General features: G+C 37.3%; 3 protein-coding genes across 6 annotated transcripts; all 3 read right to left on the minus strand.

The window, feature by feature from the left end:
- Positions 1–1,319: 1,319 nt before the first annotated feature.
- LOC130415231 (4-galactosyl-N-acetylglucosaminide 3-alpha-L-fucosyltransferase 9-like) lies at positions 1,320–4,366 on the minus strand. 2 transcript variants are annotated; one of them, XM_056740786.1, is made up of 2 exons: positions 4,222–4,366; positions 1,320–3,046 (listed from the first exon to the last, which is right to left on the minus strand). In XM_056740786.1, exon 2 carries the CDS (start codon positions 3,032–3,034, stop codon positions 1,817–1,819), a length of 1,218 nt encoding a protein of 405 aa, XP_056596764.1. In that variant the 5' UTR covers positions 3,035–3,046; positions 4,222–4,366; the 3' UTR covers positions 1,320–1,816. The 2 variants fall into 2 exon arrangements, with proteins under 2 accessions (XP_056596764.1, XP_056596765.1); XM_056740787.1 differs by lacking the exon at positions 4,222–4,366 and adding an exon at positions 4,164–4,214.
- A 5,295-nt stretch (positions 4,367–9,661) lies between these two features.
- wipf2b (WAS/WASL interacting protein family, member 2b) lies at positions 9,662–16,527 on the minus strand. The gene is made up of 7 exons (XM_056741568.1): positions 15,204–16,527; positions 14,811–14,940; positions 14,577–14,678; positions 13,665–14,321; positions 12,537–12,737; positions 11,864–11,977; positions 9,662–11,610 (listed from the first exon to the last, which is right to left on the minus strand). The coding sequence occupies exons 1-7, from the start codon at positions 15,402–15,404 to the stop codon at positions 11,570–11,572; spliced, it is 1,446 nt and encodes a 481-aa protein (XP_056597546.1). The 5' UTR covers positions 15,405–16,527; the 3' UTR covers positions 9,662–11,569.
- A 690-nt stretch (positions 16,528–17,217) lies between these two features.
- On the minus strand, positions 17,218–57,107 carry jupb (junction plakoglobin b). 3 transcript variants are annotated; one of them, XM_056741567.1, is made up of 17 exons: positions 56,923–57,107; positions 35,891–35,959; positions 34,880–34,917; positions 34,165–34,329; positions 32,470–32,723; positions 31,837–32,075; positions 29,540–29,741; positions 29,161–29,305; positions 27,980–28,083; positions 25,831–26,169; positions 23,401–23,553; positions 22,894–23,013; positions 22,541–22,691; positions 21,686–21,807; positions 21,180–21,222; positions 20,322–20,473; positions 17,218–20,237 (listed from the first exon to the last, which is right to left on the minus strand). In XM_056741567.1, the coding sequence occupies exons 3-16, from the start codon at positions 34,890–34,892 to the stop codon at positions 20,337–20,339; spliced, it is 2,187 nt and encodes a 728-aa protein (XP_056597545.1). In that variant the 5' UTR covers positions 34,893–34,917; positions 35,891–35,959; positions 56,923–57,107; the 3' UTR covers positions 17,218–20,237; positions 20,322–20,336. The 3 variants fall into 3 exon arrangements, with proteins under 3 accessions (XP_056597545.1, XP_056597543.1, XP_056597542.1); XM_056741565.1 differs by having other exon boundaries at positions 35,871–35,959; XM_056741564.1 differs by lacking the exon at positions 35,891–35,959.
- Positions 57,108–72,089: the final 14,982 nt, after the last annotated feature.

Genomic DNA, 72,089 nt, shown 5'->3' on the forward strand with positions numbered 1-72,089 from the left:
CTATAGACACAGAGTTGTGTTCAATTCATGACAGATTGTAATGTTTTTCAAGTTTATCCTTTAAAGGTATTATTGTATTTGGGATAGCCTACACAAAATGCTTGTTACATCTCCTTCTATAAGTTAAATTCAAGTGTATTTATATAGCACTTGTTGCAACATTGCACTGTTTCAATGCAGCTTTACAGGATGAAGAAAACACAAAAAAGGACCATGATTGTAAAAGCAATGTTAACAACATTGTAACCTATAATCATAAGTCACATGTATTACTTTGTGGCATTGTTTATTCAGAGTAGTTTTTCTTGTTATTGTGTCAGGTTCATGTCAGCAGCATCTGTCATTCAGTAGTTTAGAGAACAATGTTGTTTTATTTGAAACCAAAACATACAGTGATTGGATGTGTGTGTACCCGTTTCTTTGAGACACTTATTTCCTCCAATGTGTTCTTTGAACTTATACCTGACACGTTTACAGACGTGTATATTTTATTATCGAGCAAAAACGTTTTGTGTGAAATAAAACAAACTTGAAAATATCTTTTTATAGGTGGGGTGCCACTGTGTTTCATGCATTCTGACTTCTTCATACTGTTAAACATGATGGCTTTCATGCTTGACGTGGTAAATTTGTCATAAAACTCCCACAGCGTTCAAAACGTTTTTTTGTTGAAGGTTTGGTGAGATGTTTGTCTAAAGGTTACTGTATGACTATCATCCATGATGACCTTTAGAAATATAAAAACTTCCTTGTATCTGTTCATCATTTACCCTATCTCGTCCATGACTGAAAGTTAGACAAAAAGCAGCAGAACTGAGTCAGACCGTTTGAGAATAACTTAAAGATATGCTTGTATATTATTGGCTGGATTAGTTGCACATTGTTGTTGCTTGGGAGATGCTAGATCATGCAGCAATAACAGGTAAAGACTTGAAGACTGGCTCAGATCGCAATGGTTCACTCATAAGACACATTAGAAGCACCATAATAAAAAATAAATATACAAAAGTTAATATATGTTCTTAAAATAATATTTACAGTAATATATAAAGACAAAAGAATTGGGATGCCCCCTTCTAATAAACATGTTTATCAATTCTAGTTATTCCGAAAATACCGTACAATACCACATTAAAGAATTTCGTTTCCATCTTTGTTGTTCTGAAACGACTGTACCTATATGTACAAGTCTTTGATGGGTTTAGCTGATGAGTGTTCAGCTGCGTTCTTCCACACCACACTGAATCATTTGTGGGGGTTTTTAACCTTGCTTTGTGCGATGGCCATTGTCATGTAAGAATAAAAAATTTCCCTGCCCAAACTGCCAACACCCTTTATTAATTTTTGACCTATAAAGTAATGGCACATGCAAGTGTCTGCCCATGTACCCAGCCACATGATCAACTTTGACAAAACATTAATATTTCCCATTCCCTGAAAAAAAGCAAGTTTATATATTATCTGTGGCATGATGGCCAAACAATTTTAAGAATGACTTCAGTTTCTAAAAAGAATGAAAAATTAGTTCACAGTGTGAATAAAAATCTGCTTGGCAAAATAAGAAAATAAGTTGGATGGGGAGAACAGGAGTTAAAATGTCATTTGTCGATTTTCGAGTCTCAACGCATTTTTCTATATGTTTCAAACAAGGTTGGCCTCCGAGCTAACCAGTATTTCCAGCCACAACAATGATAAACTTGACCTTAAGTATAGTTGGTAGAAAAACCAGCTTTACCAGAAAAAACCTCCTTTGCTGTGTGCCAGCCTGGACCAACATAGAAACAGACCCGGTTCCCTCAGGTCCATTTGTGTATTTCTAAACAAACCACCAGGCGTTGAGATCCTTCACCACTTTGTAGTCCTTAAACCTTCTAATATGTGCACAGGACAGACAGGAATGTATCGGACCAAAACTGCTTTCCTTTACAATAAAATTCTTTTTCCATGTAAAGTGCTGCATATATAAGTCCTCATTTTTGTCCAAACTTTTCAGATGATCCGCAAGTTCTTTTGGGGTCTTGAAGTCGTCTACGTGGATGAATGCTTCACCTGGGATATACTGCTCGTAGTTCTCTCTGGACGAGCCAAGAACCACAGGAACCGTGCCAATGTTCAGAGGCTTGAACAACTTTTCCGTAATGTAGTCTTTATGAACAGAATTCTCAAACGATAGGTAGAATTTACAACTCGCCATCGTCTTCGCATAATCATCACCACTAATACGTCTGTTGAAGTGTCCACCGTAGCCCTCGACTGTGATATGCTTTGAAAACTCACTAAAGAAATGTGTCCGTTTATAGTTGGGATTCCAGTTGCTTACTATCCAGCATACTAATTTATCCTTCTTGGGGATTGTGTAATTTATCTCCTTACCCTTGGTCTGAACTATTGAACCGTATGGCACTGGGATATCCGAATCTCTGCGGTAACTCGAAGTCAAATTGAACATCTCCTTCAGTTTAGGATAATTTGGTGAATGGGTTGGAGACTCCATATTCCACCAAACCCATTTCTGGAAGACGGGTCGTGGTTGTTGTGGAATGTTGGATAAATCCCCTCTGATGTCTCTGTGATGAATCATAACACCGTCAGCTTGGTTATACAGGTTTTTGTCATCTGTTAAACGACAGCCGTCAATGTTGTATTTTGTACAGGGTTCCATGGTGAAAGGGACACCAAAAGGCCACATCCAGATTAAAATAATGGTCTCTGGATCGCTCTTGGCTGTAGTCAGTTTCATAGCTGTTGTAGTTGTAGGTGGTCTTGGCGTTGTCGTTTTTCTGGGGTGTTGCACTCGCTTTGTCTCAGAGTCATCATTGCAATTGTTTTTCGAGTCTGTTTGAGTATAATTCTCCATCTTAAGAAGACGGAGGCAAAGTTCTGCGCTGACATTATTTGTCAGGACCTTAGCGGCAGGACATTTAAACCAAGTTCTGCTTGGTTCGTAGTACATTAAGAATATTGCCAGGAAACATACAAACACAACTAAGGCGATGAGCACGCTCTGGGTTTTTGAGGTAGGTTTGGGCATCATCTTTATCCTTCACTAGAGGGGAGATACATAGAAGTTATTGAGACATAGAGACATTTTAAAGCAATAAAGACGTGCATGTCTGGATTTGTGTCAGAATAAACCTGGTAAGTCAGTCAGGTCATATGTACACATGTCTTCACAGACATACCGCAGTCCTACACACAAATTAAGAGTTTGATTCCAAAATGAGATAACTCCTTTTTTAAATCATGTTTTTTTGCATTCCAATTAAAATCAATGAAACCGCAGTTGGTTTTGATTAAGCCTTAATAACTAAAATACACATCTAACTAACACAATAAAACACAATAAAAGCACGATAAAGTAGAGTTATCTCATTTTGGATTTGGGAACCAAGCGCTTCCTATTTTTTTTCTAGTCGTCACTTAGTTCCTGATAGGCAGGTTTGTCCGTGTGTTTATTGTTGAAAGAAAATTCAACCCTCAATTGTGAAAGTACATTAATGATGTACTAAAACTAAAGCTGTGACCCTGGACAACAAAACCAGTCTTCGAAAATGAGATTTGTACATCAAATTAAACCTAAATAATTAAGCTTTCTATGGACGTATGGGTTGTTAGCATAAGACTATATAGATATACAACTGTTTAAACTCTGCAATCTGAGGGAGCAAAATAAAACTAAAATTGCCCTGAAGTTGGTATTTGAAGTTTTTATATATTTAAGGTAATACATTTACAAAATATCTTCATGGAACATTATTTTTACTTAATATTCAAATGGTTTTTGCATTAAAGAAAAATAAATCAATTTGACCTTTAGAATGTATTTTTGATTTCTACTGAAAATGTTCCTGTGTTAGTTAAGACTGGTTTTGTGATCAGCGTCACAAATACATCAACGTCTTCACTATTTATTAACAATTTTTTGTGACAGGCTATTAATAATTGCTGGCTTTGTGCATTTACTGACCATGCCTGTAATCGAAATAAATGACTGAAATTAAACTTTGATTGAATCACGAACGTTTAATGTATGTCCATTCCGAAATTATTGTGAGAATACGGTCGTCACTTTTTTTCCACTTTGCATGTGCTGAATTACTTTAATGCTCCAAATTAACACAACACACATTATCAAACAAAATAAAAAAATGCGAATTACTCACATATTCCCTTCCGTGTGATAATTAATATTAAAACAGTCGAAAAAGTCGTGTAACCTACCTTTGTTTCAGGAAATATATTCCTAATGTAACGTTTAAGGATGGTACACCCTAACGTCAGGTAGGTCAGGTGTGTCCTTTGCAGCGCGTTCCCCTCCCATATGACGTTCCAGTCAGCTGGGATGTATCGCGGTCTGCATGTATTAAAATATTATATACACAGCAGCTATAATATATCCTGGTTCACACCATACAATTTATAGGCGCAGAAAAAATAATGAGACCATTTCAAAAGTATTTCAATTTTTGCTGATAAGAATGTTAGTAAAATGATCATTTGCGTTTATTTCTGGTAACTTCTGACAACTTTTCTCCCAAATTTCAAATAAAAAAATGAAAAAAAGCAAAACAAATAAACGATAATAATGTTTTATAAAATAACCCTGATATTTTTAAATGAGTTTATTATCGTTCATTTTGCTGTTGACTTTCACTCTTGAGATTTGCATTGGCTGGAATTCAACAAACAGTGCAATATACAATAAATACAGGATTTAAATGATTTATGAATATAAATCGTAAATATAAATACATGTAAAAAACAGGCATTCATTACAGAAGACTACAAGATTAAAACAAAAATAATTTGTGTTTATTATTGCCTTTTATGTAGTAGCCTCATTGTGTCCGTATGGGTTCAGTAAAGTTACTTATTTAATTAAGCTGTTATGTAAACTGGACATAAATTGAACCCTACAAAAGAACATTAACCATCACTGAACTACCACCTTATTAAAAAAAACTAAAGTCTAATGAATCTGATTACACTGCACAATGAACTTTACATAATATCTGGTGTTGATGTCCGTGAACGCGCAGCGCTCCTAAATTAAACTCTTTTCAACAGTGTTTCGCTACCACCTGCAGCACGAAATGGGCGTTTCAGATGGAGGGAGACAGATTTATTTCTGAGATGGAGCTTTCAGGCATTACTGACAGTCAATAGGTTATAATCTAGACTATATCTTGCAAGCAAATAATAATAGCAGTAAATTAAGAGCACAAAATAGGAACTCAAACTGTTGTAAATAGGGATGCACCGATCGGTTTCGACTATCTGGACGATCAAGCGGGCCATAACAAAGGCTTAAACGAATACATACAATTAAAGCTCAAAACCATTGAACAGAAAATGACACGCAAGCTCTGTGTGATGCGCGACTGCGCGTGCTCGGCTTTATTTTAGTTTATTGTCGGAGGTCACGCGCATTTATTCCTGCTCGTTTTAAATCCGAACTGTAAACGTTTCTTCACAGATGTGGATGATCAACGGAACGAACTGTCAGTAACTTATGATGTTGCTCACGTGGACCGTCATCCGGCAGGTGCTGATCTCACTGAAGCTCATGTTGAGCCTGTTTACATGACAATATTCACTGCCCCTCTGTGTTCTGCCTGTTATTTTCATTAAAATGATTGTGCACGATATATAAACCTCTTATATGAGTTTAAGTTTGACTATAACTTGATTACTGTTATGCATATAGGCCTAATAATTCTAGAACTACAATGTTTAGATGATTGGTAGAAATGACAAGGAAATTAAATTTGTTGTATTTTTTTAAAATATGTTCTCCTTTATTTTAGTTTAAGTGTTTTAGTGTTGGTTTTAGTGTTTGTTATTTATATAATAAAAGTTTTTAAAACTAATTTTCGATATTTCGGTTTTCGGTCTAGTGCATAATTTCGGTGATTCCCTAATTGTAAAGGCTGAAAAAAAACTTTTTTTGTTGCTACAACTCCAAACGTGTTAATGGACAATATAGAGCTTCTTAACCCAAAAAGTAAAATCTCTGTCAACAATTAGGATTCTCTGCATTCTATTTAAAATGTTAACAGTAGAATCGTTTTTCATCCTGTTTGATTGAACTATAGGCTATTTGTGAAAGACGTTTGTGTTTTTAAATTAGAGAGAGATAAAATAAATGTTTAATGGGGGTTTTCTTCTAAGAGTGTTGTTTCCTTGTTTTATGGCTTTTATCATGCAAATGAGTGAATTGAGGTTTGCAATTGGCAAGTCATTTGAACAGTCAATCAAAAGAAGGTGTTTATTTTTTTATGATCTGTCAGTCATGTTTGACAGTTTTATTTTACGACTTTTGTTGATGTAGGCCTATCCCTGCAATTAAATGTGTTTTCATCCTGCTGGTATGACACCCTGCGGTTCTTATATCACAGTTTGAAACCTGACGGTCGTGTTTTTAGATTAAAGACATATAATGGTTTCGTGTTGCTTCATCTATAAAAGTAAGTTGGTTCCTTGTTTAAGATTTTTATCTGATAATTGATTGATGTTTTTGGGTCAGAATTTTATCATTGTGTCATAAACTATTTCTTTTTGATTCAACGACATGCCCTGATATGCTCTTCCTGGTCATGGAGGAATGGGGGGTTGTTTTTTGTAAGCACCTCTAAGGGGTGCGTTTCTAACAAATGGTATAGTCTTAAGACAATGAACCAAAAAAAGGTTTGGGTTTCCATCCTGACTGATTTTCTGGAGATGTCTGTGTGTCTACGGTCCTGTGTGACAGAAAATCTTTAATGTTTGTGTTATTGAATCTTTTTGTTAATTTTGGCATAAAAAATCGAACATGGTTTAGGGTTAAACTTTTAAAACCAGGCGGAACAACAAAAAACCTTATCAATATCTTCATCTTCAATTGTTCTACACTTTTTTATTTAATAAATGTTAAGATTGAGATGATATCTTGAGATCTACAAGAAGGATGGTGCAATCCCCTATAGTTCTAACCATCGGTTAAAATACAATTGTTTTGCATTTATGTCTATACTTTTTTCTGCCATCAACGATTCTCTCAGGGTTGGGCATGGCAAGGCAACATTTATTTCTATTGCGCAATTCATACACAAAGGTAATTCAAAGGGCTTTGATTTGAATTGATTCACAAAGAGAAAATGATACTTAATGAATGAGTTCTTTAGAAAGTAAATTAGTTAAAATCACAAATGTTTAAGAATGCATAATACAAAATGAAATTTAGTTTATTTTGAAATGCGTACTAAAAAAATGACAACTAACAGAAAATGAAGGCCGATTATTTCAAACTACTACCATTTGTCTGAATTGCATAAAACTGTTCTTTTGTTACAAGGATGGACAATCACATCATGAAAAGTGATCGAAAGCTTCTTGGTTTTTAATTGGGCAAAATAGGTTTCATATATAAAATTGATATATCAAAATGGACTTGAGGCCGTCTCTTGCCAACACTTTAGCATTTTGATACAAAACATAAATGTCATTGGAGACTAGATCCATCTATTGGTCCTGACAAATTTGCAACTGGTTATAATTGGGAGTAATGAGTTGAATATAATCCAACATTCTTAGGTTGGCAATAATGGTTATGGGTATTTCTTCCAATTATCAACCTCAGGATGAAAAAAATAAGTTTTTCCAAAGACAAATAGTTTACCAAAGATTTCATCACATTGATAAGTCAGATGTCACCACTTTGAATGATAGATCTGATAGATTGTACTATCTTGTTATTGATCCAAATGATAGTAGTGTTCCATATTGTTCATTTCATCGTTCACTCTCTCACTGTCTGGACGATCAAGCGCGCCATAACAAAGTCTAAAATGAATACATATAACAATAAAAGCTCAAAACCATTGAACAGAAAATGACACATGACCAACGGAACGAACTGTCAGTAACTTATGATGTTGCTCACGTGGACCGTCATCCGACAGGTGCTGATGTCACTAAAGCTCATGTTGAGCCTGTTTACATGACAATATTCACTGCCCCTCTGTGTTCTGCCTGTTATTTTCATTAAAATGATTGTGCACCATATATAAAAGTTTTTAAAACAAATGTTCGCCCTATCAGTTTTCGGCCTAGTGGATCCTGAGTTTTCGGTATTGGTTTCGGCCCACATTTTCCATTTCGGTGATTCCCTAATTGTAAATGCTGTAAAAAAAAATGTTTTTGTTGCTACAACTCCAAACGTATTAATGTACAATATAGAGCTGCTTAACCCAAAAAGTAAAATCTCTGTCAACAATTAGGATTCTCTGCATTCTATTTAAAATGTTAACAATAGTAATCGTGCCTGATATTTATTCTTTGTTCAAATATAGTGTTACGTGTGCACTGATAATAGCTGATGTTTATTTCTTAATTCAAACCAATTTGCGATTCATAATAATACTATAATTACTTATATATCCGTATAATATCATAATTACATTCGATATACTTAATCATTTTAATAATTATCTCATCCAATAATTATCTTTCTGTGCCATTTCAAGATTTTCTAAGCCATGGTTGTTCCAAATGTGGACAAGCCCTTATTAACTATAAGTTGCTTTTAATCAGCTTTTGGGTGTGTTCAACGCTGAAACTAAACGTTTTCCTTTCTTGTTGCAAAAAACATTCTCCCTATAATTTTTTGTCATTAAAAAGTCTCTTTCAAACACAGGAGGTGCGCTCAGGGAACAAAAGCGCTTATGGGGAAAGCCTAAGGCACGGAACTTCTCTCTTGTTAGAACCAGACAAAAGCATGTGAATTATCGTGTTTCACTAAGTAAGGAAGTGAGTGGAAATGTAACATTTGTGCTTTGATGTTAAATGTTATGTTCTGTAAATGGGAGAGTAAAGTACAAGCACATGCGCCATTAAAAAAAGATTTATTAAAAATGCAAAACGCATCTGACACGAGCTCAGCAGTGCATCTCTATGAAAGCATATTGTATGCTATATTCAATTTAAAATGCAATATGCAAAATGGCAATGCAGTATGTAAAATGACAACGCAATTGTGTATCTAAATATAAATTTCAAATAACATATGTGCAACATTAAAATAGAAATTCAATTATATCAATAGTGCATTGCCATTTTGCATATTGCATTTTAAATTGAATATAGCAACCAATATGCTTCCATACATCTCTTTACCCATCTAATTCACTGAAAACAATGCTTTGTTATTAAAAGATATAACCTGAAATTCATTTTGAAAATGTTGTTGTATTTCAACATTGGCTCACATTGTGCACTCTTCTTATCTAGTTAATGAAATTGTTAATTTATTAAATGTAGACGTTTATATGAAAACGTTAACAACTGCGTTCCAGAATTATTGGTTGAGGTGGGAAATATCCTAAATCCAAAGAGGACCATTGGGTTTGTTGAAATGTCCAAACTTGGTGTTGTGCTGCATTCCAGATCAATTGCAGGAATAAATTACAACCGACGGTTTAAGAAAACACATTTCACTTACCAAGTATTCATTATCAGAGTTTGGTCAGTTGTGCTGGTTGGCCTCACTATTGCTTTATGATTATTATTCAGTCGATTCACTCCCTACGAATTCACACAAATAAACCACCACATAGAATATTCACAGATTTCTGTATAATTATTGGGTCACCTGTTCTGGACAAATGACAGAAGATCAGAAAGCTCTTATCATCAGCTTTTATTTCAACTAGTTGATCCAAAGACCAACAGGTGTGAAATGTACAAGTTCGAGTTAAGCATGGAATGATGATCATGACAAGAATACGCTCTCAATGCGAGTAAGTTACAGTATACTTCTCTACAGACATGTACACCCAACCCTTCTGGCAGACAGTAGGCGATTTAGGACGAAAATATTTGACCTGTTTTCAGGGATACAACATCAGGTTATTAGTCACTTCATTCGAAGCCTAAATTATGCATGGCTGCCTGAAAGTTTTGACTATATTACAAGCTTTTTACACCTTAAAAATAGAATTATATCTACCACTACCATATCACTCTATGTACTCTAAATACACTTTCTTTCTTAGAAATCGTAAGTACCGACAAGTTTATCAGTAAATGTAAGGCAGAAGAACAGGGGCAATGTAGTGGAAAGGATTCAGTATTGTCCAGATAGCTATACATGATTTAGAGTTGGTTACAGATAGCCCCTCATAAAATAAAACGTGCAAATGTTGGTGGTTGGATTGAGAACAAGCATATACAGAATATACACCCGGAACAATCAAACAATGACACTGAACAAATCTGCCTCAAATTGTAGATATGTTAGAAAGCATCAATGCCAGTCATGAGAAATGGAGAGTTAGCTTTATCTTTAACCTAGACTTTTGTGGCTAAGTGGAATGCTAAGAGTTAGTGCAATGACAATCAGTTAAACATGACTGGCTAGGTAGTTGCCACAACTCAGAACTTCCCGTTTCCTGTTCCTGTTAAACCCGTTCCTGCTCCAGGACAATAGGAAGATTACATACATGCAAATACATCCATTATTTTTGTTTAAGGTCTGTATCAAAAAGTAGCATGCATGAATCCACAATGGCTGATTTTACTGTTCATCTCCCATCTGCGTCACTCCTAAAATTCCAGTTATTCTTCCTCAGGACACAGTGGCAGTCTTCTATCACAACACTAACCAAAGACAAAAATTCACAAATTCACAGGCAGAACATGAACAAGGTTTGCTCTTTTAGCTCACAAGTAAGCTCACAAACATCAAAGCAGAGGATAAAAAAAGGGCAAAGCCTCGGCGGCCTGTTACGTCATCATAACAAAACCCAGAATTCACATTGCGGGTGAGGATACGGCACAAAGTTTGAGGCATATCTCTGGATGACATCTCCAAACCAGCTTAATTCAAGATTCATCTTTAAAGCGACGATTAATAAAGGCAATCAGCCTTCGACTGACGGCCCGTGTCATGCTGTTTGGGTAAATGCTAGAGCGCATTCTCTTGGCACTTTTGGACCCGTCCTAACACTGGTTCATCAAGCTCTCTGCCTTTGGAGAAGGTCATGAAGTCCATTAAACCTCCTGAGAGAACTTAAACGAAATGTCTGTTCCCTGAAAAAGGGGTGCGTCCCAGGAAGGGCGACAACAAAAACTTCTACAGCAGTTCATATTTTAAAAGTCAGTTCATGCAGATCCGTGTGACTGACCTTATTCACAGTGCATCATAGGGGTAGCAAATAAGAAAAAACTAAGTATGTCGACCAACATGGTAATTAAGACATATTTGCGAAGGCTTTCTGCATTTTCCTTCTCCAGTGCTATGCATTACCACCATACAGGCTTTGACAGCATGACTATCAGCAAGATCTCAAAATGCATATAGTCTGTTGTGCAGAAAACAGGTACCTAAAAACACTCCATTCCACACAATCATAGAATGGAAATGGAGCGTGGAGCTTGTGTCAACGGTGAGGAATGTTAACCGATGGAGAATGACAGTTAATAAGGTGCAGGATTCGAGGATTTACATGTGCATGTGAGATTGTCTATGAACTTATGGGTCTGAATGAAGAACTCTCGTCGCTGATGCAGCCCATGCGACCGGTCACAGTGTTTACCTCCCCACAGGCGGTAAGGGAGGGGCTCCTCTCATTACTGACAAAGAAAGAGAGTATTAGTCCAAGCTCATGATAAACCACATCAATTATATATCCTTCATTAGACATCAAGAAATACCAAGCGGTATACAACAGGGCATAGGGCATGGAACCCTGTATCCCACAATGCAAAGCACTTTGACATTTCATTCATTGCCAGTGTGAACTGGCTGTAACTTAAGTTCATCGCTTTTATTTTTCAACTGAACCGGGTGTCTTTGAAAAGTTCTCAATTTTGTTTTGAAGCATACCTCTAGACTCGCCTCTGTTGGCTTTGCTCGGGTAGACCTTAGTGAAGTTTCTAAATTCTTCTGGAGGAGGGAAGTCGTCCAGAGGATGAAAAGAATACTTGGACTCAAAATCATCTGATGGAAAAAGAACAAATCGAAAGGATTAAAATGATTCACAGCTGATTTATAACTGCGCTTAACACTTAGATCATTGGTTCTCAAACTTTTCAAATCGAGTACCACCTAATGGCCGCCATAGAACATCATAGGCCAAGATGTATTAAATATTTATCAATCATGTATTAAAGATTGGAAATTACTTTTAAAACAAGAAATGTAAATTAATATATAGTTTTATATGTTCTGTTGTGTCACGTACCACAGGGGTCTCTTCAAGTACCACTAGTGGTATGCGTTCCACAGTTTGAGAACCACAGTCTTAAATGAAGCACATTAGTTAGAAAAGAGCCTCTTAGGGTGCTACATTAGGGTGAATCCATATTTTATAGTTAGAAGACTATCTTTAATTCCGAGATATGACTGTAGTAATATCATTTGAGGTGACAGCTGTTTATCATAGCTGACATCATTTAGAGAGAAAACTGAGGTTTCTCAACATGATTTGATGTTAAAATGAAATGGTGAGGGAGGGCGAGACTGAAGGTGTGGGTAAGAGCGAGTTAGATGGACTCACCTACGAAGGAACGGGAAATGGAGGTGTGTCCATTGCGAATGGGCGGTGGAGGGGGCGGAGGTCCGGCTGGTGTGCGGGAGGGGGGAGGAGGGGGCTTGCCTCGGCTCTGACCATCCGTAGTGCTGCCGTGTGTCCGGTAAGGGGGTGGTAGAGGTGGAGCATCCCGCCCGTTCCGTGACGGCTGTCCGGGAACTGGAGGAGCTAATAAAAGGAATTGAGACATCAAGAAAAGTCAATATATTAATTAATTATTAATTAGAGATGTGACAAGCAATTGCTTCCTAAATTGACTCTGTGCGACCTCAAAATATTTTTTTTTAACCTTTTTATACAGTTTTTATTACTGTACAGAACACGGTTATACAAAGTATGTGCCTGCTGCTGTGAGCAACAGGAACCGGCCCGGCTATTTGTGTACTTTTCCACCGTCTCTCTATGTAAACACACACTAGACGGACAGGTCTCAACGATCGCACGCGTCTGTTGCGTCTAGTGTATACGGCAGTATGAATGGTAAAGGTGAGAAGCTTGTTTTTATTGCAAGGTGTGGAAGGCATCAGGAAGAAAATTTCTACCACCATCTACTCTACCTCAAATTCTTCCAAACCCTTCTGATGATGTATTTGTTAGATATATGCTTTAGGCAAGCATTTTTATTCGTAGGCCCAGTTATACAGACAAGATTTAGCTTAAGCCAGGACTATGCCTTACTTAAATTAGTATATTTAAGTTGCCTTAGTGAAAACACTTTAGAGAAAAACATTACTGGTGTGCATCTCGAGTCAAAACATTCATTTTACTAGCCTTAAGCCTTCTTTGTCAAACCAGACAAATATGTTAACCCTCACCTGTGTCTATATACCTCGTTCTTTGCGTTGTAAGTAACTAGTGTCGCTAGTCACTAACGCTAGTGCTTTTATCGCTTTGGATAAGTGTCTGCTAAATGTGAATGTAGTGTTTAGCTTAAGGGGTTAGTTCACCTAAACAGAAAACCAGTTTTTTGATTGACCATCCAAGAGTGACAGTAAAGATGATTTAGAGTGAGAGATTAACTTAACACCCCAGGTTCTGCTTTTAAAGTTTCAATACACAGCCTCAGGACACAGAATTATAGAAAACAGCCCTCACCTGCTCCTCGTCCAGGAGGCTCTCGCGCTGGGGGCGGGGGTCTGCCAGCCTGTGGGGTGGGGGATGGCGGTGGAGGGGCGTGCCCCCGTGTTGGAGTGTGTCCTCCTGCTGAAGGTTTCTTGTTGAGCGAGTTGTGTCTCTGTGGTAGCTCAGGGGCGGCTTCGTTCACAGGACTAGATAGGCCGTTTGAAACCACAGACTGCTGGCGGTAAGGAGGCGGCGGTGGCGCCAGGGAGGAGGATGAAGAAGAGCGGCTGCTCGCGGGCGACGGAGGAGGTTTTACTGGAGGAGGTGGTGCGTTCTCACGCACGGGTGCCGGAGAGGGTCCTCTCTGACCAGGAGTTGGCGGAAGTGGCTTCTCGCGGTTGTAAGAGGGCGCTGCTGCCTTCTGAGGTGGAGCGGGTGGAGCGTTTCCTCGACGAGTCATGGGGGGCGGAGGAGGAGGCGCAGAAGAGCTATGCTTCATGCCTGGAGAGGGGCTGCTGCCTCCACCGGGTGAACGGGAGAGATCGGGCAGGGACGGTCTCTGGGAACGGCCGGATTCTGGAGGAGAGCCCTGTTGAGAACTGCTGTCTGGATCGTCGTGACCTGCAGGCGGGCGAGGGGCAGCGGCACGTGTGCCAGGAGGATGCAAAGCAGACCTGCCTGCAGAACCATCTTGAAGACACAGCATCCGTTTCAAATGGAGGATTAACAATAAATAAAATGGCCATAAAATATATTTATAATGCTATTAACTACAAATGCAGCACTATTATAATAATAAAATGATTAACATTATACAAAAAGTTCAATTTTGAAAACACATCCAGGACCCATTTTCAATCAAGCAAACAAGGATGCTTTACAAAACATCAAAGAAAACACACAGTAATATAATGACCACCACAAAAGTTTTGGAAATGCACACACCTCCCACTGGTCGCAATTTTGGGACACCACCCTGAAACAGCCCCCCTACGGGCTGGACGGATGCAGACGTTCCTCCTGACGTGACTCCACTTCCTTTTGGATCTGAGGATCACAAAACAATTAAATCATTTATCATATTTCAACGATCAGAGATCATAACGCATCCTTAATTTCTCAGAGATTACGTCTTTAATGCATTTACGTTTTAAGAGGACCCATCCGCTTTTCACTTACTTTCAATTAAAGGTGCACTCCTATCATTGACAACACCAACTTTCTTCAACTTTGACCCTTTGCAGATATCAGAGAGCAACGCCCCCCTGCCCTTGGCTTCTCGAGTAAATTTAAGAGCCGTCGTGTTGGTCTAAAACAATAATTCCACATTATACACTCTGACAATCATTACCAGGAAAGCCAATTTAATGACACAGATGGTATTCCCACATAAAACCCTTACGGTTATCTTAAAAAAGTTCTAATCCTACCACGGTTCAAACGTCTGTTCCTATAATTCAATTTAAGCCATGTAATGCCATGCAACGTAACATCTACACAAGTTTACCAGCCAAGCACATTTGTTTGATTTACACACCGAGATGTAAATTAGATTCAAATCAGAATACTCACCTGGTTAAAGGTGAGAGGAGGAGGGGGTCCACCTGGGGGTGGGGGGGGGAGGGGGAGGAATGGGCATCCTGGATCCGTGTCCGGTGTTTGGAGCCGAGTGTGTGTCACTCTTAAAATTTCATGAAGACAGACAACTATTGAAAGTATAAACACATGACAGCTTATTAACCTATTTGAACATATACATAAGTTAAGTACCATTATCACAATAAACCTGTGATACGCATGACTGCATAAAGTCTCAGGTTAACATTTGTGAATGTGCCATTATAAGGTGTATATTTTGAATCAGGATGTGTTCTTTTTGGCTTAGCTAGCAACACTCCATCAGTTGAGCTGAACATTGAGTTGAGATTCAGTCTGTTGCAATGCATCATCACTCAAGTGTAAATTATAGTGTTTTATTTTTTTAAATGCTAACCTCCCTTTAAATGAAAGTGCCACAATCAGCCAGAATACTGTTCTTTACAACAAGCTCGATTTGTTCTTTAACTGATTTTGTTCTTTTATAAAACATTTTAAATCTGCTTGCCAACAAAAGCTTTTTGATCTTCATTCAATAAAAACATTTCACAAGCCTTTGCAAACAACACATAATACCACGACGCATAATGTACCGACACATATACCAAGCCAGCCTGTCTTCATGTACTTATTGATTCATAACTACAGCACAATGTGCAACATTATACTATCCTCCAATTTTACTCTTCTTAACAAACACAAGTGTGTCTCCTTATTAAATGCATCTTAGAAACCAGAGCTACTGTAGTTAATGCTGTAAAATCTCAATGCATTTCGGAAGGAATCTCTAGCAAAGCAAAACGTATGTCATATTTACCCAAAGCTTTAAACTAATGTAAATAACTGTGATAGCAGTGGAAATGATGGTAAGTGTAAACAACTCGGCCTGCATTATACACTAACGTAAATATATCGCATAACATTTTGCCCGAATACACCATTCAGCTTTTTTGAACATGATACACTGCTCAAGAATCAAATGTCGATCGTGTCAGAACATAGAAACCTTTAATTCATTTATTCTGACATGTATTTGATTGTGAATTAGCGCAGCATTAGCTTAGCTTGGCCTTGCGCTTGGCAGGTGCTCCTGTCACGTCAGGACATTTCCCGCCGCACTTATCGACTGTTTGTGAATAAATGTTCCGTCGTTCGAGATAACTTAATTCGACAAGTTTATCATATGAATCAGAGCAATGTTTATCCTACTTTTCTCCGCAGCGTCCGACGATTTCGCAAACTGGCATCATTTACATGCCCTCGCGCATCTATACCCTTGATTCGCTCCCGCATCCGGCCCGGAAGTTACGTCACCGTAAGGCTCTGGATACGCAGTGAACCGTTTAATATACAAACCCCCCGTTTTCCTTTTCTTCTTGCTGAATGAAGTTATCTTTTTGTTCCCTAGTACTAAAAAATAACAAAAAAGTACACTGGTTTTGACAAATTAGGATATATTTAAAGATTTGATTTAACATAGTATTGTGCTTCTCTTTCTTTAATTTTCTTGATATATAAATTCATATTTCAATATATGCCACAATGTATTTTTTCTTTTTTTTGTCAATATAAATGTTTAATGTAAAATATTGTCAACGATTAATATTGTTTTGGTAATATTATTCATACAAGTTGTAATTATAATGGTATTTTAATAATAATAATAATAATAATAACAACAAGTCTTTTATTATCATTATTATTATTTGTTTATTTAGGTACGTTGTGTAATAAACATTGGTTCCAAAGATGGTCTGACAAAATGTACAACACATGCTGTCCCTTAAATCTGTTTTTATACACTTTTTTATACATTATTGCAATCTCAACCCTAACCCTAACTTTAAAAGTTATATCAATGTTCAGGCTCTGGCTGAATCAAATTATTTAAATAAACACTATAGCAAGCCTTATGCACAACATAAACGAACCATCTTCATAATAAGTACAGTTGTTTCACCTTAAATAAATCTCAAGGAACTGGCACAGGTAATTTACTTGGGTTTATTTATTTGGAAAAAATTCAACCGCATATTATTATAATTTCTTGTACATCCCGTGCATTTTGTTTCTCGCAGGTGGAAATATTGATTTGATAACTGCATTGAGTAACACTGAAACCTCACAAATCACTCCATGTCAAAATGCACAGCTTTGTGTAATCTCATGACACAGGGCAAGGTTACCCGAATCATGTTTCTCAGGTTAGAATAGAATGGGGAAACAGTTACAGAAACATCAGAGGAACAAGTTTCTTTCATTATATTTCAGATGGACAAATTAAACGTTGCATGAATCACACTCATTGTTCTCTATACTTGAAAAAAAAACTGATATATGAAAGTGCTTCGTCTGGAAGTCCAATATTTTTCTTGTGCTGTTCAACATTTGTATGCATATGAATTTAAAGAGTTATTTAAAGGTCGGAGATTAATGTTTACGTGAATTATAACACTGCAGCTGCTAAATAATTATTGTAATTTCATCAACCAGCAACCATACTTTACCACAGTTCTGCAAATGCATATACAGTGCCCTCCACTTATATTGGCACCCATTGTAAAAATCTGGAAAAGAAGGCTGTAAAATCCCTTTTGATCTTTTATAAAAAATCTACAATATTCCATCATTTAATTAAGTAAAAAATTTGAAGTGGAGGGAATTCTGTAACATTCATTACAGAGTTTCTGGACATCTTGTTCAGATGCATGGCATCATGCTTTTTATCAATTACCAACAAATAAATAAAAAAATCTGACTTGCTCTGCTAGAGATATTATAAAGGGTCGTGGTTAGATCTTCCATTAGCACATTGGTTCAAATTAAACATCAAAATCAACCCAAAATGTGTAACTGAAAGCAATACCAAGATCCCGCCATAGCCATCCCAGTTCCCTGATCTGAACCCTATAGAAAATGAGTGGGATGAACTGAAGACAAGAGAGCACCAACATTTAAAGGATCTTAAGAAGGAAGGGACTTGGATGACATGCCATATATTCTCAAACCTCGTCAGACATAAAAGAAATGACTGAAGAGCTGTTTTTCATGCAAATGGGGGTTGCAGAAATGTTTGAATACAAGAGTGCCGATTATTGTGAAAAAATCATAATGTAATATTCCATCACTTTAAATGTTTTTACTTTAATGAAATATTGGAATTTTGTAGATTTGTTTTTATAGAGATCAAAAGGAAAAACAATGCAGATATATTTCTACTGCCTTCTTTGCTCATATTTAACAAGTGTGCCAATATTCGACACTGTGGGCCTACTGTACAAGATCTATAAACACTCATCATCTTCTGACCACATATTTCATGTCATTAAAAATGGATAATAGCACGCATGTCGAAGTATGTACAATGATGAAAAACAATTTCTGAGTAAAAAAATATTTATAGTTTTAGGATGTCGTATAAAGAGGCATTAACAGGATCATTTTGTTCTTGTGTAGGGGCCATTTAAAGAATCTCTACAATGTTAATAGCACTTATATATAAAATAAACCTAATTTTCATTCTGCCGTGATGAACAGTATGTTCTAACGTTTCATACAAAATGAAAACAACAAATCTGAATACTTATTGTACGAAAGCAAAAACATAATTTTGGTTAATGTCATTGTGCTACTGGAACTGAAGGTGAAAGATAAATGTATAGATTTATATAAAAAAACATAAAAACTGTTTTAACACAGTTATCTACAAAAGACAAACCTGTGAATCCTAAACTACATTTATAATGTTGTAGCAGTGACAAAAAAACAACTAAATAGGAGTCAAATGTTTTGCATGTATAATGTGTGAAATTAGTTGTGAAAATGATTGTGGATCCTTTTCAAATACTACAAACTGCGTCTCTCACACCTCAACAACCACTCAAACTTGTAAGTATGTGCCCTATAACATCAGGAAATCAGGCCGTTTCTGTCGGAGCATGCCTCTCAGATACTAGTCTAAGCTCGGGTCATGTCAAGACTGGACAACTGCAGTTCTCTACTGGCCGGACTTCCGTCCAATGCAGTCAAGCCCTTGCAAATGATCAAGGCACCAACTCGCTTGCAAGAACCTTTACTCATTCCGTTCCCTTGTGGTGGAATGAACTGCGAGCCTCCACCCGAACTGCTGCATCCTTTACAACTTAAAAAGATAACAACTCAAAACATCCCTGTTCCGCATTTATTTGACTTATCAATAACTCTCTTTGTCTTGATTCAAAAAAATAAATGTCTCCCTTGCTTACTCAAGCTTTGATCCTTTTAGTAGCATGGCCTTGTAAACAAACGGTACTGTTTAAGCCTGTAGACAGAATGTTTATACTCTTCTACTTGTAAATCGCTTTGGATAAAAGCGTCTGCCAAATGGATAAATGTAAATATATGCAATTCCTTTGACAGTATTTCATAACAGCATTACATGAAACCATACACCCTTTCTTGTAACTGAATATCAGTTTCTTTCATAAAATATGTCAAGAATGTAAGCAAGTAAGCTTTTATGGGTGTTGTTTTTTTAACCAACTGAAATGTGCCGACACGTCCACAGAATGAGGAATTGAGGCAATAAGTAGCAATTATGACAACATAGCCAAGTTTTAGTCGTTGTAATTGTTCTTATGTTGCTTTTGTTATTTTGATTTGTTCGACTCATTAGAAACGCCTCAAAGCCACAGATTCACAGGAAGCAAAAATCTAAACCCTGTGGTGGCTGTGCTGCTGCTATGCTACATGTCTAGTTTTCTATCTTTGGACAAACAATATAAAGTACAAAATGTACATGTTATGAACACATGCTCATTGCATCACCAACACTTTTAGGCTGTCACTCTGTTAGTAGCACAAGATACTGAAATGAGTTAGGCAGTGCTTGAGAGTTCACATCACAACAACCAGTGGTGAACCAAAGCAAGTCAGGAATTTTCTTCTTCTTTCGTTTTAGCACTGCACACTTTCACGGCCTGGATCACACCTGCTGCAGGGAAGAAACCGCGTTCTTCTGCTTCATTCGACCTGAAGGATGAAAGAAACACAGTAAAGAACTGGAAATGACAGAATAAATATAAAAAACAGAGACAGTAAATTGCACTTCTTAACCTGGTGGCAGTGTTGTTATAGAGGATTTGGGTACACCTGTCGAGGGTCATAGGTCATTTCTGCCATGTATTGCTCATGAAGCTCAGGGTCCAGCGGGAGACCATCCAAGGGCATATCAGAGTAACCATAGGGATGGTATACTGGATCCAGCTCTAAGAAAGAGAGAGAGAGATAGTTTTATTACAAAACATTTACGATCCCGTATTACTCGCCATAAAGAAGATTAAAGAGTACATAACCTGAGATCATGAAAATAACATTTCATGCAGTGTGTAATGTTGCCTTGTTTTAAAGTAAGCAGTCTGCCAAGTTGTAAATCAAACGAGTCTTGCCTAGTCCGATTGTACTAGTTAATGACTAATTTATAAAACAAATTTATTAAAGTGGATGAATTTAACCATGCTTGAAACAATGTTGTTACTGGACTTACAAACTTTTCGCGTAAATCACCTTGAAAATCACAATGACGTGTTCTCACAGAACCTGTTATGCGTTGACCTTTAAAAACATATGAATATACACCCCGGATAAAGTACTCTATACAATTATGACCGACAGCCCTTCTTAATGTTTCGCACACACATAATCCAGGACTCGTTTATCATGTAGCAATGTATGTGATCTATGTATCCGCTCTCTAGCACAGTGAGACATTCCATTCCATTCCATTTTCTACCGCTTATCCGAACTACCTCGGGTCACGGGGAGCCTGCGCCTATCTCAGGAGTCATCGGGCATCAAGGCACAGTGAGACATACTGGGACAAATAGCAAATTGCCACCACGTTGCATCCTAAAGCAGAAGTTTAGTCTATTCACAGCCAGAGAAAGCGTTTGGCTGTCTGTCGTACTAACTCACCATCTGGTATGTATCCAGGGTCAAGGGGCATAGCAGCATGTGCCTAAAAGAAAGAAAGTTAACATGTAACAAACTTCAGAGATCCCAAATGTGACACAGTAGCCAATGAATACCAGAAAACTATAGGGCCCTCAATGGCATGATGGCGTGCAAAACATGCAACACAGCCTTTTCTCCCTTTTCTGCATAGCGCCTGTGTTTTGGTGGCATCTAGTGGCAGACCCTTATTTTGAAATACAACATTAACACAAAATAATCATTATAATTTTTTTTATTAAAAATATCCAAAACTTGAAATACTTAAAAAAGACGTAAAAAAAGTTGCCTTAATTTTTTATTTTATTTTAAAAGCATCTCTTGATGTTAAGAATGAGGAGTAGTGTTATCTAGCCGAAGGTTGACTACTCTAAATGCAATCGCAAAAACTATTAAACTACTAAAAGATTTAAAACAGATAAGGGTTATTTAAAAAAAAAAAAAAGAAGATTCTCAAAAAAGACATTCACCATTTCCCAGGCTGCAGGGTCGTGCTTGAAGAGAGAGTGCGTGAGCTCCACGGACACTCGCTTTCTGTAGTCTGAACTTTTATCTTCAGAGATACGGAACAGTACTGCTGCAGCATACGTGGCTGAGCAAAAGAAGATGTGTTCAAAAATATTAAAATCATACTTACCAAACAGGTCATCACATATAAGTTTGTAAAACCAAGAAGTCTCAAATATCTACGCACATACAAGCAAATACAGGACAAGGACAGGGAAAGTCAAGGCTAAAAGGAAAATGTAAACTGTAACAGAATGTGTGTGTTTACATCAAAATCTTAAAATATACAGTCAGCTGGATGCGCCTATCATGTTGTAATTGGCCAATAAGAATCAAGTATACCAGAGTACTGTGTAAAAAAATGTATTAATTATATACTGCAAGTGACAATATTTACAAAAGAGGAAATAAACATAATAATATATGAAAAAAAAAAAATTAAATGTTTAATAATTTATTTTAAACAATTAATATTTCATAATCATGACAGACAATGAAGATTTTAAGATGACCACCTAAGCGACAAATCTATTCCCCTCTTATGAAAATAACACATTTCAGTGGTTGTCTATTTTTCTGTGGTAGTTGCAAAACATCCTCTTTTGATAGTTAATAAAAACAAAAATCCTAAGCAAGCTTTTGTCTCCACCTGCTGTATTTAAAGATACATTTGACACGTAAATCTGCAATTCAGCATTGAACTGCTGTGTATCAGACCTAAGTTGATCCCCAGAGTTGTTTTCAAGGCGTAGGTGTGGATGTGAGCCTGGTGTTATAAATAATGAAATAAACATTCTCTCTCTCTGAACGTCACTCACCGATGCCCTCATTGGGAGAATGCAGGAGCTCCATCAGAGGAGCGGAGGCGCCCTCCGCGTCAATCATCTCGGCAGACTGTTTATCCAGAGCAAGCTCACACAACACACCAGCAGAGACGCGCTTTATGTTCTCCACATACGAGTACAGAAGCTGAATATAAAATGGGAGAGAAAGAAGACGACAGAGACGTTTTGTGTTAATGGAGGCTTGTTTGTTAAATCACGAATTGGCAGCGCATCGCCACACATGAACAGCATCCAGGTAGCATGCGGTTATCATCAACACCCACACATCACAACACACGCAGAGGCAGCAGTTTCACTGCCAGGAATGCCGTAATTTTGTTCAGTACTTGTACAAACAGAGGAATAGTCTGCATGCTGGCAATTTCCCCTCGGTTCATCGGATCTCTGGCCAGTATGTGCAAAGCGCCCGTGCATCCTTCAACAATCTCCTCCATTCGCACGCCATCCTGTGGAGACAGAGAGAATGTGCAAGATGGAGAAAGGGAAAAAAATGATATGAGACTACAGGGACCTGTGCAGGTGCTTGATGTATGACAGGTATTGAGACTTTGATGCTAATTGGACCGTGTTTTGGCCTCCCTTTGGGTGCTTTGCTCTAGATGTGCAGGTGGAAAATGCGGCCAACCTGTATATAGGGACAGGGAACCTGAAGCTATACATTTGAAATGCATTGCATTGAAAATCTATCTTACCATGGTGTTTTTTTAGAGAAACCTACACATTTAAGTAAGCATCAAATTTACAAAGACTGCTTTTCAGCTAAATTTATGTTGCTTGAAGGATGTTTTTCCTATAAAATATATATCATGTGTCAAATAAAGGTTGTGATGTACCTGATAGGTCTGCTGGGTTCCTGAGCCGTGTCTTTGAGTTTCCTGATGGGCTTTCAGTAGAAGGTTGACCAATCGGGGGATTGTTCCAGCCTCTCTTAAAGGCACCTGATTGGCTGGACAGAGGGCCAAGTTGCGAATCAAACCCACTGTTGCCTACAGTGAGAAAAATAACAGAATTCATATTTATATATAGGTTTACCATTCACTGTAGAAAACTAAACTTAAAACTTGAATGCCATAAATTTCTATGTTGAATCAATCAATCAAGTCATCAGAATTATAATTATATAAATCATTATAAAATTGATCATTTTTATAAAACTGATCATTACATTAAACAAGATTTAGGTGCATAAAGTTATAAAACAGGCAACTAAATTCCATTTAACAAAATTTAAACTAACGTGACTTGTAAAGCCAATTTAATTTAATTTAAAATTAAGGCAGCTTTTAAACTAAAGTTCTTAAGTTGACATCTTTTTACAATGTTGCACAAATCCAATATAAATCCATTTGTTTCCTCAACTAGTTTTCAGTATTTACAGAAAAAATATGTGATTAATTTTTTTATGTTTAAATGTTACAATTGTATTGGTGTGTGAAACAGCTCAAGTATACCCTACTGTATGTATGCAAAAGTATTTGTAACTTGGTAAAGTAATTAATATTTCAAATTAGTTTTTTTATTTATAGACTAAGATTTACAGACTCATTTTTAATTAATTAATTAATAAACCAAATGTATATATTTTTTGTTGCTTATTGATATGCAATATGCAATAACTCTTTGGGGGCTGGAGTACAAATTAGTCAGAGGGCCCAGAAACCCTAGATGCACCCCTGCTGGTAGACAAAGTATACCAACTCACGAACCCCTGCAATTCCCTCAAGGGCCACCAGGGGTTTGTGAACCCCAGTTTGTGAAACCCTGCACTAGACTCTTTCATAGTAGCAGAGTAAGAAAACCATGAATACAAGGATTAAAATACTAAGTTCTCCTGATTGAAAACTAAGAAACTGTTAACAAGTGCGCTGTGAAAAACTTGTTTTTTTAAATAAAATATGTGACATCAACACAAAGTTTAGGTTGATATGCTTGATGTAATAGATGTAGTTTCTAAAGATATCGCAAGTACATCACTCCATGATATATACTGTATTATAAATGTAATGTCATGATATCTAAAGCGTCTGCATGCCACAGATGTTTCATTTAACCTCTACCCAACCAGCTGCACACAAAGAGCAATACGTAAATGATTTCACACGGCTTCCATCACAGGGCATTATTATTCAACAATGTTCCAGTGCTGATTAGAGAACGCTCGCTGTGAGGAAAGCTCTCCACGGGGTGTGACTGCAAGCCGCGTCAAGTGCTTGAAACGCCTCCAAATGGAAGAGAAATACACAGGACTTGGTGCATTCCAGGCATCGGGGTTCCATGTGTTTCATTAAAAATCTGTTTTTTCCCAACCAGAGCCATCAGCCAAACTCACAGCCGCTCACAGTTCACATGCGTATCTCAAATGTCAACTGTGAAAATGGCTTTCTGGTAACATTGTAACATTTTAATTGAATTGATTCATTTGTATTCTGTCTAATCTAAACCATAATTTATTATGTTTCCATAAAATAAGCAATCCAGAGGCTGGCAGTTCCATTCTTCTGAATGGATACACACGTGCTGACAGATCACGACTCACACACACACACACACACACACACACAGGCTTTTGCTCCAGCGGACTGATGTGATTAAGTGGGGGATCATGCGTGCCAGGAGCTCGTGCCCACCGAGAGACAATCAAAGTCCTGCCCACCACAAATCAGAGAGATGAGGACAGCCAATTACATCCACCATGACCTTTCCTGATGTGATGAAGCTCTGGGGTCTCTGATGAGCAGAAGCACTGACACGATACAAAACTGTTAGCGAATTAAATGCACGGAAGACGTGAGGTTTGTCTTAAGGGTGCAAAGAATCACAGACAACCTGCAATAAATTGTTTAATCTTAATGGAAGATTTATTTATTTAAAGTAGTTCACCCAAAAATAACAATTCTGTCATTCACTCTCATGTCATTTCAAAACTGTATATGACTCTTTCTTCAGTAAAAAACTAAAGAAGATATTGGTTTTGTATCCATGCAATGGATGTCAATGAAGGCCAATATTGTTTGGTTACCAACATTATTCAAAATATGTTCTTTGCACAAGAAAGAAAGTCACACAGGTTTGAAATGACATGTAGATTTTCCAGAGATCAGAATATTTTTTCTCATTGACTAAAGCTCCCGCCCGAAATCGGCTTAGCGTTCCTCCACATCAAAGCCAGCATCGCCCCCAGACACTTTCAAATCTGACCTTCACATTCAAAGTGCGTAAAAGAGTTCGCAAGCAATTCAGACGCACAAAAAACCAACACAGACCTTCACCACGGGCCAGTAGTGAGGCTGACCCAACAGTTTGGAGATGGCGGGGATGCCGTAGTGCAGCCGCACTGCGTTCTGGGCCAGCTCGGCATCGGCATGGCGGCTCGTGAGATGACGGAGGGCGCACACGGCGGGCTCGGCCACGTCTTCTTTCTCTCCTGCTCGAAGCACAGCGTGGATGAGGGCCTCCACCCCGCCGCTCTGAGCGACCAGGGCTTTGTTGCGTGCGTTGTTGCAGGTGAGGTTGGACAAGATTCCCGTAGCACAGGTGAGCATGTTCACGTCGTCCGAGCCGAGCTGACTCACTAAAATTTGCAGGAGACCATCGAGACCTTCCTGAATGGAGATAATGAGAAATGATGATGTCAGAAATGATGAATTGTTTCTAAAACTCCATTTCTAAATCTCAATCAGAAAACAAAATCATGTTTATGAATTGTGTATAACCTGCATTTTCATGGAGTATTGAATGAATTATACATCTAAACAAAAAACGACAACCAGTGATTGACATTTCGCATATTCATCATGATGCAACATCAAACAAATGATTCACATAAAAACACAAGATTTTAGAAATCAAATGGTCGATGACGGCTAATGTTGGCTAATGAAAAAGAGACAGGAGGATGAGTAGACGCGGATAAGGAATAAATGACAGATGAAAGGCAGTGGAAGAGTGAGATAAGAGAGGATGCGCCGGATCGCTGGTATAAAACCGCAGGCAGACACGTGAACATCAGCCGAGAGTGACAGCAATGAAATACAGACATTTAAATTCCAGACGCTTTCCACCTGCGCTGCACACTACGTGATTGTTAATATTAGACGTTTTGTTCCCTGAATTTAATAATAAGGGAGAAAATGATAACCTGTTTAGCATTTATTGTGCATTTTCTGGACCAATGATTTCTACGCAGATGTAGAAGGTGGAGGTAGGAAACAATTATGAACTCCTATGCATTATAAAAGTACAGAAAAACGGTTTTAATGGTTTTCAAGTTCGGTCTGGGTTAATATTTATTGCACACTAAATGAATGTGATTGTCAATTCAGTTTTTCTAATTATAAGTTTTCTAATGATATTTATTTAGATTAAGCCTACACACTTCATTGACCGACTCCTCCTTCAAGGTCAGAGGTAGTTTCACCTCCCTTAAAGGTACAGTTTACCCAAAATGAAAATTCTGTCATCGTTTACTCACCCTCAAGTTGTTCCAAACTGTATAAAACTCTTTGTTCTGTTAAACACTAAAACAAATATTTTGAAGAATATGGGAAACTAAACTGGGCCACTATTGACCACCACAGTAGTTTTTCCCTACTATGGATGTCAATAGTGCCCCAGAACTGTTTTGATACAAACCTTCTTCTAAATATCTCTTTGTGTTTAGCGGAACAACAAAATGTTGACCATTTTGGAAAAACTAGGGGTGAATCAATGATTTCAGGATTTTCATTTTTGGGTGAACTGTCCCCTCAAACAATTCTACATTAAAGTTCCAGTTCCTTAAAGGAACGCTTCACTTTTTTTGGAAAAATGCTCATTTTCCAGCTCCCCAAGAGTAATAAATTGAGTTTTACCGTTTGGAGTGTATTCTGACGATCTCTGGGTCTGGCGATAGCACTTTTAGCATAGCTTAGCATAGATCATTGAATCCAGTTAGACCAGTAGCATCGCGTTCAAAAATGACCAAAGAGTTTCAATATTTTTCCTATTTAAAACTTGACTTTTCTGTAGTTATATCGTGTACCAAGACAGGCGGAAAATGAAAATTTGCGTGTTTTGCAGTAACATGGCCGTAGCAGGCGCAGTGTTATCATGCAGCGCATTTTGAAATAGGCTAACTTTAGTCAACATATACAAGTTACCTAGTTTGGGACCAAATTCAGGCGCCACTACGACCAGTAGTAAAAAATCTACTTAATTACAGTAATTTGAGTATTTGTAATTCGTTACTTTACACAACTGCACACTACATAAGACTTCATTGAATTCCATTGTATGAACACAAATCCACGGAGACATTTCACAAAATATCTTCTTTTATGTCCCACAGAAGAAAGAGTCATATACAGGTTTTTAAATAACACAAGGGTGAGTAAATGATGGGAGAAAATATCCATTTCTTGACAGCTATTTCACCTGTTTGGTTGCAGCATCAGAAAGATTTCGTAGAGTCCACAGACAGTTCTGCGTCAGCCGTTGACTTGAACACGTGAGATGTTGGCCGAGGGCCTGCATACCTCCTGCCAAACGGAGAGAAAAGGCTTTAGACTCCGTATTTAACAGACTGAGCCGCAATCAAAAGAAGGAACATAACTATCCGGCGACACAACATGTTTAAAAACGAAGGCTGTATTTCTCTCTAGACTACCGTGTGCCAAAAGGAGAGAAATGAATTTTGGAGCTAGTGATGATAAACTAAAAGCCACATGGCTTAGAAAGATAAAAAGGGGAGAGGAGATTAGGAGACATCTTTTAAAATGGCCCTGCTGATCCTCGACGGTGTGGACCTCACAAAGCTCGGAAACACAGTCCTGTTATAAGTCTAAAGACTTATGAGATAGTCCTGGAGATATTTCAGTCACATGACGTCAGACATTTATAAATCAGAATTAATGCACTGAAAGGTCAACATTAATAAAGCAAAACCCGTACGGCATTAGCATGACTGAGACTGTGTGGAAGAACAGATTTATTATTAAAGATGGATATTTAACATACACTGGTGCTTTAATTTTTATGTTGTTAACATTTACATTTTAATACATTTTTTTTTCTATTTAAATTAATATTTATTCTATAATAATTGATTTCTTTTAAATGTACTAAAATAACTATAAATGTATTGTTGTTGATCTCATTATTTAGTATATTCTTGGTATTTATCATATAATAAGATAAAACAATTAATATAATAAGTATAAAAAAAACCTTCAATATTTGCAGTTAATTATACAAATACCCAATTGAAGAAACCCAAAAAAGGCTTATGAATATTCGACTAGGCTAGGAAAAATAAACAATAAAAGTGAAACAAATAGCAAAAGAGATAAAGGAACAGTTCATCCCAAAGTATAAATTCATCATTCTTTCAAAAACTTTCTATTTTGAATGAAACACAAAAGATGACGTTTGTGACATGTAGCCTCAGTCACCATTATCTTCATTAAATGGAATAAGAGATCATTGTCAACATTCTTCATCATTTCTGATCTTGTACTGTATACCACTGAAGAAAGTTTGGAACAACATAAGCGTGAATAAATGCTGAGGTTTTTTTTTTTGTAGAGAAGTAGAAAGCAATGAACACACAGACTCACCAGCTTCAACGATTGCCGGCTTGTTGCTCGGACAAACAGAGAGAACCTTCAGGACTCTACTGGTGGTCCACAGAAGCTTTTCATAGTTGTAGTTTCTCATAATAAACACTAAACTTTCTGGTCCGCCGTTTGCCAGGATTATCAACTGCGAAGAACACAGAGACAGTAAATTCAAAACAACACAAGGTCAATGATCTGCTGCATTATCCACATCCTAAACCAAACACAAGATCCATTTCTGCCACAGTCACTTCTTCTATCGTATTTTAGAAAAGGCATAATACAAGGTTGACAAGACAAACTATTTAATATGGGTTCCGAACGATTAAAGTGTTGGTTTAAAAGTTGCTTGTAAATATTGAACTACAGGTCCACACACCTTGCTCTCCTGGTTCCCATAAGAAAGCAGCTGCAGGCAGTCTGTGGTGATGGCCAAAAACTTTGGATTGCTCTTTTTCAGTAGGGGCACCATCCTCTGCAGACCATCGGCCAGACGCACGGCCATCTTGGCTCCTTCTTGATGCAGTAACAGGTTGTGTAATGTGGTGATGGCATAAAACAGCACGGACTCCATCGGTGAACTAAAGAAACATAAAAGATTTTATGATATTTTTATAGGTGGTGATGAAAGTATTTTCAGTTATTTAAGCAATTACAACTCAAACTGCAGGTGTGGATAACAGTGGTTAAAGCTCAGATCAATGGCGTCACCAAATAGTATTGCAAAAATGTTCAGACGAACAAATAAGGCTGCACAATATATTGAAATTACTGCAGTAATGATGCTTTTTTCCAAGAAAGGAATGTATAATTTCCCTTCATAATATTTCATTTAATAATATATAATTTGGTTTCAATTAAATTATATATAAAATATATAATTTATATTTACTTTTAAATAATTTATTATTTACTATCATTTATTTTATTTAACATGTATGATAGTTATATAAGTGTCACTTATAATATTTAATGTAATAACAATATATCATTTTATTTCAATAAAATTCTGTATACATGACAATAAAATATCTATAAAGATTTTCATATAATAACTTATATATATACTATTAATATAATACTATTTAATATTTATTAAAGATATATTATTTTAATTTAAATTTAATTTAATTTATAAATATTTATATATTAGATATAATTTTATTATAATTACAATCATTTAAATTTGATCGATCTTACCAATACATTATACAGTATTGTATATTATTTATTTTACTGCATATTTTTGTGGTATATTGCATACAGTATATGTATTTAGCGAGTTGCATATCCAATGTTCCTTTAATATCATGCAGGCCAAATTCAGTCCGAAACACTAAGTCCAGCACCAGAGCACTTGCAGGTAAAATGTTTAAAAATAAATCCTAATAGACACAACCACTGTATCCTTGAGCAAGACGTTCAACTACACTTTACTCCAAGGGGAAATGGCTTAATATAGTGAAGCTCAGTCAATGTTCCATGGGCTCTGGTCATAAACATTCTGTTTCGCTCTATTATCTCAACATCACTCTTAATGGCTTTTCTGACACTGTGAATTTCCCATCACAGTCCAAATATATCCCTGTAAAATAGAGCGCTGCAGAAGCTCTGCTACGGGCCTGTCTCTGGACACTGTTACAGAGGATGTAGTTTTGATATACGTGGACAGGACAAGACAAGACAGGACACTGTGTACTGCTATAGCATTGCTTAGTCGCAGCATTCATCACAATGCAGAAGAAAACCTGCAACAAAGTCTATTCACGAAATATAGAGCAGGAAAATGTATATGTGCTGGAGATGCTGAACCGGCACAATTAACTGAGATTTCAGGTTCTTTTGACCTAGATGTGCTTGGAACACAGCTTGCCTTAGAAAACTGCATTTAAATAAAACGGGTTTACGTTTTCTATATTGAAAATAGATAAACACATGAAGTAGTGACCAAAAGTGATGTCCAGCTTTGGAAAATTGACGCCTTTGCTGTTTATTTAAATGTCTTTAATAAAAATAAAAATAAACATTTTGAATTCATGTTGCATTGTTGTGCTTGGAGTGTAAAGCGAAGCTCAGCTTTGAGAATAATTCAAAGGAATATGTCACCTTTAAAATAAAAATGTACCCACCCGGTTGTCATTTTAAAACTGTGTTCGCAAAAGCAAAAGAAGGTATTTTTTTTAAATGTAAAATGGTCCATATTCACTTCTACAGTATGGACACAAAACCAATGCAAGTCAATGCGGATCAACGATTTTATTTTTCTAAATATCTTATTTTGTGTTCTTCATAAGAAAGAAAGTCATTTAGGTTTGAAATGACAAGATTATATAGTTTTCTAAATAATTTAGTCCAAAAAATACCATTTTGTACCTAATGCCACATATTTTGTTGGTTAAGTCTAACCTGAGGAAGCCTTAAAAGTAAATATTGCACAAATATGACATCACTATTGGCCATATACACTGTATTTAAATTAAATGTAATAGTTTTGTTTCAAGTTCAAATTGATCAATTCAACTCATCGGACTGAATGAATCGAGAATCATTGAATGAATCCATCAGACGACTCACTTCCCCCGTGAAATCAAATCAGTTGACTCGTTCACTTCTCCAGCAGGTCAGGTTTTATTGTGTCACTATCGTGTTACTTGTGCTTTAGTATCACACACTAACCTGAGCATGCGCACTAGCGCAGGAATGCCGCCGGATTTGAAGATGGCCAGCAGTCCCTCACGCTGATGGGAGAGGCTGTGCAAGACGCTGGCGGCGCAGCGGGCCGTCTCCAGGTCTCCTGTGTTCTGCATGGCCCTCACCACAGCTGCGATCATCTGAGGAGACTGCATGAGAACACGACGAGACGCCTCCTTCCGCGTAAGCTGGTTTACGATGAGCGCAGCCTTGTTTACCACCACCTACATCGATAACAGGGACGTTTTATTGTTTCGGATATCTCTGATGTCATAAATGTTCATTCGTTGCACAAATAAGGTTGATTACCCAAAAAGAAAAGGTCTGTTATCATACATCCACCCTCATTTTGTTTATAATCAGTATATGACTCTTCTGTGGAACAAAAAAGAAGATTTTGAGAAATGTCTTAGTGGATCTGTGTCCATAGAAAGGACGTCATTGAGGGTCAGTGCTGTTTGGTTACCAAAGTTCTTCAAAGGTGTTCTTCAGCAAAAGAAAGTCATACACATTTTGAAGGACTTGAGGGTAAATAAATGTTTCAAGTATTTACACTCAGATCCCTCGATTTGAATCAATTTACACATTATAACGACACACGAAACTGACACCTCGCACCTGGTCCTCATCGGCCAGGAGTTTGGTGAGCTCTGGTACGGCTCGTGTGGCCAGATCAGCATCATCTTGATAATTGATGAGATGGACGATGGCTGTTTTCAGGAGCTGTGAGGGCTCGGCCAGTCTCTGGACGTTGGTGGGCTGATCCGGGTTGCTCTGCATGGTGAGGACGGTCTCTCCCTCCCCTAGCGTCTCAGGAAACATCGCAGCACGGACTCTCTGGGCTCGAGTCAGACTGTACTGGGCCTCGAGATCTGTGGAAAGAGAAAATATGATTTTATAGATATGCTTTCTACAGCAGCTGTAAATGTGGCTCATCCAATCAGAGTTCAGATCCTGTCAAGTGACATGGTCCATGTCTCATTTCATAACAGAACGGATTCACAAAAGATATGCGGAGGTGGGAGCAGTCCACGCTGGAAGCACTGTAAGCGTCAGGCAGAGCTCTGTTTGAACAGCAATAATGATCAAACCATAAGAAAAAGAAAATCTACTGAACTGCGTTTTTTTTCGAGTCTTTAAATGTCAGTGGGTTTGGAATAGGGCCAGACAATAAATTTTCAGTGTTTTTTTTTCAAAGTGCACTCACACTGCCACGGTGAGGAATCCATTTAACAATCCCCAGATATTTACAACCGAGCGCACCACAACTACAAAGAATAATGACAACAGCACAGATGCATTAAATATTCATCTATTCTAAATAAAATCACACATATCGAAATAGATCAAAATGGGTTTATAAGGTTTTACACTCCTGACACGTAGAGCCCTGGAGCTTGTGAGGACGATGCAGATTTGAGTCCTGCCTGCAACATCCTGATCACAGTTTTCTTTTTCTCTCCCTAATAATTTAACATCATATTTTATTAGAAGTCTACAGATTTCATGCATCACCGTTTCAAACGGCAATGAAGTTTAATGTTCAGATCCCACTGTGTGACCAAACCTCAGCTCTAAACAGAAAAAACCTGTTTCTATTGTAAATTGTAATAACATGAAAAAAAAAACCTTTCAATTATCTTATTTAATAAATGAGAGAAGAATGGTTATTGGCCTATTGAGGACTATTACAAACTTGATACGATATCTAATTTATATGGAAAGGAAGTGAATATTATTATAAGAAATATTGTTGTACATAGAAACAACCCTCGAACCATCCACACAAAAATTCTGTCATCACTTATTCACTTAAATGTCGTTCAAAACCTGTATGTGACTCTCTCATGGGTGCAACACAAAAGAAGATATTTTGAGAAATGTCTCAGTGGTTTTGTGTTCATACAATGGAAGTCAATGTTGTTCGGTTACAAACGTTCTTCAAATTATCTTCTTTTGTGTTCTGCAGAGTGAAATCTCAAGTCATGCAGGTTTAGAACGACATGAGGGGGAAAAAATGTTGATAGACCTTATATTTTTGGGGTGAGCTTTCCCATTAAGATGCACCTATAATAAATAAATAGTGCTGTTTGCTGGCCTGATGCCACTTGTGAAACTTCTTGCACTAAAACCAGACAAAATACACATTCCCAACAATCACCAAGAAACAGCACTTTCTGGTCCTCCACTCAATGAAACTACATGGCAGAAAGTGGACTGAATTCTATTAAAGCGTGAACAATTTTTAGAGGCCCTCAAGTTGTATAATTCATCAAAACGTTTCAGAGAAGACTTTTCGAGAGAGTGTTTTACCTGCGGCGTTCTCCACGGCGGTGGAGGTGACTGTGTACTTCCTGCTACTGCATTCCAATTCCTCCTCATCGCGGATGGTCGTGGCTCCCGACTGTATCCCCGAGTCAGAGGCGTAAAACGTCTGCTGCCAATGTTCCACCTTCACGGACCCCTCCGGCTCCCTCGCTGCAGACGATGAGCACGAAAATGACTAAATAATTGCCTCACGGCTTCAAATGCCAAGTATTTCAAATATCACCGCAGATGCTGTGTTGTGATAGTACATTACTCTCTAATAAAAAGCAAGGGATGGGCGCACGGATTCGCTCACATTTATAATAAATCTCAAAATTACAAGCGTTAAAAATCTATAGAAAAGTAATCTCACAAATGAGATCTCCTTAAAGGGATAGTTCACCCAAAAATAACAATTTCTTACATTTATTCACCCTCATGTGGTTCAAAACCTGTATATGATTCGTTCTTCTACAACACCTGAAGATAAGAAATAATGGTTTTGTGTCCATACAATAGGAGACAATGGGGGACCGATGTTGTTTGGTTAACAACATTCTTCAAAATATCTTCTTTTGTGTTCTGCAGAAGCAACTCATACATTTACGAAATGACATGAAGGTGAGTAAATAATGAAAGAAATTGTATTTTTTCGGTGAACTATCCCTTAAATATCTTTAATAAAAGCAAACACAGTGAACACCAGTAGCAAAACACTTACTTTGCAGTGACATCACCAGTGTCCAGCCTCAGCTCAACCTGTGATGAAACATGAAGGAATGTGTTAACCACAAGTGACAGCATGCGCCAGTTTAGAGGTACAGCACCAGTGGGACTTAAAAAAAGTGAGCAGGCAATGCTATTTATAAAACTACTGCATAGAACAATCCCACAAATCACAAAGTGGATTTCAACCCTTCCCTTGTAGTTTACAGTTGGAACGAAGCAGGTACGCTATAGGGGAATTTACAGATTCATCTTTCCCTCTCGTCCTGGGCAAGTTTCGGTCTTTGCAGTCCCACAATGGTGCTTAATTTGCTAATGAAAATTGAACTGGGAAATGGATGAAGGGCCGTTCAAAATGTGCGATGGGAAAATATGACAACCTTTGTATCCACTTCAGGAGAGCGTTTGTGTCTATGCTCCACTACTTACACAAAAATCTTTATCAAAATAAACCAGAAACATGAAGCAAAAAGTGTGACAACTTGCCCCGGCCTTTACCACACATGCTGATTTTTTATGATTTCACGATCAGACTGTTTCTGCTTCTCAATCTCTCCATACACAAGACAACTTTAAGATTCGCTCTTCCCTTCAAAGAACAGAGTTTTAATAAGAAAACTAAAACACGTGTGTGGGTGTATCGTCCAAAAACACGCCATTTCTATAATAAAACCGGTGACTAATCCATTTGATTTGAAATACCTCTTTGAACCTGCTTACGGCTGCACATCTGACAAAATCTCATTCTGGCAGGCTTCTGTTCTCTTCTTTTTCAATTTAAACCGAATCCGCTTTAAAAAAGCTGTCTCAGTTTCGGATTTTCTTCGATACTCCTTTAACAAAACAGTCTGTCATACAGTTCACATACCTGCTGTCCCCCATAAGACATTTGGGAATTAGCTAACAGTTGGCGTTATACCACATGGTCTGCATTTCTCGCAGTCATTAATCACATCAACATGAATCCAGGCATCACACACACATACATAAGGCCTGCGTTGGTCACCTGCCGCAAGAAACCCGAACAGCTCTTTACACCTGATGCAAGGGAAGATGTCCACAGCAGTAAGCGTCACTAGAGAAAGAAGAAGGCATTAACATATGAATTATTCATGATTTACAGCGAGGCTTAGGCGCAGATAAGTATTGTGTTTTCTATATCCCATCACATTGCTTTGTGTTTTCATTATGTATGTACTTTATTTGTACGGGACAAACTTTTAAACGGTTTTGATCATTGTTTACTCAGCTTTATGATGTTTTAAACCCATTTGAGTTTTCCTTCTGAGTTATTATATTTTTGATTTTAGTTTTATCGTAGTTTAGGAATATTTTGATTTAGCTTTATATTTTGAAATTTTTGTGTTCATTTCAGTTAAATTTTTAGCAATTTTGTTGTGTTTTTGTCATTTTCTTGGTTCTTAATCTAATTATTATTAAGTCTTCATATTAATACTAATATACATTTTTAGCTAATTGATATTGATATGTAATTATTTTTATTTATTATTTACATCATTATTTCTAATTAATACAGACGTTTCACTTGGACACTCGCGCCGGCCCTTGGTTAACTTCGGGTTTGTGTTTGGTTATAATATTACAATTAATTAAATATTAATTTTTATTCATATAAATTTTATTTTATATTAACTGCATTACATTAAATTAAAACTGCTGTAATTGATTCTTTGCTGAGGTGTACCTGAAGTTCGAACACTAGCCCTAAATATTTCAAAAACCTTTCTATACACAGCAAACAGGGGGTTTAATAAAGAAATCAAACAGGTTTGAAGCAACATGATGAAAATATTTTCATTTCTGGAAAATACGACTCCTTCAACATCATGGAGACAAGTGGAGACGCACGGCATATTGTGAGCTACCAGTATTTATAGCTATTAAATACATCAATAGCACATGTGATGTAGAAGGCAGCGCTGAGTAAGAAAATTATACCTGAGTGCTTTCATCTTAAAATGAGACGTCACACGGCAGAGCCCCTGCTTTAAAATTTAGGAGTATGAGCGGAAATGTTCACCAGTTCCCGCATAAAACCATCACAACAATGATGATTCATTTCTAAAAGCTCCCAGCCAAATCTGAACTTTTAATATAAAACAGAGTGATGTTTTTTTTTTTAGGGAAATTCATATATTATGACTTTTCAAGCATGTGTTTGTCAACTAAAGAGTAAATCTAAATGACTAATAGATCCCGACTTAACATTAAATCTTAATAAACAATTAATTCAAAGGTGATTTAAAGGTGAAGTGCGTCATTCCTGTATCACCAAGGGGAACTAAAATATGATGACTTTCCCGCTGGGCTTCTGACGAAATTCATAGGGCGAGAGAGATAAAGAGAGACAGAGAGAGAGGAAGGAGGGAATACAGATTGAAGGCCGGGGGGCCACGGAAAGTCCTCAAATAGAGAGCCGAGGAAAAAACAAACTAGCAAGTCTTGTCGTTTGACCATTGTCCTGAAGAAGGCCAAGGTCTGCTCAATAGATCTCTTTTTTTTTACCAACAGTGCCCTCTTTCATTTTCAGTCGACTTCCCGCAGAACACGACGTGTCTAATAATGACGAATGCTTCCTGAACATCCAAGTCTGTTTTGTTCATCAAACACCACCTGTTTACATCCCCTCCATTGTTCTGTGGTTGACTACTGCCTTGTTCTCCATGACACAAAGACGACAAACACACACACAGGATATTCTTTCAGCTTTAAGGGTCTTTGCTGCATTCGGCATGATGCTAAACAATGCAGCATCAGCCCACCTGTCAGCTTTGGTTTGACTTCAGGCGACATGCTGCCGTGGTTTGTGTTTACTGCGCGAGTGTCAGGGTGGATTTGCATTTGGGAGACCGCCAGCTAGGGCGCATGGGTGTGGACGCCAACATAAGAGATAAAATACATTTCATGCACTAGCAAATGTTACACAAAGGAATTCTTTTATTCACATTTATTGAAGGTGACACGGGATTTACTTCGCTGCACATTTTAAAATTGAAGACGCAAGCTTGATATAAAATAGCGTTCACTTGCTACGTTGATAATGTGACATTGATGAGCGAAACAAGATCTTAAACGGAGTTATTAGCTAGAAAAAAGAAAGATGAGTTCAGATACCGATGGATTCGATGGAATGAATTGCGTTGAACAGAGGGAAGGATTTGGTGAGATCACCCACAAGCAGAATAAGATACAACATTTTAAAGTTTTGGTACATTTAGATTTCATTACTTTATCTGGTTGTGGACGAGGAGTGTCTGCTTTATGTAAATTAAACACAGGTTTATGCTGAAAAGCCCCTCCGTTTCGATGCAGCGGTGTTGATAGAAACATCTGTACATGTTGGCATATTTTCGGCTTCTCAGCAGGACTGAGAAAATCGAATTCACAACAGGAGCTTGGAAGGAGGATCTGCAAGAGACAGCAAAGCTTTGGCAGACTCCAGGAGAGTAGCTGATGATACCACGAGTCGCTTCACACCAAGACTCGAATTACAATGTCACCTGCACTCCTCAACTCACACAGCGCTTCCAGAAAAACGTCAACCACGTTTGGTGCTTCAAACGGACAATTACGGCAAAAGATGAAAGACATCTGGAGCTACCTGTAGGTCTATTCCAGGAACTGTGTTACCTTACAGCACGATAAAATAAAATATAAAAACATAAATGTAATGAGGTTTGGTGTAATGTTACAACAGTGACGGTGTGCAGATAGTCTGATGCGCTTATAAGAAAACATTCACACTCTAATGCAGTTAGAAGAATGCATTAGAAGACATTATTTAATCACAACCAAGATAATTCTCTCACACGAGCTTATAAACAGATTTAAAGGGTCATATCATGGAAAACTCTTTTTTTAAATGTAGAATTTGATGTAGAAAATCTTCACTGAGCACACCAGAAAGCTTATCAGTTCTGCACCCATTTATTAAAAAAACACATGCAAAAATACCACAACCAAGTGCATGTTAACATATGATCACATATGTTAACTTATTGATCAATTCTGAATGACAGTGTGAGCTTTGATTCAGAGGTCATTGATAAAAACATGTCCTGAAAGGTTGGTAAACTGTCATGAAAAGCTAAATTACAAGTATGCCAAAAACCTAAATAAACATTTAAATGGACAACACGAGAAAAATAAAATGCTATTCGTAAAATATTGTATTACTTTCCTTTCTTAAAATCTGAAAAGTTGATATAGTTTGGATATGGAATAGACATTTAACGTTCGATTAAATAGGTTTATGCTCAAAGCGTGCAAATATCTCTGCAAATGGAGCTCAAAATGAACTAGAAAAGAGTTATTTGTACATTTATTTGGCTTATCTCATTGGCAGACAGTTGTGCAAACAAGACAAAATAAAATCGTTTATATAATTCCGTTCTCATTTGTGCTGCAAAATAACACAAAATATTTTAAATCTATCTTTAAATAAAAAAAATGTAATCGAATTTTAAAATCCATTTTCTTATTGCAGTGGACAATTGTGCTAGTTACTCTTATACAGTGAGAGAAACAAGTTTAACACAAACATTAGCAGATATATTGAAAACGTTGTTAACCCAACACAAGTCATATAATCTTAATCCTCATCTCCAGCACTATACAGAAAGTCAACAACATTACTCAAAGTTCAAAGTTTCCTTCTACGCAATTGCTTCCTTCTTTTTTCCTCCGAGATCAAGCTCTAGCAAACCCTCGTCTCTCCCACATTTAATGCTCCTGTGATATTAAACGTGAAAACGTACTGTTATTGAAATGTCTACAGGCAGTTCTTTGAAAATTGACTTGCGATGCCAGTCTCTAGAATCTGGGAATCACACTGTCGAGACACTACTGCTTTTCGTGACTACACACCTTTGTCATGTTAAGTTCTCCGATTTTCAAAGCATGACGACTAAATACAAACATAGACTGGGTGTGTACAAAACAAACTTGGACTTTCGAGTACGACCGAACACACCGACTCTATCCTACTTTACATACACCCTTCTCATTATAAAGTATAAATATTTTTACACTACACATAATATATACATTGTGTATCTAAATCCAGAAAGAGAAGCAGGCAGGTGGTTCGAAGAGACGTTTTTGTAAACATTTCAGGAAACACTTTTGTAGATTAAAGGGTTAAAAGGTTTAAATGTTCAGCTTTTAGTCATCAACACTACATTACATTCAACATTCCCATTGTACTGGTTTCTCTCTATGGACTCATTTTATTAAGTCTAGTTAAAGTACTGAATGCTGCTCGAGGTATTTTATGTGGTATATCAGTTTTAATTAGACACATAAAGTAACAAAGAACTTTCTAGCAGACTGATGGATCCAAACCAATTAAGAGCCGAATGCCTGAGAGGCAAAGCGCACTTCTGTACATCTCACATCATTAACAGCTTTAACTAGGACTGTTGATATTCTGAGATCTTCAACCAATACTGCATTTCTATCCACTTATTCATTTTCATGCTGTGAATGTCATTAAACCTATGAATGTTTCTCTAATTTAGGGCATTTTTATGGCTCAATGATTCATTTTTATTAAATTACGAGCAGCAATTTGTCACTTTTGCCTCTCTAGGGCAATATCTGTTTGAAACATAAAAACTGCAGGTTAGTTTACATAATATTTTAAAGGGGTCCTATCATAGGGCGAAAACGAATATTATCGTTTGTATTAGATGTAATGCAATGTGTATACATGATTTAAAGCTACAGTTTTTTGGTCGAATAATGCAAGCATGTGACGGAATTGTAATCACTTTTAGATAGAATGCATCTTTTTTTTGCGTCTAATTTCTAATACATGCATGGGCAACGTATAACACACCAAAGACACATAAAAGCACATATTCGCGCTATATGACCCTTTTAAATGACATTTCCAGTGAAACTGCAGACGAATCAAATTATGAATTATGATTGTGAATCGGGGTTAAAGAACACCGTTTTGAAATCTGTTGTTTTGTGTAGAACAAAAACAAAAAGTTTCAAGTTTCAAAATTTCAACATTCCATTTTTTATATTAATTTGTTTAGTTAAATGAAAATCACATCTGATCGGGTATAATAAAAACCTTTCTAAACCCTTCATCATTTACATTAGCTACCTGTTAAACAGCTTTTATGTTTAGATTATATTTCTTCGCTTGTCTCAGACGTTCTCAAAACATGAAAATCCCTCACGAAACTACTTTTCCATATCTTTACCCATTATGTTAAACGATCTTATAACCAATAAACCATTCCAAAATTATTTAAGGAATTTCCTTTAAAAACAGCACAAGCTTGGCCCATGAATTCTGTATATTATATGATATACAAACATTAAAAGCATTCGAAGTAGCTCCTCTTATTGGAGATGCTTCCACAAAATGGCTCATTTGCATAATGTTGAAGAACTTGGCTTAAGAACAGCTTAATATCTCTCAAGTAAGCTGTAAACATTGTGCGTTTTAATTAAAATGGTTTTGAGGTTCAGGGACTATCCAGGTATACAAAGAACTAAGACGCATACACTTGGAATTTGTGTGTTATAGTTTTCAAAATTCTCATAAATTAAAGCGAACTCACACACTTTACAAAAAGTGAAAAGAACTGCCAGAATGTCTACATGTTTTGTATTCCCATTTACATAGTCTAAAATAATCCATTATGCATTACTGTTAAAGTGAAAAAAATATTCCAAATCATATTGAGCACATGGTTACTTAAGAACAAATATCTGAATTAAAATAGAGAGTTTTCGTATAGTTTGTTTGTCCATAACATTCATGTTCTCTATGTTTTACCATTCACTAGGAACATAAGAAATACCATATCATATCAACAAGAAACTAGAACCCACTCCTTCGGGTTTTGATGGTTGAAGCTGAAGATATCTGGAAATCTAAGCATGGCAATAAACTTCACAGGGAATGAATAATGCTGTGTGACCCTTTGGTCTGGACTGAGATGTCATATAAAAGTCTGGGATGAATGAGATTTGAGGGAACGGCGCAGGGAGAGAGGGAGACACCCAAGGACAGTGCAAGGTCAAAACTCACACGGGCAGACCGATGCTCAGACGATCAAGAGACGAACAAAACATGACATTTCATTAAAAAATAAAAGTGGAAATGAAAAAATGATATGTTCTCTGGCCTACCACTGCTTCTCAACTAAATGTTTCTAAGGAACAACTTGCAATATGCAAACCATGTGAGAGATTAACTTTAAAAACATAAATGAGTAGCAGATCAAATGCAAAAATAATAATAATTTTATAATTTGTTAATTTGTTACATTTTCTGGACACTCAAAGCGCTTTACATGGAAGGGAGGAATCTCCTCAACCATCCACCTGGATGATGCGACGACAGCCATATTGAGCCAGAACACCCGCCACAGCTTATTGGTGGAGGGGATACAGAGTTACGAAGCCAATTATGTACATATGCAAAAATAAATAATTCAATAATTAAGATAACGAAAAAATAGTCTTTAATATAAGTGCTCTTTGCCTATTAAGTAACCAAGTTTTCTAAAAATCGAATGAAAATGTTTGTACGTTTGAAGCTGTTATGCGAGCAGCATGAATCTGTAATTATAAATGTGTCAAAAAGTCACTTTTTCCATGAGGCCATTAAAAGAGATTTCTCTAGTTTTTCCCCACACAAAAAAAATCAGGAGACTCTCAAAAGATTTAAGGAATTTCTAAAACTCACAGGGAACAAGTTTCATCTCTTCTAGGCTGCTTAAGTGTGAAAATGCATTCTGAACGCTATTTAAAGAATACAAAACACCCAAAATAAAATCCCGTAGAGCTGGAAGTTGGCATTAAACAGACACGGCAGACGTGAGTGTGCCGGCAGCGTCGCCAAGCGTCTTCACTTCAAAGGAAAAAGATTTCCCATCTGCAAAAAAGCCACAGGGATGATTTAAAGTAGCAAAGATCCCATTATCATTAACGGCATGGGAAGAAACCTTCACGTCAATACCGACTTGCTGTTCCATTTGAGAAAACCAAGGAGGCGAGGGCCTGTTACCTGCAAATAGGTTTGAGCTATTGGTTTTCCCTTTGCTCCTTTAAACATCAAACGGTTTTGGTGCATTGGGATAACCTCGAAAACCTTTGACACACATGCACACACATTCTCACATTGGCAGAGGAATGACAACCCTTTCATCTTTCATCCCCGTAATCCGCTCTCATTACTGGCATGCAGCGAAAGTAGAGGCGGGTGACGGATACGCGTCACTGCGGCTTGTGATACAGCGAATCACGGCTTCGTACAAAAACAAACCCTGCCTGCTCTATTGTCACAGACTCCAGGGACCCACCGCGTCTGTGTACAGCCAGAGACACACACTAATTAAAGCAAACCTTGCCTTGAGTCTGCTGAGATTTGCACATCTAGCTCATGCTCATCTTCGGCTACAAATGCCTCCCACTGCATGTTCTAGAAATGAACAAACAAACATTTGATGGAAATATAAGGCAAGCAAGAGTAAACTCCTCCTGAGGAAGCTTCAACATATGCAGAAAAGAACTTCTCGGAGCGACGTAAGCCCCCGTAATAATGCAGTGCTAAGCTTTCACATACTGCTCTTTCAACCCTGACAGGAATGAAATGATACGACACAGTCGAGAATTAAGACGGGTCAAGTATTAAGGATGAATCCCGAAGTGCTACTAAAAGGAATTAGGGCTTTTTACAGCTAATTTAATAGCATAAATATAAAGCAGTCTTGCAATGTTTTAAGTGGCAGTAGGGGGCGCTCAATCTGGGATAGATGGACGTTTTATAATCTCAAAGTATAGGGATGGTCACGATGTTAAAGGAGTCATTTGACGCGGTTAAATCAAATACTATTGTTTGCTTTAGATGTAATAAAATGTGTATGCATGATTTAAGGTTAAAAAACTCTGTATTTTCCACATACCGTGCATGTTTGTATCTCCTCTTTGCTCCACCTCTCTGAAACGCGCTGATATTTTACCAAGCTCATCGCTCTGAATAGCAAGGTGTGCTATGATTGGCCAGTTCACTAGTGCGAACATTTCACATTTCTTGAGTTACAGGCATGAAAATTTTGCACACAAAAAAATAACAAAAAACGAAAATGGCTTTTTCCTCATCTTGAACTGTCACTTTTTATAAAAAATGCATCAAGGATAGCTAAAGTTAACAGATTTCTCAATTAGATATACCAATCTCCATGTGAAATTATGCTGCTGGCAGATTTCTCACGTCAGTTTTCACCCCCTCTAATATGGCTCCAAATTTAATGTGACATTTGTCATTTTTGCCCTCCTCTTCAAATGAGTGGATTACTCAGGTAATATTCATCGGTGAGGTGGCATTTCATATTTTGGCTTTCATCAATACTCATGAAGGCTTCTGTAAAAATATAAAAAAGAAATTCAAAAATGTACGCTGGGGAAATATATAAAATTGGGTTGATTTGAAACGCAATGACCCTATGAGATCCAAGCAAACAAAAGGTTCATCTCATGCCATGAGCTTTAAAACAGTGTTTTGATGTCAATTCTGCTTGACAGCTTGCATGCAAAATCACATCAAATCAGATCACATGTCAATAAGTCAAACTGCATCTTTTGCAGTATAACCTAGAGTTTAGGGTTGCATGAAATATGTATGACAAACACTGTTCTACAAGTATAAATCTACATCTAAAACTTAAAAAGTGAAGACATTATATGGTCATACTCGGTCAGATCAATTTCTCCTGTAGCTGTTTCTTCAAAGATAAGACATGACTGCAAAACTGTAGAATGCAAGTCTACGCTGAATGATCACACCAGGAGCTCTCGAATCACCTCAACTACATTCAGCACTTTCTATTTGATTGGCTTGACTGGGGTACAAAAGCATGTTGCCTTGGTTTCCATACTGCGGTTACTGCCTTCCATTCCATAATAGCTAAAATATCACATACGGTGAAATTACCCGGACCAATCCCCTGTTAAGATGCTGGCACTGCAGACCAAAATAGGGATTTGTAATCCTCGATCAATCTGGTTTTATTCATGAAATGGCACAGGAGGCTGACAGCTCCGGTTCTTGTTTTATGTCATTGTATTTAAAGAAAAAAAGAGCGTTTGGAGTTTTCTTATGAGAAAATCCTTTAAAAATTATTTGAGGGCGTGAGGGTAAATGATGACTGAGGAAATGAGTCTCCTTGATCTTAACCTACTGTATATGATAATGACCCTGGCACAAGGTTCTTTCAGCCCCTCATGAATGTGATCAGCATTGAAAATCAAGTCAGGTGAGCATTCATCCGTGATGATGTAAATTAAAAATGAGGCATATGAATTCTCTATTAGAAATTGGAAAACATGTAAATGAGGATTTAAGGGATGTACCTCCTGCAAGGAGAAGAGCGACCTCGGCACAGGGCCATACTGCAACATTTCTGAGATGCTTTAAACAGCAGCTGACTGGGTTCCTTTGCTCAACTCTGAAACAATCTGACAGTTCAGGTGTTTCTCTTTTTCTGTGTTAAAATACTCTCTCCCATCCTAGCGTGAATTGCGGAAGCATCTATATCACTGTATAAATCTATATACAGCCGCAGAAAACTTTGGAAACAACATTTTAAATTCATCAGAATTTGTAGATATATTGTGGCCCTTCTCACTGAAGTGTCTGCCGAATTTCAACAAAATCAAACCTCGGGAGTGACAAAGTCTGTGAAATGTAAACAATAAAAATCAAGGTTTTCAAAGAAAACATGTTTTTTATATACATGGACAAATATGACTGTTGTATGCCCAACAGCAGATTTTTTGACTTGTTTTACCATAAACTTACATATTTCTTATACTTTTCTTCTTAAAAAGAGACTAAACATTTTAGGTTAAGTACATCTTGTTTAATAATTTGTACTACAAAACAGACAAAGACACTCGACAAAATGTCATTTTTTGCAGTGTGTCCCACTAGACCAGATAAAGATCCTTTACAAAACCCATTGATTTACATCTATGCTTTTGGGAGACTCTGTTTGTCTTTTTTTATTTATTCAAGATACACATTCTCTGGAAACCCACAACATCTGTACAAGAGGAACACTGACTAACTTATACAGAGGTTCCTTCATGCTTTACATTTAATTACACAGAAATGTGTTTGTGTGCTAAACATTATTCAATGAAACGCGGTGGCTGTTTATTCATTCATAAAACAGCATGTATTTTTTTACAGGTTTCCTCGAGCGTTTGTGGTGAGATGGTGCAGGTGCCAGTACGGAGCAGCTGTAGATATCACGGAAGACTGAAGCACATCGTGAATTAACTGCAGGCTGGCAAACTGTGCAGGCACTGCGCATATGACCGCCGTAGCACGGAAGTAAAGCGTTGGGATACAAATGGAAAAACATTAGTGACCTTGCTTCTATTGACCAGAAAATTAGTTTAGACTGTAGACTGTGAAGCGGATAATATTGGACAAGCCATGCTGATGTAAACGGTGGAAAACATCAGTCAGTGTGTCTGGATCTCACAGATCTGATGACTGCTGTTGGTCAAATCTATGAATGTGTATTCCAATGTGCAATAAAGGAGCTTTTACTCTAGAAATTTTTAACGTAATAAGTGCTATGTTATATTAAAAATGCATAAGTAGTAATAGTTAAAAGGTGAATGTTAAAAGACCTCAAAGTGACACAGGAGAATAGACATGAAAACACAATTTATTATATATTTGTAGTTAAAATCAAATGCCATTTACTGTTTCTCTGCATTGCAGTATTCCAAAGACTACAAGTAATGAGGCAAGACCTGGGATCAGAATTTCTGATTACATACAAATTGTTTATAAATTAATAGTTCTGGTTATATCTATTTCAATATTGGGTAGAAAAGGAGTGTGAAAAGCCACCGTCCCTTTGAAAGATCAGATTTTACCATAAATCGGTTTTATTTGTCATCTTTAATGTTTGTCACTGGGTTTCGCAAAAATGGAAACAATTAAAAGTATTAAAAAGTAATTCTCAACAACACAGTATTTAATAGGTCTGTCAAATGAGTAATCGCAATTAATTGCATCCAGAATAAAAGTTTGTGTTGAAATAATATACGTCTGTGTACTGTGTGTATTAATTTTGTATTTATAAACACATACACACACATGTATATAATTGGAAAATATTTACATATATGTATTCATATTTACCAATAATTCAAATTAAATATAAATGTTTATTTGTTTTTATATTTTATATTTTTCTTAAATATGTCAATGTACATCAGAGCTTGTAGCCTAGTGGGCAGTGCGCCCACGCATGTGGCACCGACATGTGGCGCGGTTGCGCATCGGGTGACCCAAATTCAATTCCCGTCTCGTGGTCCTTTCACGAACCCACCCCCTTCTCTCTCCCATATCCCTTCCAGTCCTCTCTAATATTCTGTACAATTAAAGGCAAAACCATTACATTTATATATGTTAATGTATGTGAAAATACAAAATGAATATGCACAGTACACAGAGACAAATAATAATCCCAGTATTTAATCATTAAAAAGTACAGTTTTTCCCATTTCCTGGAAAAAAGTGAATTTAGACTTCTGAGGTTTCGGAAAGACAGCAATGGTTTGTAATGCTGTCAGATTAACCAATTAAAATCAGCTACAGTGGTGACATCACTGTCGTACACACCCACCAACCTTCTGAGGTGACGGCGTAAATTGTACAAATCTAAAAGATTTAAAGAACGCAAAACATTTTTGAGAAGATAAATATTGACCAAAAGAAAATATTGAAAATATTTGGAGCAGATAAATAGAGAAATGTTGAAAAACACATGATCATTTAAAATGTGCAACCATTAAGAAGAGGTTCAAATCAACATTACAGCCCTGATATAAAAAGTAAATGTAATTCTGTATAAGGGTAATATCACTGACTGCTATCAGTGTATCAGTTAATTCTGTTCAGTTAGTCAAAGTGAAATTTATCGCTTAAATGCAGCCACTACACTTCAGGATCTCGCTTACAGATACATATCATCATCTAAGTGCCAGTCTTCTTATCACCTTAAAACCCTTAAAACACCGCCTTCTGCCAGAGCTACAAGGCCAAGGGCAATTTCACCGTATCTCTGTCCGTAGATCTCTGCTGATGCAGAAGTTACTCTTCCTCTCTCGCAAGCACTACCTCCCTCCGTCCACTACATCAGCGAAGTACCGTGTCCAAATTGAACCCAGCGAAAACGTTGACAGGACTCAAAAAGTTTTAAAATGAAGTCTTCCAAAAAATCTGCTTACAGCAACACGCTGACAGGAAATGCAAATGTCGGCACTAATGAAATTTGGCGACGGGTTTCTTGGGAATGCTTTGGAATTGAAAAGATTTCGAACGGGAGGAGACGCGGAGATAGACATGTTCGCGAATAATGAAAGAAAATGACAAACGCAGAACGGTAAAGAGGATGCAGGCGAAGAATTATTGAGCCGTGAACAACAGAGACGTACTCAGAAGAGAATGAGGCTATTTATTAAGAAATAGAAACGTGAGACCAGAGGATCCATCAGTCACTCGGGAGACGGCTTTGAAAGGCTTGGTGCTTTAATAGGCTGCGTTTAGGATGGAATAGTACACACTACTCTACTTCTACAGTTCAGTATGACGTACGTTTAAAGTATATTCACTATGAGGAGTATACTATGTGCATTTTCTTAATAAAGTCTGAGGTAATATATAAAGTCTACATAAAACCCATGAGTCTGAGTAAATCCAGCATCTTAAAAATAAAGGTTCAGAATGCCATAGAAGAACCTTGTTTGTCTTACTGGTTCCATAACGAACCTTTAACATACAAAGAACCTTTCTGTTTAAAAAAAGTACTTTGTGGCGAAAAAAGGTTATTCAGATTATAAAAAGCTGAGAAAGAGATGTATCTTTAAAGAACCTTTGACTGGATGGTTCTTTGTGGAACCAAAAATGGTTCTATATGGCATCAACTTTTTTAGCATTACTGAAATTTTCATATTAACAAGGTACTTGTTCAATTCTTGACTTCCAAATGTTTTGATCATTTTTAGATGTGATTGGATTAAAACTTGACATCCATAACCTGACAATAACTAAACATAGTGTACAGTTTGCATACTGGGAAGTAGTAAAGGATTTCCATTTCATTGACAGTAACAGCGAATTACAAAGACTGTTTAAATGGAAAGTGTCAAAATAAATGTTATTTTACGTTTGTTTCTAATTGGGCAGCTCTAAATCGCATGACACATTTCATTGAAAGGAATGTTTACAGCCCTGGGGAGATAATGGCATCTTAATCATCATAAATTTCTCTTTCGGCCAATTAAATTTTGACACCGATCTGTTGTCCACAAAAAAAGGTCACTTGTACGACTGTCAGTCTTTTTTTTGCCACAGTAAACTCCCGTTGATGAGGACAATTAAGTTGCTTTTCTTTTTGGCGTTGGGGTAATCGGCAGACAGATGATGCATTTTCTCTTCTAAATGAAAGTTAGTAAGAGCACAGCGCATGATGCTGGACAATGTCGCTCATTATCTGTCCTCCTGCAGAGCGTGCGGCTCTCATCTGCTGGCATACGCTCACAATCATGTCGCTCGGCTCTCTTGGTCCTGCCAACTACGCAGAAGCTGAGGAAGCCCGCATGCCATACCGAAAAAGGCACTTCAAGTCGGTTCTTTGATGCAGTGAGACGGGAAGGTAGAGGAGGGGTGAGCGGGCGCTTTTGGAAGGGAGAGATACTAAAGAGGCAAAACAGAGCAAGCAATGGAGACGAGGAGAGTAATTAAAAGACGTGGCTGTAAAGATTACAGAACAATCCCGACCATTCATCGCTTGTGAGAGACGGTATAATATGCTTCTGTGATGTTGTCTTTCGTAAAATGAAAGAATTAGATCAACAAATAGTGGTGACACAGTATGGCATAGTCGCAAAATGTTCGTATGTTCAACTTTTACAGTTTACATACAGGAGCGTCACTATGTTGATTTTTAGTGAACAGTCCCCCATTTTCTGTACAATAGTCTTTTATCTTACATATGCATATTTTAGCATATTTTTGGACTTTTTGTATTGTCATTGTGTTGAATGTCTGTAAAAGAAGCTTCCAACACAAGAAAATTCCTTGTTGGCCATAAAGCGCTTTTGATTCTGATTCTGATTAATTACAGAATTATATTACAATAATCACACTTCATGTTACCCCGTAAGCATAAGCATGAGACTGTTTAATACAATCTTTTTTTCATTGTATGGTTTTTAATCCATGAGCAAAAAAGGGAGTGAACAAATATTTACACGTTTACACTCTTTTACACTCTTTCAAAAAAAAAACGAAGCTTTGTATACTGTGGTAGGATATATGAGACTAGTTTTTTATTGCACTTATGCTTTTTGTTTTCCTCAAGTTGTTCCAATCGTTTCCATTGTTTATCTCATCTGTAAATCGCTTTGGATAAAAGCGTCTGCTAAATGACTAAATGTAAACGTAAATGTAAATCGTTCTGAACACAAAGCCTGGACGAGCCGTAACAAGCAAATTCACAGTAAAAACATGTTTCGTCTGTGTTGTCTTATCGCTTCTATAGCGTCCCCAATTATATTTAAAACACGGTAAGGAGAGGACGGAGGCAAATCTGGAGAGGTGCAGAGTTTTCACAAGAGCAAATAAATGAAGATGACACCGTGAAACAAGGGAGAAATGCATATAAGCACGTTTGGATCTGAAAGAGGAGCAGATAAAACAGGACAGTGATGAAAACAGACAGGGATGGTAATTTGGACAGACAGCTCTTTCAATATCTCCCACTAAAATATTGTGAATCCCACCGCAGCGACTATTTCAGAATACCACATTTTCATGCAATACGCCCATTGGAATCTCAAACACTCATTGAATCTGAGGCATTTTGAATATAGGGAGGTTTTTCATACGCTGGTGCATTGGCTATTAAAAGATTATGGCAAAAACATGCCTTCTAGTAAAAGCTAATCATCAGCAAACACACGGCCGGTCTAGTTATTTATACTTGCTGAAGGCTTAATGGAGAACACATTAAAACATCAAATGGTAGGTCTCATTGCACAAGTTCAAGAGGATGAATTAATTTATTCATTAAAATATGTTTTGCGCATTGATTAATCGTGCATCTGGGATTTAATTTGAGCTCGCAGTCAACGTGAAACAACATCCACAACATTTTATTTCCGTAATGTTGTTGCCTTGGAATTATAAGGAATTTTATTCAAGACATTACAATTTATTTAAATTTTGTGATTTTTTTTCTTTACGTTGCGTACATTTTAGGACTTTTTTAAGGAAACCAAAAAGGTTTGATCTACAAGTCAAATGGAATGTCAAAACTTCGAAGCTCAATATCTCAAAAGTGCTCACAAAACAGATAGAATCTTCTCATTTCGAAGCTACGATACAGCACATTTAAGATTGAATTATTCAACAATTTCAGCATTTCATACCAACATGACTTGATTAAAAAGTTGATGTCAACGCAGCAATTTTTCGTATTTAAACATAAGCTAAAAATCAGTTATTGAGTGTGTACATAAAAATCTACTTTTAAAATAGTTTCCATCCTTTACCCTGATTCAAAATGGTAATGTTGTTGTATTTATAAGTTGACCTGTCAGGTACAATGACAGACTAACATCATTTGACTTACGTCAAGGTGACTACATATGGTCATCTACAGTTTTACACTTTAAAATGAGACGGCGATAAACGACATATATGGATAATTTGACATTTCCGATTGAATGACATAAACCAATTGAAAATCTACATGACCTCAAAACAGCAATTCGGCAATAAGTCTTTTTTTATTTGGTTTATGCCTCAAACAACACAAATTATCATCAGAGTACCCTAAGTCCCACATCATTTACCTTTTATTTTATACAATCTTTCCAAAAACTGATTGAGAAAATAATATTATTTGAGGTCTTGATCTTTTTTGGATCAATTATTTGAGGTCTTTTTTGGGCTGGTAATTCCTGCAATTCTCAGTCAGTACAAACATAAAAACACAACTGTGCACATTTTTTCCAAAATATAGTTTCTTTATCTTTTCATTCCTCAGCAGTGATTTATTTCCTCATATGCTTTGCTATCTGCCTCTCTCTTGTTCTCTCTCTCTCTCTCTCTCTCTCTCTGCCTTTGTAGCATCAATAATCAGCACCTTCTTTTTCCATTCATTGTGGTTATCTTACTCTCCTTTTTCCATCCATTGCTTCTCAGTGAAAGGACTGAGTTTCCCTTCCTGACGATCAAGAAAGTACAAAAAACAGGCCAAATTATTGCCTAAGATAACAGAAACTGTGTGTGCGTTTGTGTGTGAACATGTGTCTGTGTCTGTGCACTGTACTGCACCATCCTTTTCTGAGTCACAAACATGCCAACATCAAATCAACAAAGGGAAAAAAACGTCTTTCACATGTTACAACAGGAAAATACTGGCAGATTGTAATTCATTCATTCACGTTTTATCAGATGGCACATAATGATGTTTTCTTCACATCATCAAACCCAAAACTGAGTCAGGCAGAAACAAAAAACCAAGACTGAACAGATTTTCACATTATGTAAATCCTGTGGTTTTGCCTGAAGAGCGTGCCGATAGGTCACGGGTTTCAATCCCATGGAATACATAAACTGATCAAATACATGCCCTGAATACACAGTATGTTGCTTTAGATAAAACTGTCTGCCAATCGTAAAAAAAATCAAATAGTGCTGTCTAAGGGAGACCACCAGTGTGGTATAAATAGCTTGGTTGTTGTGGTGACACACAATTTCCTCTTGCAAAGCACAAGCACAACGCTTGCATAGTCGCACAACCATCAACCATACGGCCCCTTTCCTCGCTTTCCTCTCTCTCTCTCTCTCTCTCTTTCTATGCTGTCACACATACTTATGCTTTATCTTCTGTTCTTACTGGATCTCTCTGTCTGTCTACTTCAAATCTACAGACAACAGATGGTTGGTCTCCAAGCACAAATATCATGTTTTCATAGAGAACAAGTCAGAAGAAAAGAAAGCGAAACAAGAAGGAGTTTCAAAGTCACCATGAAACGGAAGTTGCAATTTACTTCTTTTCCCTATTCAAGTTTTTATGAAATTAGAAAAAAAATGTGCCCTTCCAATTCAGATTGGTTTGTTGTAAATTGTGCCTGAAGTTGGGTAAATTAAGAAAAAATTTGAAGTTTTATTATTGTGCATTCCAATGAATATCAATCTAACTGCAGTGGATTTGTTTTGATTTATGCTATAATAACTAAAAAAACACAGCTAACTGACACAATAAAACCCAAAAAACATGATAACATAATGAAAAACATGATTTTTGAGAAAAATGAAAACGGAGTTAATTCATATTGGAAACAAACTCCAATATAGATGGATATATGTGAAGTGTTTATTTACATTATTTACACAAGATAAGACTGGATATACAAATAAGCATATTTATACTAGTTTGTATGTTAGGAATGGAATAACAATGTAAGCAAATATCTTAAACATAAGTGTGTAAATTATTTTTCCAATTTTTTTGACAAAAAAATGGTCCATGCACTTGTTGGAGCTTATGTAATTATGTCAAAATGCAACAAAACCACTAAAACCGTTGGGTTATTTAAACCCATGGTTGGGTCAAAAAGGGACACACTGGGTTACTCTTGGGTTTGTTTTATCCCATTGTTGGGTAAATTTTAACCCTTTTCTTGGTTATTCTTACCGACCAGTTGGTTTGTCCATTTTTAACCCAACCATGGGTTCAAATAAGCCTACATTTTTAGAGGGAATCCTTTCATATCACCACAGTGCAACGCTTGTTTTGGTAAATCAATCTATAACAAGAATCTGGGGTGTCACAAAGAATTGAGGAAAGAAGAAAAGTAAAACATCGTATTTGGATTATAATTTCATGCACTTTGCTCTAGTTGCACCCTGTTCTACAGTAGTATTCAATTGGTATTATGCATACAGAAAATGTGTATACTATGTACAGTAGAATTTAAAATGAAAGTATGAGGGAAAAAGTATAAGTACTATGGTTTTGTAACATGCTGTGGGTTAAAATGATGCTCTTGAATCAACTTTTAGTTAAGTGTTTAGCCACACTGGGGCAAAATATCCGTAACTCAATACCTTGTGCTAAATACTACTGCAGCTGTAATGTGTCTCACTGATATATCCTTTAATAATAGTAAAACAGAAAAATAAGACAGAAACCGATGACGAAAAGAGGAGGAAACCGGATTAGGAAATTATGTAAACCGGACTCAAAGTTGCATAGCCTACAGAAGCGCCGCTGCTTGTGTCAGATCGTGTGTGTGTGCCGCTGAGGCGCCGCTCCAACACAAGTTGATTTCTTGCCAAATTAATTTACAGACCATAGTACGACTTTGTTCAGCGTGCCATTTGTATCGTGCCCAAGGCATACGTTGTGCAAGGACAACACAAATCCGGAATTACAGCTGACACAAAATCAGATATAACAAAAACAATGTTGCCTTTGCCATACATTGAAATATGACCAAGAAAATAACCTATTAGTTTGCAGTTTTCTGGATATATAACTGCATATACTGTGTTGTCAAAGTTCACAAGCACTTTTAATCGATAAGATATTTGCAAAACTTGGTCACAAACATAAAGGGTGACTAATATTCATGATTTATGGCAACAAAAACAAATTGCAAATTATGGGGATACAAGGCTTTAGGACAGCGGCGATATGCTGGTGCACAGCATGCATAGTTTATCTCCGTTAAAACACACTCACTCATGCAATAAATACAAGAGGTCAAGGAAATAAGAACAGCAAAGGATTGTGGGAACTAAACACAGAGGCGGCGATCTCCGATCATTGACATTATCTCTAATGTAGCGTGCCAAATTCTCTCTTCCTTACAGTGCTATCAGCCAGCAGAATTACCTACAACTCACAATGACACTTTCATAGCTGACACATAAATTTAGGTGTGTAAACTAAATGAAATCGGATATAACCGCACAGTGTCCACCACTATGCACTGAAAGATATGATATCATCGAAACTCGATAATTCGCATATTTCCTCGCCTACGAAACAATATTTGGCCTCCGATGGCTAATCTACCGTCCGAATCTCGTACAGACAGTCACGTTATTGCAGTGCCCGCCAATGTTTCCACTGACACGGTGCCAAAGGGAAGCCATGGCAGCAGACCCTGTCAGGGTACAGATGTAAAGAGCAGCAGGTGTCCTAGTGGAGGTTGAGGGGGCGCTGCAACATTTCCATGACACCAGATGTGAGCGGCAAGGGAGCAACTAAAGGTGCATTCTAAAGGCTAACAAGGTGATGATATGCTGTCGGTATCCATCTGTACATTCATTCATTAGATCAAAACACAAGCCTGTTATTCAAGATTTAAATAAGAGATTCACTGAGGGAGAATACTTTGAACTGACTAATTGCTAGCTGTCATGTCAGATTGGAGAGATTTGCATATACAGAATTATACTGTCATCGTAAAACAACGTAATAAAAATATCACATTTCTGTCAGGAACAAACTGTTGTTATGCAAAAACGCTTGACATTTTTCAGACTGCCTGCAGTGGAAAAAGAAATCAAATCTTTGTGTCATAAACAATTTCCGGGAGAAATCAATGTTCCGTCAATATGCCCTACAGCTCTAACAACACAGACAATACAAAGCGCCTTGTTTTTAAGTCAAATATGTAAATGTTGTATAAACGTGCAAAGCTTGAAACCGTTTCCCAATCTATAAAGACATTTTTCATGTACGTTCATCGATACAACTATTAAACAAAGCTGAATTATGCAACCTGTATAATCAGAAATGCATCTTACTGCATCAATTTCAAACATAAGCCAGCATCTCTACTTTTCACATATTTGTATTTTGAATTTCCTTGGAAAACAGGCCCCATTTGGCTCTTCTCAAGTCTATAAGTATCAAAGCACAGACTTTACACGGGCATCCATTCTCTCTTTGAATAAATAAGAGAACTACGCCTGAAAAGCAACATTGGCATTTGGATTTTCATGCACTTTTAAGTAGATACCATTAAGCTTTGTGTCAGTCAGGTTGCCACGAAACCCACCATCAATACCGTGAACCTGACTTGAACTTGACTCGAGATAAGTCTGCAGGGATGCTCATGTTCAAATGGTGCTGATAATAACTAAGTACAGACTGCTATGGCATGCGCTGCACGGTTCACCCTGATACAAACCAGACTATTAAATCACACGTCCCTGCTGTTTAAAGCTCATTTAAGTTACACAACTTCGCGTCCATTCCACAGCAGCCGAGCACAGTCACTCCGGGCAGCTGTGCGCGTGAATCTATCTGTTAGGTGTGGCATCAAATCGCAGACGCAAATTCTTCACTAAGTACTCGTGAACGCGTTATTTTACGCAAGGTTTTCCGCGGTCTGTGGTCAACGTAGAGTTAACAACTGAATGTGCAGATTATCTCAACACTACCACATTTCCCCAAACTTATAATTCAATCGTTTAACAGTCAAAATGATCTCTAAATTATTCGCGCATTAACGTCGTGCGCTCGGTGCGCGTCAACGCCAAACAAACGCGAGCTTATTACGCAAAGTTTACGCTAATTTTGCAACTGCACATCCAAAAACGACACCGTGATTTTTTCGCAAAATAGCAAGTAAATGATTTCTGGGGCGCAATTATGTAACATTAACATCCCCTGGTGTTTCGCACACAACGCGTGTGATGAACTCCAGTGGGCTTTAAACCGGTTCCCATGTCATGTTTGACACACAAGTGCACCGCTACACAGTCCAAAAAAAAGCAATACGCGCCGGCATCGACTCGCGTGACAAAACGATGCATTGTGGTCAATCGGGTCTCCCAAAGCCCATTTGGGTTCATGCAACTGAGACGGACGCAGGGCACAGTCATCATCACCACTAGTGCAGCATTTAAATGGTCGAGCATGCATACTTATTTACCGTACGAGATGACCGCGATGCACAGACGACAGGCTTGAAATAATGTTGCGAATCCCTTGACCGGCCCCGAGCCCCTGCGTCCACTCTTATCCAAGTCTGGCAAACGTTAAGCGATAGAGTCCGACAGCAGCGGAACCCTCCGTGAGTCTCGAGCGAGCGGGTGGGCGGGGCTTCGGGCGGCTCAGTTTCAGTACCGTTGCATTTCTGGCGCATCTATCGCGTCCGATGGTCATTTAACGTTTGCTTGGATAAACATGTGAAGGATCATGTGTGACTTTGGGTCCGTGTTTCTACCCTGCTGTTACTAGGCTGCTGTTTAGCCTGGTAATAAAATATCTAGAAACATTGGGTGGATTGATCTAGGCAGAATGAAGACACCTGATGTCTTGTTTTACCAGAATTATTGATCTCTAATTATCTGAATAATAGTATTGCTCTTATCATGTTTAGGTGCAAAGGAATGTGCATGAGCACGATTGTGTGCATGTCATTTATAAAATCAAACAAACTCCATGTCACTATAAAAAGTGTGTTAAAGCTATTGTCACAAAATGTCCCTTTTTTGGAAGAATACGAGCCTGTCTATTCCAAAAGCTTGCTGTGGAAAATCAATTTGCGATTTATTGCCGGTCCACCAATAAACAAATATGATATCTAAAAATCACATTGGCCGTAATTCTATTGCTTTCAAAGATGGGAAATATTTGCCTGAAAGAAAAGAATCAGAAACAGTCTTATGTGCAGCAGCATATTACAGTAATAAAGCTCATTATATCAAGAGTTTCAGTATAAGAGCCTGTTAAAGGTTATTCTAATCACCACTACTTGAAACCCACGGCCACAGTTTTGATGTGCTCGGTTTTCTCTATGATTACTGAGAGACAAATGCACATTCTCGCTTATTTAAGTAACTCCCATGGCTGTCTGTGGCGTAATGAAAGCACTCGACGTTTGTTGCCATGGTGAAAAGCGTAATTCCTGCCACTTTTGATATCAGAAGCTTTAAAAACCTCATTCCCTGCACTTCAAAGTTGCTAAATTTCTTTCTGTCCAACTCTCTAAATGACTGCACTATACGTGCAACCCCATTTACTTTCTATGCCTTCCGTTCAATTGAAGATTTGATACATAATTGTCTGCAATAAAGCATTTCATTAATTATTTTTGATCTAAACATGGAAAGCATGGAAGGAAAATTAGTATTTGTAAAAGAGAGAAAACTTAAGTCTGTCTGTCTTAAAGGAATAATTCACCCAAAAATGAAAATCCTGTCATTGTTTAATCACCCACACATCATTTAAAACCTGCATTTGATTCTTTCTAGTTTGAGAAATGTTTCAGTGGGTTTTTTTTCGTACAATGGAAGTCAACGTAGTCAATGTTGTTTGGTTACCAACAATCTTCAAAGTAATTTCTTTTGTGAGTTAAGAAAGCAAGTCATACACGTTTGGAATGACACGAGCTGAGTAAATGATTGTGAAACTATCTGTGAACTATCCTTTTAATGAGGTCTAATGGGCTTATATTGTTGAGGCAAAACTTCCAGTTGATGCATCCTCTAGAGAGATCAAAACAAGCAACTAATGATCCATCATTGCACGAACAATTTTCTGAAGAAAAATGTTGTCTTGTCTGCTGCCATGAGAGACCCAAATCAATCGACCGTCACCAGGACGAACGCTGGCACACACCGCCTAAACATAGCCTAGTGTTGCCAAGGAGAAGCTTTCTCCACATGCCGCATGCACTGCCAGCATCCCCAGTGCTATCCATGATTAATGCATTTCTCCGATTACCAATTGACGCAATTGCCATCAGAATTCAGAGGACATCTTTTATATATATCATTTTTCATATAAATGCAATCTCTCATTTGCATCATTATGACAAGCATTTACACAAAAAGAACATAGATAAAACGGGAGAGAGAAATACTGGAAAAACTTAGAGATAAGACAGCTGTCAGGTTACTAGAGCGTTGCTGTTTAAAAGGAGTCCTGAGTGGTTGCTATAAAGTTCTGGGTGGATGCATTTGGTTGCTAGCATGTTCTGGTTGCTATGGTGTTTTGAGTGGTTACTTTCTGGTTTAGAAAATATCCCACCCTTAAGTGTGCTTGGGGATTTGTACATGTATATTTGTTCCTTTTTGCAGATGCCAAAGCATGTGTATGTGTGTTCCCTGGGAATCAGACCCACAATCTATTGCACTACGAATCCAGTCGAATACAAGAACCAATATGTCTCTCCAGACGCACAATTTCAGGTAAAACTCCTGTCTGTAGCACAAATGGGCCACAACATACAGATGCTTGATAAAATCTGTACACTATTTTTGTGCACATCTTCTGTAAAATGTGTTAAACAAAGCTTGCCTTCTGTTACTCAAACTGATAGACGAATAACATAATTTATGACATTGCCATCACAAAGTATTTAGATTAAATATAACAGTATTTCCAAGAGACAGCAAATGTCTTCTATCTGTATCTATTTTTTTCGAGCATTTTCTTCTATAATTCTAATTTGTGTTCAGTGCGAAAGATCATTAGCACTAAAAACGAGGTGTGGCAGTGACACTTCATCGCCTCTACAGAAAGTCGTAAAACCTTGATCTATCGTGAAGTCTTCTTCAAATTAGCATCAAGGGAAAAGGGAGATTGTTTGATTCTAGATGAAAGAAAAAAGAGACAGATATCTTCAACTGGAGATGTATTCGGAGCCCCTCAGGGATCAATAAAGTGCATCCATTCAGCCATCACTCTATATTTGAGTATAAAGGTCTGTGTTTGTGTGTGTGTGTCAATGTGTGTTTCTTATTTGTTTATCTCTCACTTTCCCTACTGCAAAATTGACATTCTTACAAGGTCTTTTTTGTCTTGTTTTTAGTCAAAATATCTAAAACTTTTACTTGACAAGAAAAGTGACCTAAGAAATGAAGTCTTGTTTTATGAAAAATAATCCAAGAATTAAGTACATTTGTGGTAAAAACAAGCAATAAACCTGCCGATGAGGTAAAAAAAACCTTGAATTTAGTTTGTACCTAATTCAAGTTCGTTTTTCTCACCCCATCGACAGAATTTTTGCCTGTTTTTACGACAAACTTACTTAATATCTTAGGTCACTTTTTTTGTCAAGAAAGAGCATAAAGATTAAAGAATCCTAATTTATTTTATTATAAACCTTTCATTATCATCCTCAAATTTTCTCTATAATTTGCAAACATACAACAGAGTCCGGTCAATTCATGGAGCTGCCTCTTCCTGTCTGTCTTTTCCAGTCAGAGGTGACCAGCCAGCGTTTCATTTATCTCACAAAAACTTTGTAGGAAATACTGCCAAAACATCAGTCAGGAAAATAACAAATGCAGGCTGGCTCTCGGATACCGAACATTGAGCAAGCACCCTGTTCATCATTACACTGGCGTTCAGCCTCTGTTATAGATTGTCTAATCCGCTGTGATCGGACAGCTGGGTAATATAGTACGTATTGGTTGGGTCTCTTGGAGGTATGAAGAAGTTCTTTACTGCCTAATGCCGATACGGAGTTAAACATCCTCTGTGCTTTAGACTTTACCATACTGCAAAGTCTGACAAAGTTACTGACTGCAAACCAAAGAAAAATCTAAGCCAACTAAACCCAAAAATGAACATTTATTGTAAACGTCTTTGTTTCAGTTGTACGCAAAATAAGATATTTCAAAGAATCCTGGAAACCAAACAATAACGGTACCCATTCACTTCTATTAAAATCAATGCAAGTCAATGGGTACCACTGTTGTTTGGTTACCGACATTCTTCAAAATATCTTCTTTTGTGTTCCCCAAAAGAAGGAAAGTCATGACAAGAGGGTGAGCAAATGATCACAGATTTTTCATTTTTGGGTGAACTATCCCTTTAATGGCTGATATTAAATTCTCTCACATCATCACAATATCTAGTTTGATGCCTATGAATAATCAAAAGCAGGAAACGTCATCAAGTTTTAACACGTCTGAAGCCACACTACACTTCATTTAGATTCATTCAAGTAGATGCTTTAAGCCGAAGTACGAATGCGAAATAAGCGGTTTGTCCTTAAACAACATTTTTGGGCACTAAATCCACCAAAATTCCCAACGCAAGTCAGGATAGCACAAAACAGATCTTGTTTATCCCCTCCATCCAGTAGATGGTGACAGTTTGGATGGATTGTGGCTTATAGCAGATGTTACACAATGTTCCCAATACAGTATTCCTCTTTTTAAAAGGCCTCCAGCGCTGCTAGAAATCGTCTCACAACCCTCACGCTTATCCGCAGAGACATAGAGATCACTGTGTTCAAAGAGAGGACAGAGGAGTCAATAATACATATGTAAAAGAAAGCATTGTTCTTTTAACATATTGAGACAATAAAACAATGCCTGAATGGAGTCTTTTGCTTCATGTAACAACCATTGTTTGGTACGATCAAAAGAGACGAAAGGTTTGTTCTAAAGTGAAACTGCTGCAGGTCTATTATAGATGGTTTCATCAGACGCAGACGCCTGGACCGTAGTTAACTTCTTTCTGCGTTTGGATATAATATAACCATTTATTTTATTTTTAATTTATCCATCATTTACATTTATAAAACTGCTCTTTTGTTTGTGGAGGTCTACCAGAAGTTAAGTTTGTGCCGCAGTTTATTTACGTTGTTGATGCTCGAACAGTATGTATTCTGAATGCATTGTCATAGTCGAGGGATTGTTCATCCAAAAATAACAGTAATTTCATCTTTACTCACTCTCATGTCATTCCAAGCCTGTAGGACTTGAATGCAAAAGATATTTTGAAAAATTCTGATAAAACAACATTGGACCTCATTGACTTGTGTGGACACTCAGACATGTCTCAAAATATCTTCTACTGTGTTTCTCATGTGAGACATCAGAGTGAATAAATGATGACAGACTTTTAATTTTTGGAGTGACAGATGAATACCTACACATAAACAAGCACACACACATAATGTAAAATATACATAATTACAAGAAGTTAACATGATATACTACAGCAATAACTTCATCTTTTAAAGTTTACCTTCTTATTCTCACTCTGACCTTTTCCATTGCATCTGAATATTCGCTCTGCTCTTTTTTTCTCGCTGGTGTGTTTAAAGCATTTAAATATAGCCGAGCTGAGTGTAGCTGAGCTTTGATGAGGTTGAATGTAAGAGTGCTTTTCACCGAGGAGAACACGGCATTATGGGATAAATGCGCCTGTAGATTGTGGCTGCTTTCACAAAACCCTTCATTGACAATGGCTGAGGGAAGGTAACTGCATGTACACACAGTTTTCAGACTGGCAGCTGGGCTCATCTGCCCTCCAGGGATAACGAAAAAAGACAGATGAGAGGAAAGGAACGGGCATGACAAAGAGGAAATAAACTTAGTTGGTAACGCCAACAGAGGCGTGCATTCCAGTGTATACATGTATGCCTGGGTGTGAAAAAGGAAAACGTATGTTATATGAAATTGGTTGGGGAAAACAGTGGAAAAGAGTGTTAAAAATGACAGCAAGGGGGTGGGGAGAAAGAGAGGCGAAAAAGCATAAAGGATTCTGTGGAGAGGGAGATTGCTGGAGTTGTAGAGCTGCACTAGCTGTGGAATATGCAGGCCTGAAACAGCCTAAGGGCTTCTGGGTAAATAGAGAGAAAGAGCACAGCAGGGATTGGCCTGGTTTGCTCTTGGTTTGTTCTATGGGTTACCTAACTCTATTGTGAACGCTGTCATTTACGGAACCAGACTTATTTCTATGCAGTTATGCTCTCGCAAAAGACTTCATCTTTAATCTGATGATAACAAATGAGATATCAGCATTAAAAATATTCATATCATATTCACACGAGCGCTGGGAGAATAAATAGATGAGCTACGGAGGTTTCGAAATTACATTTAAGCTAGGAAACATTAGCACAAATTAATGGTGACGCTATGGGAACGATCCTTTATATTATTAAACTTGAAAGATATTGAATGATACCTCAAATGATGTGGCTTATTTAGAAAAGGTATGCTATTGCTTTCCAAGCAATTACACATTTTACCTGACAGATGGTTGAAAAGGTGAATAAACACCTGGGTGTTTTCAACCGTCTAATCAAAAGATTCATCTCAATTATTGGGCATTCCCAAATGGGATAGGTGTGTGTCAACCGTTCTATGGGAGAAAGGATTGGGAATCACCCACAGGATCGCCAGTCAATTAAAGAGATTGAAACCCCAAAAGTTTTTGCAGAGACCCCAGTCTCATAAATACCATATTGATTGAGGGTAACAAGCCATCTAAAGAAGAGAAAGAAATGAGGGAGACATGGGGTGGGATCTTATGATAATCACCTAGCAACCACCCATAACACCCTAGCAACCGCACAGCGATGTGCAATGACCAACACTAATGCAAATTTTCTTCACATAATGTAAATCCCATGTTTTGAAGCGTGAAGAGACGGTATGTTTAAATTCTCAAAAAGTACTTAAAATAAAATTTCTGCCCAGGTTATAGATGATGTGTAGGTTGTTCTGCTGTCTCTAGGCTCGGTTCATATATAGAGCACTCCAGATAATCGCCTCTAGTTGAAAACATGTGCACATTATGGATGTCACATGCGCGCTTGCTTTCATCTGAAACCTTTTGTCCATGTTGACTGTACTGCTCACAGGCTGCCAATAAGGGATTGTGCAATTCAGAGGAAAATGTGAATTTGAAAAACCGAAAGAACTTGAAAAACAAAAATAAGTACGGCATTATCATCTGAGACACATTCAAAGTCGCTGGAGGAAAAGGGATTGGGCAACACAGGTTTTGTTTTTACTATAATTATATTCTGATTCTTTAATAGTGAAATTGTTTCTAATATTTAATTATGTGAGGAAAACATCATTGGTGCTCATTTTTCTGTGCACAATTTCAGGGCATTGCTACGCAGTTACTAGGGTGTTCGCTAAGTCAAGGTCAAAGGAGGTCATCCCAAAATCTACACAGTAGCGCAGAAGTGTAAAATTTGAACACTAGACGAACTCATCATGATTCGTACATTTGTAGAACAGAAATATTCACAAGGGCTTGGGCAACTGCTCAAAATAGATGCAATGACCATGAAATAAATCGAAAACCTCTCAGATTGTTACCCATCAGTACAATTCAGAATGGCTTTAAACCATAAGTCATAACCCATAAGCCCTTAAGAGCAGGTCAACACTGTGATACTAATAACAGAAGATGCAAACACTAAAAAATCATTTTACAGAAGTAAACATTTGCATTTCCAAAAACATTAGTAAACCGGGAGGGAAACAAAAAAGCATGAAGGCAGAAGACATATTTGGTCCTTTTCTTCATCAGCCTTGGGTTCACTCCTTCAAAACACACACAGATGAGATGCTGATCTCCTCCTGGAGAGGAAAACATCAAGCATGTCTTTCCTGAGCCTTTAATAGCATCCTCAGCACTGACGGATTGAAGAGAGGGATACAGAAAATGATAATGACCGCACATTTAATAAAGCACTCATGGCTCTCCTAGTGATCATAAAGCATCTTCAATAACAGCTAGTTTACATCTTCCGTTTCAATGACGGAGGCCATAGGTTTAAAAATGTGCAAAAGAATGAATGCACTCTTTCACACCAAATGAATAATCATCCTAAGACACAAGCATTCCTCAAACATCATTTTTTGGGCAAAGACTGAATATGTTAAAAGCTGAATTAAAGCTGTGATGTGAACTGAATCGGCCTGAGGGATGTTTCAATCCTTCAAGCTATGTTTACTTCAAGTCTAATGGGGGAAGAAGCTTAGATGGATTTTAATTAGATGATATTACACTTTTAATACTCGCCCCTCTCTCTGTCTCTCTCTCCGGTGCTTCGGCCCAATACATACAACCATCCCTACACCCAAGGACAAATGGGCAAATGTGTTTCCAAAAGTTCATAACAGTAAAGTGATTTACGTAGACTCTATTTTACAGATTTCTTTGATCTCCCGAACGGCAGAAATCCACATTTTTTCCACACTCTCGCTCTCGGTGGAAGAGCATGCAGATAAACTGACGCTGGATTTGGATGACATGGCAGGCTAAGCTGATATTATGCCCGCCGAGGCTGTCATTCACATGTCACTTTGTATGTCATGCTGCCCTGCTATCAAAGCTGGCGCCACAAATACTGATTGCTCTTCCAATGAACCGTGGCACCGACGGAGGAAAATGGACCATGAAGCCTGAACGTGCTCTTGAGACAAGGTTATCTGCATGCAGTAACCTAAAGATATAGTTTACCTGGAGAAAAGGCCTGTTTTACGGATCATAATCTGCTTTTACTGATTTGAATGTAACAGTCCGGCTATATGAAGAAAGATCTGATTGGGCATTCGGTCACCACTTGTTCACATGCAGAAGAACATTCTTGCTTTAAAGGTGCAGTGTGTAATTTTTTTAAAGGGTCTAGTGATAGATAAAAATAATGAAACAAATTGTGTTTTCTTTAGCTACTTTTAACTTTCCATGCCAAGCACTTGTTTCGAGATGCTTAAGAAATGCACATTAGGAAATTTACATTACATTTAGACATTAGGCTGATGGGTAGTTGACAACTAAATCATGCAAGTGTCCTGTGGCGTGACATAGCGAAAAATTCAATAAAACAACTAACAATGAAGACAAATCTCTCTTATGCTATTTTATATCATGAATATAAACAATCAAACCCATGACCTCACTGCAGCACCGTGTTTTGTAATCTTAACAAAAACAACCATTGTGTGAACATCACCTCATAATTTTTTAGACACATCTCCATTGTTTGCTTTCAGAAGAAATGAACTCAAAAATATTTGCAATTCAAATGAACTTGACACATTAACAATACAGCATAAAACGTTTGAACCTTAAATTGTTCTTTTATAAAAGCACTCTGAACGTGACTCAATGTCATTCTTCGAGCAAATACGCCTGGCTTTTCTCGTCTTCTCTTCTGAAAGAAGGATTGTGTCAAACAAAGTACAAACACGGCTAGCGCTTGAGTGAACGACGTTCATACATTCTCAGTGATGGAAAACAAATGAAAACACGTCCCACATAGAACAAAGGATGGGAAATAACATAAGGAAGGTGAAAAAGAAATGAGAGAAGTTTCTGAAGTCTGTCAGGGGGCTTCACGTAGAAACGTGTGGGAACTCAGATAAGTGCAACGGCTCAATAGGAGACCGTAAGGGAACAATAATGACAGCACCCTGCGGGCCAGGATAAGAGAGCTAATATTTGAATAATTTCTGCAAAACGGAGTCTACGTCGCCGTTGCCTGAAAATGTAAGACATAATGGAGGCGTGGGAGGGGATGGGAAAAACAGGAGACCATGACCGAATCATGGCGGCTGTAAAATTGATTCCAATGTAGAATGAGTCTTGTTCTCACACATCCATTATTGAACATTAGCATGCTAGCAGAAACTGAGACAGTGACATCAAATTCAGAGATTTAGCTGAAGCCTTGTCCTCAGACTGGAACATGTCAAGTGTTTAGGGGGATATTCCTTTGTCGTATCTGTATAATGCAATGCATTAAATACATTAATGCCAAACACAGACTAAACTGGTTGCATAATGATCAAAAAAAGACAATATCACCTTTCAATTCATGTCTAGCAAATACAGGCCATGTACACCTGGTACGATTTATATTCCAAAAACAATTCGTGATGTTATCATTCAAACCACATTCACATGTAGGTGTAATCGTATGTGATGGCATCATTTGCATATAAATGTAAATGTTGATCTGTCCTGATATGAACCTGGAGGATGAAGGACTCTCAAATATTGTGCTAGCCTAAAACAATGATTTAAAATGCCCATGGAATAAAAAATGGTTTGCTGGTGTTACTCTGTTAAAATCTTCAAATTTATCTGAATGTCGACTTTAAAAAGCCAAAAGGCATTACTATCACAAAGAGCACAATCTTTCCGTCGACCAAAGTATAGTTATTAGCAAGTTAATGAATGAATTTAGAATTCTATTAAATTAAAGTAGCCATTCAAGATTGGTGACCACCTAAAACCGCCCGATAGGCAAAAACATCTTCTAATTAAATATTGATTTGTAAAAGAAGGTAATTAACCAAGTGTGAATGAAGTTTGGCTAAAAATAATGTCTGTCTTGTATTCTATTTTAAGGAGAGGTCGGTGCGTTTATATTGTACATTTATGTCTGGGTATAAAAAATCTGCAAAGTTTGTGAAATTGCAGTTGATGCAATGTTACAGTTGCAATAATGTTATTATGCAATAAAGTAAAATGAAAAAACATAAATGTAAATTACTAATGCATGGTAGGCATTTGCACTGGGGTTGTTATTAATAGATCATTTTATTGATATTCACATTTATAGTGTAAAATAACAATGAAGATAAATCTCTCTTGTGCTATAGTTTTTTCTGTCACACATGTATTTCATCACCTTGGAATAAAAAGGTTCTATGTGTTCTAAGCAGATTTGAGATGACAAGCTTTAAAGTTTTTCCCTTCCTTTTGGCTTTATGGATAAAACCTATTTGTTTTCCTAAAATGTTAACAGCATTAAGAAAATAAATCACATTGTCAGAGGAATTATAAGATAGACCTTATAATTGAATACGATGATTTGTAAACTACCCACGTGTTACTAGATGGTAAACGTAAGCGCAATGTTCATCTGACAGCACATAAAGAAGATTTTTTTTGGCAGCTAAATGACGAAGTTATATTTAATTAAGTAATTATTTAATCATATTAGTAAATATTTAATGGAGTTTATTAAACTACGTTTAGGAGGTGCATGGTCATGTAATCCAACCAATCAGCGCAGAGTGTTGTCTATATATGGCAGTCCCTCTCATCCCTCTTTTGACAGCATCCTTCACCCCATCGCCTCGCTCACGACTGTTTCTAACCCACTTCAAGAAAGGGAGGAGTACTCTGGGTTTGTGCTTAATTTTCTGAGCTCGGAGCCCTCCCCTCCGACAGCACGCCAAATATGCGTAAACATCATACATGCAATATATTTGACTTCACATTAATGCGAACTCGTGAACCAGCAGGAGCTAACTGTGATCATTAGACTGGACTAACCCACAATCAAACCATGAACCTAACCCAACCCTATGACAACAATTGCATCAAAACACAACACAATTGACAACAAGCCACATAACTGAATTACAATTCATGAAATAAATATATTTATACAAGTATTCTTGGATCTTACACCATCTATAAAGTAAACTAAATTGAACAGCTTCTCATGGCTAAAAAATAAAGATATAGTCCCGAAAGTAAAGCATTTAACAATAAACAGAGACATACAAGTCATCCTTGAAGCCTCAATGACTCCTCACTCCACAAATAAACAGGAACACTGCACGGCTGCCAACCACACAGAAACATAAAAAACATGTGAATGTGAAAATGAGAGAAACGTGAAATGGCAATCGAATGTTAAGCGGGCGGGTTGGATGTGAAGGGCGAATAGGGCACCCCTCTGTTATAAATCGTTTTAAATATTTTAATGACTTTAAATCTTACATAATCATATCAAATTCTTAAATGTAAATCTAAGAGATTGTTTTATGCAGATCACATGGCAATGAATCCATGAATGGTATATCTGCAAGGTCATCTTAATTTAGCATAAAAATTTTGCCAGAGCTCAACGTAGACGCGGTTTGAAAAAGTACAAGCAGTTTGTCCCTTCACGTGTCCCTTAGTTCAGTTGTTTTTACTTTGTTTATTAGGTTTTTTTAATTTACATGTATGGATTTAACAGTGTTTGCATATTTTTACAAGAACCGCTTATGGTCACTGAACGGGAAATATTTTAAATAAACTCTTTAGGCCTATGACCTTTTTTACATTTTTACTTTCACAGGAGAAATAACAAAACCTAGGGTGGCGGGAGATGGGTTTGAAAAACTGGAGTGTTGACAGGTATGTCTAAAAATCGAAAGTTGCTATTGTTTGTACTTCCGTATTTTAATGCACTTATTTAGGTTATTCATTTTTTTCAGCGATTTAACGCCCATGCCAAAGTGTCTTAATGCTGAGTGTCCTTATAACCAAAGTGTGATATGGAAATACAGCAGAAACTGCAGTAAAATGTAAACAATGAAAGTTGAATGCACAGTATGATGATATCTATCTGTTTGCCAGTTTTAGTAGCACATATAAACTTAATAATTCAGCAACTGTATTTCTGTGCCAGTGCAGATAGTGGATACATATATATATAAAACTGCATTCTCTGAGCCTCAGGCACTTTTCTGAGTTTAAACAGTATGCTATCCTTGACAATTTGTGGTCGAGCAAAAGGTATGCTGAAAAAGCAATATAATTTCTGCTTATATAAATGTTATATTATTTAAACACTTTGGTGAGTTTTGCTTGTTTGAATCCAACTTAATAGCAATGATTTGATCTGACAAGGTGCAAGGCACATCATATTTCTTTTAAAGGAATCATGCAGCTCCATTCATTTATCTTAATTCTCAACTCATTTTCGATTGATTTACACTAAATTATGAAAGCTTTGACATACTCTTTGGTAACAGGCTACCATGCTGTGGTCTCAAAACTTTGGAAGAAAATGACTTATTGTTTCGTTTTAAAGAGGGTGAACATGTGAAAAAGTATTCCACAAAATGTGTGAGTTCTCTCTCTAACCCGAGGGGAGGGGGCATGACAAATAATATTGACAGAAAACAAGCACCTTGGCTCTGCAGCATAGGGAGAAAATAACATATAATTTTATGTGGATCTGTCTCTCTTTCTAACACACATACATACACACAAGATGGTGCAGTTATAGTTTCATTAATACACTGTGCACAATATATATTATAAATTCCCTTTTCCCACAGGAAAAAAAACTTCATACATAGGCAAAACTAGACATTTATGGATGCATAATAACTTTTCAAAGGCAGTTCTTCGTGGATGCAAGATACAGAGACACCCCACTGTACCCATAAAAATCGTCCCAAAACAAAACAGAGTTCAATAGCTGCTGTCGTTCGAGGCTGATTTCTTATAGATGTATTTTTTCCTAAACAAGATCGGTTTTAGTTATTTTATTTGCATAAGAGTTGTTGGAGGCAGAAACTTTAATAGCTTCCCATGGGAATTCAGACTAAATTGGACTCAATTCAGACGTATTGTGTAATGTATTGCTCATTTACTTGTTGTTGTTTATAGATATTATTCGTATCAAATTGAATATCATCAAATATAATGAAAAAATAACATTGTCTATTTGTCATTGTTTTATTTGTCGGGGATCCAGAAAGTTCAGATCCATCATAAGCACATGCAACACATAACCAAATGTTTAAACCCACAACTGTAGAAAGTTTATTGCTGACTATAGGCCTACAATAAAATCCTTGCGAGTTTAAACCACTTCATTTGATTTAAATAGAGATTCATGGAAATAGAGATGGTGTTATGAAGCAAAAATGAACCGTTTGTGCAGTTGTGTGCAAAAAGAATACCTGGCTGTAATCGATCTAAACCTTTTCAACTTGATACAGATCCACTTGTTCACAACGCTATTTCCGGGAAAGTACATTTATTCCTTTGAAAGTTTTAAAAGGTCACACAGATTTGTGAGCAAACTTTTATCGTCAGAGCTGTAAAACTTCTCGGCACAGCGTAACCACGAGATGCAGCCTGAAAAAAGATTTCACACGGTGAAAGAGCCCCTTGCATCTTGAAACCAACTCGAGATCAACACTGTTTGTTGCCATGGCACTAAGAGGCTTTCCCTGGTGATTTTAAGAAATTCAAAATGGATCAGACATCTGGGCCAAGCACCAGCTCTCCAGCAGAGAGAGAGAGAGAGATAGAGAGAGAGAGAGAAATTATACAGAAGCCGTCTGGATGTTCCAGACTGAAAACATTGGAGCTCTTAACATGCCATTGCATGAAAGCAACAAACATTAAGCTCAATACTCCAGGCATTTTGTTTCAGTGACATGCTTTTTAATGTTGAGAGACTACACAACAGATACACCTGCAAGGCCTGTCGCTTCTCTTCATGGATAACAGAGAGAAATCAAACAGACTTTAAGGGAAGCTTCTTTTTGATTCATGGATTTGAAAGGTTTATTGCACCATGTTGAAAGCTGTCCTCAGACTTCTTGTAAAGAGTACACCAACCTACCAATGCACAATGGCAGTCGAGAGGTAGCTCTCTGTAATTTTGCATCCACAGTGTTTATCAGTTCACAAATCATGGAGAAACTCTGTAGGGGTGAGCATTATTCAACAAAACATTTCCCATTGAATTTTTTGGTTGCAGCATGTTAGTTGTGCAAGAAAAAAAATGTACTGTATGAGAGTAAAAACAGCACTTTGGGACAATGTGCGTAGACAACTTGTTTATAGTTGGTTAGTAGATAATTCATTTCCTAAAGACCGAACTGTAAAAAAATTGTTGGTTCAACTTAACAAAGTTACCTGGTTGCCTTAAAATACGAGTTAAAGGGATACTTCACCCCAAAATAAAAAAATCTGTGATCATTTACTAACCATTGAGTTGTTCCAAATCGGTAGAAATGTCTTTGTTCTGATTAACACAGAGAAAAATATGTGGAAGAATACAGATTTTGCCCCCTGATTGACTCCGATAGTAGTAAAAATTACTTTATCTTTTTTCTTCTTCTGATGAACACAAAAGAAAACATTTTAAAGAATGTAGGACAGCAAACAATTCTGGGGCACAATTGACTACCATTGTATTTTTTCCTACTATGGCAGTCAATGGGGGGCAAAGTATGTCTGATTATGAGCATTCTTCCAAATATCTTTCTCTGTGTTCATCAGAGTAAATGATTACAGAATTTTCCTTTTTGTGTTAAGTAACCCTTTAATTCAACTTAAAACATAAGTCAACTTAACTAGTTTAGTCAACTCAACAAGAAAATGAGTTAACTAATAAAAAAAGTTAAATCAAGTTTATGTAAATAAATTGGATGAAACTGAACAGAATTACATTGTTAACACAGGTATCATTCATATACTGTCTTCACGCAGTATAGGCCTGACCAAACCGATTGAGCGGATCACATTGGATTGTACTTAAATAACACGTCAATAGCTTTGTTCAATATGTTCCTTCCT

The sequence above is a fragment of the Triplophysa dalaica genome, chromosome 25 (assembly GCF_015846415.1).
Source record: "Triplophysa dalaica isolate WHDGS20190420 chromosome 25, ASM1584641v1, whole genome shotgun sequence".
NCBI classification, from domain to species: Eukaryota; Metazoa; Chordata; class Actinopteri; order Cypriniformes; family Nemacheilidae; genus Triplophysa; species Triplophysa dalaica.

Excerpts from the sequence above, each read along its gene's own strand:
- LOC130415231 (XM_056740786.1), bottom strand. The coding sequence starts at position 3,034 with ATGATGCCCAAACCTACCTCAAAAACCCAGAGCGTGCTCATCGCCTTA.
- wipf2b (XM_056741568.1), bottom strand. The coding sequence starts at position 15,404 with ATGGTACTTAACTTATGTATATGTTCAAATAGGTTAATAAGCTGTCAT. Across the intron at positions 14,679-14,810 it reads GAGTGCACCTTTAATTGAAA|ATCCAAAAGGAAGTGGAGTC; the intron begins GTAAGTGAAAAG and ends TGTGATCCTCAG. Across the intron at positions 14,322-14,576 it reads AAAATTGCGACCAGTGGGAG|ATGGTTCTGCAGGCAGGTCT; the intron begins GTGTGTGCATTT and ends TGTGTCTTCAAG.
- jupb (XM_056741564.1), bottom strand. Across the intron at positions 26,170-27,979 it reads CTGATGCTGCAACCAAACAG|GAAGGTCTCGATGGTCTCCT; the intron begins GTGAAATAGCTG and ends ATCTCCATTCAG. Across the intron at positions 23,014-23,400 it reads GAACCCAGCAGACCTATCAG|GATGGCGTGCGAATGGAGGA; the intron begins GTACATCACAAC and ends CTGTCTCCACAG.